The 72089-nt window shown below is 37.1% G+C and overlaps 1 protein-coding gene across 1 annotated transcript; it reads right to left on the bottom strand.

Annotated features, from left to right (window-relative positions):
• Positions 1-12957: 12957 nt before the first annotated feature.
• On the bottom strand, positions 12958-33152 carry Tab3 (TGF-beta activated kinase 1 (MAP3K7) binding protein 3). Its single transcript, XM_032889819.1, has 7 exons — positions 33031-33152; positions 28217-29675; positions 27037-27197; positions 21913-22006; positions 19293-19376; positions 15376-15477; positions 12958-13111 (listed from the first exon to the last, which is right to left on the bottom strand). Exons 1-7 carry the CDS (start codon positions 33130-33132, stop codon positions 12963-12965), a joined length of 2151 nt encoding a protein of 716 aa, XP_032745710.1. The 5' UTR covers positions 33133-33152; the 3' UTR covers positions 12958-12962.
• Positions 33153-72089: the final 38937 nt, after the last annotated feature.

The raw sequence follows: 72089 nt of genomic DNA, 5'->3' as shown, positions 1-72089 counted from the left end.
TTCTTTCTCTGATTCCTTCAACGGGGGTCCTATTCTCAGTTCAGTGGATTGCTGCTGGCATTCGCCTCTGTATTTGCTGTATTCTGGCTGTGTCTCTCAGGAGCGATCTACACTTCTGCACTTCTTTGCTTCATCCATCTTGTCTAATTGCCCACCCACTCTTCTAACACCCAGAGAAAGCTTGACTTCCAGGAGCTTGGACACCAGGATTTCAGGATCACAGGATGCTAGAATCACAGGATCCCAGAGAGAGCTGGACTCCAAGGAGTTCTGACACAACCAGGATCATAGGAGGGACAGGCTCCTCCTGTCAGAGATAGCAAGGGCAAATAGCATTAGAGATAACCAGATGGCAAGAAGCAAGCACAAGAACATAAGCAACAGAAACCAAGGCTACTTAACAACATCAGAACTCAGTTCTCCCACCACACCAAGCCCTAGATACCCTAACACACCTGAAAAGCAAGAATCAGAACTAAAATCCCATATCATGAATATGATAGAGGAATTTAAGGACATAAATAACTCAAAGAAATTCAGGAGAACACAGGTAAACAAGTAGAAGGCCTTAAAGAGGAAACAAGTAAATCTCCAAAAGAAATACAGGAAAACACAATAAAAAAGGTAAAGGAATTGAACAAAATCGTCCAGGATCTAAAAATGGAAATAGAAATATTAAAGAAAACACAAAGGAAGAAAACCCTGGAGATTGAAAATCTAGGAAAGATATCAGGAGTCACAAATGGAAGCATCAACGACAGAATAAAGGAGATCGAAGAGAGAATCTCAGGTGCATAAGATACCCTAGAACACACTGACACAATAGTCAAAGAAAATACAAAAAGCTAAAAGGTCCTAACTCAAAACATTCAAGAAATACAGGACACAATGAAGACTGAATTTAAGAATAATATGTATAGAAGAGAGTGAAGATTTCCAACTCAAATGGATAGCTAATATTGTCAACAAAATTATAGAAGAAAACTTCCCTATTCGACAGAAAGAAATGCCCATAAACATATCAGAAGCCTACAGAACACCAACAGATGGGACCAGAAAAGAAATTCCTCCTGTCACATAATAATCAAAACACCAAGTGCACAAAACAAAGAAAGAATATTAAAAGCAATAAAAGAAAAATGTCAGGTAACATATAAAGGCAGACTTATCAAAATTACACCAGACTTCTCACCAGAGACTATAAAGCCAGATGATCCTGAATAGATGTCATACAGACCCTAAGGAACACAAGTGCCAGCACAAGTTACTATATCCAGCAAAACTCTCAATTAACATAGATGGAGAAACCAAGATATACGATGACAAAACCAAATTTACACAGTATCTTTCCACAAATGCATCCCCACAGAGGATAACAGAAGGAAAACTCCAACACAAGGAGGGAAACTACACCCAAGAAAAGGCAAGAAGAAACTAATCTCACAACAATCCCAAGCATAATTCCACCTCTAACAAAAAAAAAATGACAGGAAGCAACTATCTTTGGTGCTTAATATCTCTTAATATCAATGGACTCAATTCCCCAATAATAAGACATAGACTAACAGACTGGATACGTAAAGAGGACCCAGCACTTTGCTGCATACAGGAAACACGTATCAGTGACAAAGATAATACCTCATAGCACCTTCTCCAAAATTGACCATATTAATCAGACACAAATCAAGCTTCAGCAGATACAAGAAGATTGACACAATCCCATGCATCCTATCAGATCACCATGGACTAAGGCTGGTCTTCAACAACAACAACAACAACAACAACAACAACCACCAACAGAAAGCCAACATACACATGGAAGCTGAACAATACTCTATTCAATGATAACTTGATCAAGGAAGAAATAAATAAAGAATTTAAAGAAAATGAAGGTACTAACTTATGGGACGCAATGAAAGAAGTGCTAAGTGGAAAACTCATAGCTCTGAGTGCCTGCAAAAAGAAACAGGAGAGAGCATACATTAGCAGCTTGACAGCACACCTGAAAGCTCTAGAACATGAGGAGTAGATGGCAGAAAATAATCAAACTCAGGGCTGAAATCAAACAAATAGAAACAAAAAGAACTATAGACAGAATCAACAAAACTAGGAGCTGGTTCTTTGAGAAAATCAACAAGGTAGATAAACCCTTAGCCATACTAACCAGAGGGCACAGAGAGAGTATTCACAAATCAGAAATGTAAATGGAGACATAACAGAAACTGAGGAAATTCAAAACATTATCAGATCCTACTAAAAAAGCTAATACTCAAGAAAACTGGAAAATCTAGATAAAATGGATCATTTTCTACACAGATACCAAGTACCAAAGTTAAATCAGGATCAGATAAATCATCAAAACAGTCCTATAACCACTAAGGAAATCGAAAGCAGGCATTAAAAAGTCTCCCCAACCAGGGTTGGGGATTTGGCCTCAGTGGTAGAGCACTTGCTCAAGCGTTTAAGGCGCTAGGTTGGTCCCCAGCTCAAAAAAAGAATAGAAAAAAAGTCTCCCAACCAAAAAAAACCACCCAGGACCAGAGGAGTTTAGTACAGAATTCTATAAGACCTTCAAAGAAGACCTCATACCAATACTTCTCAAAGTATTTCATAAGATAATAGAAACAGAAGGATCACTACCTAATACATTCTATAAAGCCACAGTTACACTAATATCTAAGCCACACAAAGACCCAACAAACAAAGAGAACTTCAAATCAATCTCCCCTATGAATATTGATAGAAAATACTCAATAAAATTCTTGCAAACTGAATTCAAGAACATATCAGAACATTCATTGTGATCAATAAATATTCATCCCAGGATCCCAGGGATGCAATGTTCAATATGTGGAAATCCATCAACATAATACACTATATAAACAAACTCAAAGAAAAAAACCACATGATCAGCTCATTAGATGCTGAGAAAGCATTTGACAAAATTCAACACCTCTTTGTGTTAAAATTCTTGGAAGGATCAGAAATTCAAGGCCCATACCTAAACATAGTAAAAGCCATATACAGCAAACCAGTAGCCAACATCCAAATCAATGTAGAGAAACTTGAAGCAATCCCACTAAAATCAGGGACTAGACAAGGCTGACCACTCTCTCCCTACTTATTCAATATAGTTCTTGAAGTTCTAGCCAGAGCAATCAGACAACAAAAGCAGACTAAAGGGATACAAATTGGAAAGGAAGAAGTCAAAATATCACTATTTGCAGATGATATGATAGTATACTTCAGTGATCCCAAAAGTTCCACCAGAGAACTACTAAAGCTGATAAACAACTTCAGGAAAGTGGCTGGGTATAAAAGTTACTCAAACAAATCAGTAGCCTCTCTCTACTCAAAGATAAATAGGATGAGAAAGAATTTAGGGAAATGTCACCCTTCACAATAGTTTCAACTAACATAAAATACCTCACTGTGACTCTAACCAAGTAAGTAATAGATCTGTACAACAAGAACTTCAAGTGTCTGAAGAAAGAAATTGAAGAAGATCTCAGAATATGTAAAGATCTCCCATGTTCATGGATTGGCAAAATTAATATATTAAAATGACCATCTTGCCAAAAGCAATCTACAGATTCAATGCAATAAACATCAAAATTCCAACTCAATTCTTTATAGAGATAGAAAGCAATTTGCAAATTCATTTGGAATAACAAAACACCCAGGATATTGAAAAGTATCCTCAACAATAAAAGAACTTCTGGGGGAATCACCATCCCTGACCTCAAGCTATACTACAGAGTAATAGTGATAAAAAAACAAAAACAAAAAAAACACGGTGATGGTAGAGAGACAGACAGGTAGATCAATGGAATAGAATTGAAGACCCAGAAATGAACCCACACACCTATGGTCACTTGATCTTTGACAAAGGAGCCAAATCCATCCAGTGGGGAAAAACAGCATTTTCAACAAATGGTGCTGGTTCAACTGGTGGTTAGCATGTAGAAGAATGCAGATCGATCCATGCTTATCTCCTTATACAATGCTCAAGTCCAAGTGGATCAAGGACTTCTCCATAAAACCAGATAAGATGAATCTAGTAGAAGAGAAAGTGGGAAAGAACCTCAAATACATTGGCACAGGGGGAAATGTCCTGAACAGAACACCAATGGCTTAAGCTCTAAGATCAAGAATCGACAAATGGGATCTCATAAAACTGCAAAGCTTCTGTAAGGCAAAGGACACTGTGGTTAGGACAAAATGGCAACCAACAGATTGGGAAAGATTACCAATCCTACAACAGATAGAGGCCTTATATCCAAAATATACAAAAGAACTCAAAAAGTTAGACCGCAGGGAGACAAATAACCCTATTAAAAAATGGGGTTCAGAGCTAAACAAAGAATTCACAGCTGAGGAATGCTGAATGGCTGAGAAACACCTAAAGAAATGTTCAACATCTTTAGTCATCAGGGAAAAGCAAATCAAAACAACCCTGAGATTTCACCTCACACCAGTGAGAATGGCTAAGATCAAAAACTCAGGTGACAGCAAATGCTGGCGAGGATGCAGAGAAAGAGGAACACTCCTCCATTGTTGGTGGGGTTGCAGACTGGTACAACCATTCTGGAAATCAGTCTGGAGGTTCCTCAGAAAATTGGACGTTGAACTGCCTGAGGATCCAGCTATACACTCTCTTGGGCATATACCCAAAAGATGCCCCAACATATAAAAAAAAGACATGTGCTCCACTATGTTCATGCAGCCTTATTTTATAATAGCTAGGAAGCTGGAAAGAACCCAGATGCCCTTCAACAGAGGAATGGATACAGAAATGGCATCTACACAATGGAATATTACTCAGCCACTCAGCTATCACAAACATTGACTTATGCAATTCCATAGGCAAGTGGATGGAACTAGAAAATATCATCCTGAGTCAGGCAAAAAAAAAAAAAAAAAAAAAGAAAAAAAAAAAACCCCAGAATACTCATAATACAACTCATAGACCATAAGAAAACGAAGAAGAGAGAGAAAACCAAACTGTGGATGCTTCAGACCTACTCAGAAGGAAGAATAAAATAATCACAGGCGATAGAGCGAGAGAGGGATCTTGGATGGAGAGAGGAGGCAGAGGAAAAAAGGGGGCAGGATAAAGTATGGGAGGAGATGGGGGAGAAACACAAAGGGTCACGAAATTGAACAGAGGTGTGTTGCAGTGGAAAAGGGGGAACTGGGAGCAGGCACTAGAAAGTCCCAGATGCCAGGGACCCAAGAGGTTCCCAGGACCCAACAGGGAAGAGACATGAGCTGAAATACCCAGCAAAGGGGAGACAGAACCTGTAGAGACCATATCCAGTGGATAGGCATGGCCCCTAGTTGAGGGATGAGGTCACCCACCCACCTCAAAAATTAATCCAGAATTCCTCCTGTCAAAAAGAAATTCACGAACAAAGAGTGGAGCAGAAACTGAAGGCCATCCAGAGACTGCGCCACCTAGGGATCATCCATCCCATCTGCTGACACCTAACCCAGACACTATTGCTGATGCCAAGGAGTGCTTATTGACAGGATCCCAGTCCTGTCCCCTCAGCTCTGCCAGAGCCAGACCAATACAGATGCAGATATATACAGCCAAACATTGGACAGATCACAGAGCCCCCAAGGGGAAAGTTAGGACAAGGACTGTAGGAGTTTGCAACCCCTTCATAGGAAGAACAATATCAACAACCAGACCCCTAAAGCTCCCAGGGACTAAACCACCAACCAAATAGTACACAGGGGTAACCACACCTCCAGCTGGATACATAGCAGAGCAATGCCTTATCTGGCATCAGTGGGATGGGAGCCTTGTGGTCTTGTGGAGGTTTGATGACCCTGGATAGGGGAATACTAGGGTGCTGAGGGAGGAATGGGGAGGGTGGGGGAGCACACTCATAGAGGTAGGGGGGAGGGAGGGACAGGGAGATTGTAGAGGGGAAACTGGGAAGGCAGATAACATTTGAAATGTAAATAAATAAAATAACCAATAAAAATATTTTCATTAACTCTTTGAGAATCTCACACAATGTATTTTGGGATTCTTTATGTGTTTTACAAAACCACTATTTTGTTGTTCTTTGTTAAAGCAGAAAATTGAAACATGAAAATGGGTAGATTCTTATCATTGAATTCCTATATGGCAATTTGAAAAACTATAGAGTATCTAAGAGTATCCAAAAGGATAAATTTTCTGATTAAAATGTTGATGGTAAAAATGGTTTGCAAAAAACATATCATGGAGGATATCATGCAAATAAATCCTAACATAGAGAAACTATGTAATATCATGTATGAATTGTATATCATTTTTGAAGTGTAAGGGAATTACTTCATCTAGGTGGTAAGAACCATATCCAGTGTAGGATGATTTGCCACGAAGCTGAATGAATCCTAAGCTCAGTTCCTTCACCTACCTGATGTCTTTCAAAGTCCTGTACTTGAAAATTAATCTTTGAATTTCGTGTCCTTTTTTTTTTATTAAACGACAGTCTTCCTATCAAATGCTGTAGATTTTCATCCTGAATGGTGTGTGGGAAAGAGAGACAAAAGAGAGGGGAAGGAAGAGAGAAGAGATGGAGGACAGGGAGAAGTGGGAGAGGAAGAGGAGCCAGGCAAGGAGAACAAGGCACTCAGTTCTTAGACTTTATACAGATATACATACTCATATATATGGTGGTGGTGGTTGAGGTAGGGTAAGGATAATGAAGCTGCCTTTCAGAATCTTGATCAAATTCATTCCTTACTCTTAGCCCCAACTCCTCCCACATCCACCTTCTCGTCCCTTTTCCAACATTCTCCCCTATCCCTTTCTACACACATACACCAAGTCCCTTTTGTGCTGTCCATATACAAATATGTATGTGGCCATCTACTGGGGTATGGCCAACTTTCCAGAGGCCCCATACTTAAAAGAAAATTGACTTTCAATCCCCCTGGCAGCCATCAGTAACTTTGTGAGCCCCTTCTTCCTCCATGGTGGAATGTTGACTGGCTTTGATCTTGTACAGGCAAAGCTCAGTTGCTGTGAGCTCATTAGTGTAGCAGTCCTGTCGTTTTCCAGCCACCAGTTCTCATCAAGGAATAGAATTACCAGAATACTGCTGTGCAAGCAGAAAGTCACAAAGAACACACTGCTTGGGCTCATGGGTCCCCTAACAACTGGAGTAGGGGCTGTATCTGATGTTGCTTGCCGCTGGAGCCCCCTCCCCTAGCTCGACTCACTGGTCAGGCCTCAGTGGGAGAGCACTTAGTCCTGCTAGGACTTGATGTTCTAGGACAGGTGGGTACCCAAGACAGGGGCTTCCCTTCTCAGAAAAGGGACAGGGATATTTGGGGAGGGACTTGTGGGGGTGGCATGAGGATAGGAGGGAGGGGGCTACCTGGATGTAGAAAGTGAATATATAAATTATTGAAACAAAACAAAACAAAACCACAGTGCCTTACAGAAGGTAGTAAGTAGCACTGTTCGCTAATCACAATGCAAGTCTACAAAGCTAAGCTTCCTCACTCCTCTTGCAGTATGTCAAGCTGACCAATCAATTTCAAAAGGCACGGCAAGGGACACAATTGGAGCTTGTGACAATATGAAACATGCAAAACTTAGTTTACTCACAGGTTGGGGATGGAGCTCAGCAATGGAATCTGTTTAGTGTGTTCAAGTTTTGGGGTCTTAAACTCATAACTGTCCCATCTCAGTCCCCATTAAGTACCGGCTTGATCCTCCACATCCAGCTTATAGTTTCTGAGGGCAGTGCAGTTGGGAAACAAACACTGGGCATCTCCAACTCCCTGCCCCCATACACAATCCCCTAACCTTCCATATGGAAACTAAGCTGGTCAGAATCTGTTATCTAGTGTTGAGTATCAAACGTATGAGCTCACACAGGGTATGTGTGTTCTACTAGTGAGATAAACCCCCAGACCCTAGCCAGTAGTTGAAGACAAATCACAATATGGGTAATACAGTCCTTGGGAATGTCACTACAAAAATGAGCATCACAGAAAACCACCAGAGCGGCAAGCAAATATTTGAAATAGCTATTTCAGAATAAGCCATTTAATAGACAACCTATGATATGGAAAATACGAGGAATAAAAATATTTACATACACTTCTTGGGGAGTGTAAGTCTCAACATTGTAGCCTAGGCTGCCTTGAACTCACAATTCTGTTTCTAGCCTTAGCCTCTTTAAGCGCTGTGATACCATGGTCTCCCTATGCATTATCTGTAAGATGTGGTACAGCTTCACTAAATGGTTGGTGCCTTATGGCTAATAAATGGTTTACAGCAGTGAAGGAGAGGAAGAATATGCAAATTCATTTGTGTATGTGAAAAGACTAAAGAGCTATGTATTTCAAGTGTTCTATTTATACTGTAACTTAGGAAAGCTAAAAGTCATACCTACAGAGGGAATTCAGCATTGGCTATTTGATATTTAAGATGTCATGAGCACAATGTGCTTAGCTTAGTGTATTTACAAGTGAACTGATAGACTGAGAATTTTGGCAGGTGACTAATGAACAAATGAGATATCATTACAGAACTGTTCTTTATGTTTGTAATTTTAATATATCACACATATAGCAACCACTATTTATTTAAAGCAACATTTGTGATTTGCCTGCAGTAGATGGCAAAGCTCAGCAGACTTTAGGCAAATGTGTTAAGGACTCTGACTCTTTTACCTTTGAAAAAACTAGTTATGTGATAACCAATAAAAAATTAAAAAGATATTAAACTAAAAAATACCCAAATTACTCATTCTTTTGTAAATAATGTTGAATGGAATGAAGCATTTGTGTTTCTATTATTTTTCTAAGCTTTCTATAAAACTTACCAATCCACACTGTGACCAAACTTTTAAGTCAGGGTTAATGGGTACCTAGTAAGATACACTTCAAAACTAAGGCTACTGTATGCTCTAAAATAAAGGAAATGTAACAATTAGCTCTTGCAATGTAGGAACATGAGTGTTTAGAATCAGAGTTAGTTCACAGAAAAGATGCAGAATGTAGAGCTTGGTTTTAGTTTATTAATTTATTTTGCAGGAATCTTTGACTTTCTGAATATGTACTGCTTGGAGGTACGGTGCATGCATAGCCTTTAATATGCCTTTGTACAGTTTCTTCTCAAAATAATGTCCTTCACAACATACACAGAAATCTAAGAGACATGGTATGTACAAGATTTAATTAATTTCTTACTGCTTTAATGAAGAAACTGATCAATTCTTTTACAGTAGGGAAGAAACATGGACAATGGGTGTTGTTATAAATAACTCAGAACTGTTCAGTCTCAAAGCAACTTTTCATGGCTTTAGAAACTAAATTGACTCATCATTCGGTTATCTTTGAATGCCCAAGCCATGCACAATTCTACTTGTACTAAATATTTGGGGATGCAAATAATACAGAAAAAAAATCTGGTGAATGTGAAACATCATCAGAATTAACTTTCACAACAGGGAAATACTGTTCATTCTTTCAAGAAAGATTCAGTAGTGCTGCAGCACAGGCAGTGCCCAATCCGAAGGTTAGAAAGTAACATTTCAATCGTCGTTTCCCTTTCTCTACAAATATACAGACACACATTGCAACATGGATTCATTCAACGTCTGACAATGGTACAATAGGAAAATAATTCAATTTTTCATCTTAAAGGTACTTCTTCACATTCCAGGATATATCACCGATATTTCTAAGACAGTTCTATGCCTCATATTCTTTCTCTTCATACTGTCAGAAATACAAAACAATTACTTTTTTTAAGAGACTATATATAAAATTGAACGTGCCAGAGTTGGATGAACCCCCAGATAACTGTGGGACAAACCAATGACAAAATTTAAGCAAAAACACTGATTTATTTTATAAATAAAGTATAAAATTGAGACCAGCTCCTTAAAAATTAAACTGCATATCACACGTCCCATTTCTTCCTGGGAAATAAACAAATTAGCAACACTTTCCTCCACCATCATTAACCTGCACTATAACTACATATTTGTACAATGTATTTCTTTTGTTTCTTTAATATCCCCTGCCTCTAGTTTTTCCCAAACTAGATCAGAATCAATCCAAAACATCTTACAGTCCTTAGAAGTTTGTGGCTCCTTTCTTTCCACTTTAAACTTGAAAACCTCCAAAATTTAAGGGGACAATGTTCTTTTAACACAATGGCTAACATGGTTTCTAAAAACCCAGTTTACAAAAAGAGTGAAATGTAAAATGTAGAGTCAGGTCTGTGTTACCAGGTCCATCAAACTAGCAGTTTAAGAAAGTGAGCCTCTCACACGAGAACAAGAGTGCACTAAGTGATCCAAAGGGCATGAACACCTCGCAGTAGTACTGACCAAAGTCTACCTACCATTATATGCCACCTGCTTATCGATGCCAATCTGACCAGGAGAACATTCTGGAAAAAAGAAACAAAACCGCCTGGACGGTTCAATGAATTCCTATTCAAAGTGGTCGTCATAGCTAAGGAGCAGTCTATATATATATGGGTCTATATATGATACAGTCAAATGTATCAAGTTTGTCAGTGTCAAGTTGTTCTGTTCATTTCTAGGAACAGAATACAACTTATATGGGCAGTTAAAACGTGGGAACAACTAAAACTTAACATGTACAAAACTTTCTTAAAGTCCTTCCGATGGCTCATACCTAACTTCCACACCAAACAGTGAACTGGTGCCTCATTTCTTCTGGCAGGTGAACGCAATGCTTGACTAGATGTGTCACTGAAGGCCTGAAACCATGCATCTACTGTATGTCAACAGCTTGTTGACCTTGGTGAGTTTTCATGCAATAGTTTTAATATCAACTACATGGTTTTAATAAAGCATCAGACTTTTCACACATGCTCCTTTCATTTTCAACTGACAAGTGCCATGTTTGTATTTCAGCATCTGACTATGAACATTTGTACACCTTTTAGCTAGATATATCAAGTAGTGTATATGTTCCTCCTAACTTGTTTCGTAACAGCAAGTGGAGTTGTCCATCTCTAAGGGAGACAAAAAAACTACACAAAGGCAAGGGCACCTTAAAGAACAGTAGGACTGCTAGACTGGTTCTGGGGATTGACAAGAAACCCATGTTACAAGCCTTTCACCCTTTCCAAATCAATGGGTTTGCATCTATCTCTTTTCCCACCATTATTATTTTCACAGTTTTGCCACAGTTGTGTGAGAGATAATTACATAATCATGCTCTTCTTGAGACAAATGGATGTACTTGGGGGCATTCTCCACATATAAAGGCTATATGCGATGTAGAAGATTATGACTGATAGAAAACTACAATGAGCTATGCCTTTGGTTTCAATATGCTATTGAGTGCAGCTTGTTTTTCCAGGTCTGGCAGAAATTACTGCTAAATGAGAATACAGTGACAGTACCAAGTGGCTGTGTATACAGGAGTTGGGGACAGACCTAGTATTCCTAAGGTTATGACCTCAGGTGAAATCCTTCAGGATGGAAAAAAACCTGGCAATTTTATTGCTGTCTATGTTCACCAAAATGGGGAGAAATTCCAAAATTCAATTCTGAGCCAAGAAGGAAATTTAAGGCAAAGAACCTACTTAAATATACTATTATTAATTTTCTCATGATACATAACAGCAAATGGCCTGATTTATTATCTTTTTCAGTGTATTCCAACACCTGCATTGTTTCATAAGTAGTGCTTTAGTATTCCCTGACCTGCTGGAATTCAGTATGATCTGTCTATTCAACTAAAAAAGAATTCAAACTCTCTGTATACATCATTCTTTTGACAGTAGTTTTTTTTTTCTTTTTAACCTATAGCACCTTGTTAATGCCAGGCTACCGTGCTTCCACTGAGCTGTATCCCCAGCCCAATCATATTTCTTGAGTAGTCTTGTCTTACTCCTTCATTAATGCAACTTTATGATATTGGCCAACTTCACTTTCCCTCTCATTAGCTGGTTAACACATGTGCAAATAAATAGCTCATATTGATTTTTTCAGCTAAATTAGGACTACGGCACAAAGTATTTTTTGTGCTGTAAACATCATGTATTCATTACAAAACAGAAGTGGGGGTCCTATATACGGCAAGCATTTCTTAAGAACCACAACTGAGCTTAGGATTTCCAATGTGTTTTGGAATGGACTTGCATTTGGCATACATTCAGTGTGCTACTGGCAAAGTACGGATTTTGAGAATGACATTTTATAAAACCATACTTCATTAACTTTCAAAATCAATAACCTAAGAAAATATACAATAATTTATGTGGCATAAGTAGGTTTTAGTTACCAGTGTCAATGCAACTTGATGAACCATTGTTCAAGAAAAAGAGATAAAACTACCTCTGATTGTACTTCCTCACAAAGGGCATGATATGCCTATTTCCTGACTACTACAAATCACATTTTAAAGTATCCTGTTTGCGTATGAATGTGTTTGAAATTACCCCTGAAAAAAGCAGCAATTACAAATAAACCCATTATTTTGCAAAAAAAAAATAAAGCATATCCTGGGTGCTTTTCCTGTCCATCTCTTCACAGGGCAGCAGGAAGAGGCACAGGGAGCCTTGGTTTCCAGAGAGCTGTGACCAAGTTAAGTCTGCTCTGGAATTCACAGTTTGTCTGCATAAACTGTAACATGTCCTACCATATCCAGAGTTCACCTTTAGAAATGAAGAGCCACTCAGCAGTAACTGTAACAGTTAGATTCCACAGGACCCTTAACATTTCTGTGTACATTCTTTGGAGTGAATTCAAGTATTCCCTACCTCTCACTCTGTAATGGATTAGAAGGAAAAAAGACCTCCCCATTTTCCTTTCTTGAGCCCAGTGGCCAGCCATTCCCCCCACCTCCCCTGTACAATCAAGAAATGAAAAGGCTGGGCAGATGACCACAATCCCAAAGGTTTCCTTTTCTTTCGGTGGTGCTGGGTTTCCTCAACCTGGGTAATAGTTCTTCTGAATTCAAGTGTACCGTGGCATCTCACACTGCTCACAGCGGTTCAGTGCAGGGTGGTTGAGAAAGGTACAGCTGTCACAATTCCATGGAGCCCCTTCATAATCCTCATCTCGGGGTTGTGTCCGAGGACTCTGCCTGCAGCCACTTAAATGTTCTGAGGAAAAGGGGATTTAAGAGAAAGGCTAGATCAGATGCTTCTCCAAAGGCAAAGCAAGCAGCCAAAACTGTAATGCCAAGCACCACAAAACAAAAGCATTTCCTATCACACCCACTGGGTAAGCTAATTAGGTGTAACTATTACCACTGGAAACCCTAACAAGCTGCACAGAAGCTTTAGATACATTTCCACTTTTCTAAACACATCGATTTTTTGCTCCTAGAGGAGGATCAGAAATCAGAATAGATGGCCTTTCAACTTATTACCCACTAAAAGAATAAATAATTAAGTTATATTCTAGCCAAATAGGAAAAACTGAAAACTCTGTGACAGCCTATTCAGAGACTCTATCTCACTTGCACTTTCCTCTCTGTAAGTACTGGCCATAGACTAGTAAATGGCTATCTTCTTCTACAGGACACTGGCCTCCAGGAATACACGTATGTTTTATATTAATGCTTCATCAATGGCAGGGAAAATTCAAGACAAAGTTGTTCCCAGACTAGTGAAAAAGAAGACTCTACAGCTATTTATAAAGCCAAGAGCAATCCTATAGACATGATTCTTTTGTTCTCAGAATTATTCCCCCTTGCCAAAAAATTGTGCATATATTACTTTCTGAAAAATGCCTATATCTGACAATTATAAAACCCAGTTTACAAAAAGAGTGAAATGTAAAATGTAGAGTCAGGTCTGTGTTACTAGCAGTTTAAGAAAGCAAGTCTCTTACACGAAAATAACTCAAAACCTGTATTCCTGTTAAGTCTTAATTCTCTCTGGCCTTATGCTTAAAAGGGCTATATTCCCAGAATTCATCTGGCAATTCTGCTTTGTTGGAAGAGTTCCTATTCAGAAGAAAGCTCAGTGGGCAGAAAGGTTTCCAGTGTTCTCTAGGTGAGTTCCTGTGACCACAAACAGGAGCTGGACATGTCTCAGTTGCCATCTTTAGCCACCTTCCTAGTTATAATCTACTGCTATAGTTTTTTTTTAATAGACAGGCTCCAAAATTCACAATTTTACCCTTAGGACAGTTGACTTTTTATCCCATAAATAGTATCAGAGTGAAAAAGTTTAACAAATCAAAACTGTTGTTACATTCTTGTATCAATTCCAAATGTAGTTTATAGAAAAAAAGTTTTCAAAACATTGTAAATAACTAAAGAGCTGAAATGACTCTCCTAAACTAAGTCTATCTGATGACTCTTATTGGTGACTCTCTTCCCTGTTAAGTATCATGCTGAATTAATTTGAAGTCATGAATCACGAGGTAAGAGACAAAAAAATTTATGAGTATAAAAAAATCTATACAACTCATTTCAAAGCACTATTTTAGAATATTTACTTTGATTGGCACAAACAATCTTCTTTATAGCATACTTAAAAGCAGTTTGGAGACTACCTTGTAGAAACTATTTATTAAAAAAGAAATACTTCTACCTAAATAAACAGTGAAGAGGACAAGGAGGAGTCTGACCAAAGGGCATGGAGAAAATGCACTGCTTTGTTGCACATACACTAACTGTATAAAGGTTGGAAGTAGGTTTCCAGCTACATAGCAGTTTATATTTTCATAAAAATGAAAAGCTTCACAAATACTTTAATTGATATTGCTTGTATAGTATTTATCATACAAAATACAAAGGCATACAATTAAAAACAGTAAATAGAAATGGTTTCAATGGTAAATGAAAAAGTTATTTTCCAAACATATTCTAATGGTAAAGGAAAAAAGTATACAAGGTACTTTCATGTATCTTGTTTCATCTTACAATGTTACCTTCTCATTTGCAAATTAAGGGTAATTTAGCATTTACTATGTATACCATAAAAGTATTATAATATAGCATATATTAATATTTTTAGAGACCTGCTTTCAACTGAATGATGATAGCATATGAAGCTGAAGAAGCATTAGACATTTGTGTGAGAAGCTTATCAAATTCAGAACTTGCAACTCATTTGAAAACTATTTGCTTTGCTTTCTATATACTATTACTAGAGAGCTGGCCTCTCCAATAAGATGTTTATCAGACACGGCTACTGAACATGAGAAATGTGGCTATATGCAAATCAAGATGAGCACATAAGGCATTCAGAAATTAAGAAAATATCCTTTAAAACAATTATTAGCAAGGACCAATTATCTACTAAACATTTAGCATTATGCACATGAACCGTAATTTTCAAAGGTAAACTTGAAGGCATGTTCTAGTTATGATAACTTATCTAGGTTAACACACTCCAGAAACACAGGTACAAACCTTCTGCAGCTGCAGCCTGGGATTCATGGATATCTGCCGGTGCTTTGGAAGTCACACTAATTCTTCGGGCTTTTCTCTCAATTGCACAGGAGTCTGATGAGTCTGCAGAAGAAAAGGCAAAGTACTGAAAGGGGACGAGACCATTTTTCAGGAAGAGTGGGCTCACGAGGACTGTTCCTGCTACTCATTCAGCTGAGAGAAATTTACCTTTCTTACCTTCATATGAACTTGCATTTGTCTCTGAGGTTAAATGTAAACATAATGCTTCTTTACAAGCTACACAAAGCAGTTGTCCCAAATACTAAGTCATAGCAGAAAAATATACTTGGAGTAAAAACTCAGTGACAGCAACTAAATGGAAATATGAAAGCGAACTATAGCTTTGATTAAACCACTCAAAAACTATGTCCAAAATAAACTATACACAAAGTTGTATGCCTGGGTTATGTGGGAACCTGTCTCAAAAGGACCAAAAATAGAAAGAAGAAGACGACAGAGGAGGAGGAGGAGGAGGAGGAGGAGGAGGAGGAGGAGGAGGAGGAGGAGGAGGAGGAGGAGGAGGAGGAGGAAAGAATATGGAAAAAAAAAAAGGAAAACGGAAGAAAAGAAGGAAGAAGAGAAGGAGGAAAGAGGAGGAAGGAAGAAGAAAACAAAGACAATGGTGATGATGACAATAGCACACTGTTGTAATTCCAGCATTTAGGAGGCAGACAACACACTGGGATGCATAGAAAATACAACTTCTTGAAAAATGGAAACAATTCAAAATAATACAATGAAGTAACAATCATGGGCTCCCAACTCATTTCAAGGACTTCCAATTCATCCTAGAACACTGTCCACATATGTTATGAATTTGCAGTTTGTTAGTGAGCAATTCTTGTATTAGATAAAAATGACAACTAGTACACTAAAGGCAAACACTATGACCGTGCATCTTCTAATCAGTCCTGAATCTGTATGTAATTTCTCAGTAAAATCCACCGTTGGAAAGCACTGCTCCAGAATTCTATGGTGGTTAAGCGCTTAGCTGGAATTCTATTAGCAGAATAAGTAAGAGCAGAGTAAATGTTTCCTTAGGCTGCAAAGAAAATGTGAAGGTGTCATAGATTTGAAAAGCACATTAGCATCACATGCCTTCATCTCACTGACCCACACAAACATCTTGAAAAGTACACAGGTCAGGATTTGAACAGATCATCTCTCTGTGGTACACAGATTAAATCTGAAGACGGTGAGCTAGGCCATTGCTCAGGTCCTACGACACCCAGGTCATTCTCTATTCTTGCAGTGAGGGTACAGGGAGAGTTGCTAAGATACCTGAAGACGTATGTTGCTTAACTGCAGCTGCCAATTCCAAAAGTTTCTGTTGCCTCTCTTCCTTTGTCCTCTAGTTCTCTAGCACACTCATTACTCAAAAATATTATAGCATCTACTTAGATTTCCAGCATATAAGCGGTTTAGTGTTTTGTTTTTAAGCAAACAGCACTGCAAGTCAATTTGCACTAATTTTAGAAGTGTTTTCAGAAAAATGATACTGGGTGTTGGTGGTCCACATCTGTAAATCTAGTAGCTAGCATATAGTTTATAAGACTATCTTCAAAATGGAATAAAGTACTTAACAGAACATTTATCTGACTTCAAACTAAAAGGCTTTTTACTAATCTGGGATTAAAGGTTTCAAATTACTTGGTAAATAATAGTATCATTTTATATTCTTAACTAATAATATGGAAGATACACTTTAAGCTCATCTCAACTAAATTTTTAAAGTAGAAACTTATTCATAAGGATAGGTAGGACTTTACATGTAGAGTATAAATTCCTTGGGACAGGAGTAATAGTATCATCTATTTATCTACAATTGTGCATTTGTTAAATATTTAAGAAACTGCTTAAAATTAGACTCATGACTACATACATTCCCTACCATCAGAATTAGTGAGTTCCATTTGCAGTAAATTGGCCATGCAGCAGGGCCCTTTATATGCATCTGTCACTTTTTCTTTTGTAGGAATGGGTTGATAGTATCTTTATGGGTAAGGTTTTGGAATCAGACTCCGCTAACTTCATTAAAACAGATGAAATCCAACAATGAACTCTATGAAAAAATTGGGCTTTGGATATGAAGGGGTGATAGGTCTATTAATATTAGCACACACAGACACACACAGACACAGACACACACAGACACAGACACACACAGACACAGACACAGACACAGACACACACACACACACACACACACACACACAACTGTGATGGAGACTGTAGCGAACAGGAAGGAGCAGAGGAGTTAGGATGCATTTGGTGGCAGGTTAGGGGAACAAATTTGAAGCAGTCTTCTCTTTTCATGTTCAAAATTGTTTCCTACCCTTTTAAAATGTTTAGAAGAATTCACTGACCAGCAGACTGTTGTTCTGAAATTATATTTGTGGGACTATTTTTATAAATGTACTCAGTTTTAACATTTCCTATTTCATCTATTTTCAAAAATCTGGCTTAACATTTCCTATTTCATCTTTTTCAAAAATCTGGCCTTTCATACTTTCATTCCTCAAGAAATTTGTTTATCTGGGTTGCACAGCTTACTGGCCTGAAGATATTAATTACATTCCTTCAGTAACATTTTTAATGGATAACCCATCTTTTATTTCTATTCACCGTATCATGCATTTTTCCCTCTTTGTAGATCAGTCTACCTTGAAGTTTACTAATTTTGTTTTACTTCTCTCTACTTTGTATAAAATTCCACCATCAAAACCAGACATCAAATTTCCTTCAAAGTACGTAACAATTAAGGGCCAGAAAGACTCAGTTGAGGATCTTAGTCTATCTAAAGCTCTAACCTCATTCCTACTACCAAGACAATAGTTCATTGTTCTTGAACTCAGAAAGTTATGGCTTTGTATCCATCTCCTTGGAGATGACACTATTCAGGAAATTTCAAGATTGTACATGTGGTGGACTGCTCAGATTTTTGGTCATTACTGATGAATTTAGTCAATTCTTCTATGATAGCCCTTGACTCGTTTAACTCATCTGCTAGGCTAGCTCTAAGAAAAATTACCTTAGAAGGTACTGAGGCAAAATCAAGTTTAAAGATGCATATTTATGAACTTAAAAGGCTAAAGTGATCAATGATATATAATCCAGAGGCTTTCAGCTTGAAACTACATATAACATTGCCACAGTGCCAAATTTAGTACTTGGCAGTCATCCACTAACATTCGTTTTGAGTCATTTTTAGAAATCACTACACTATTTCAAATGTAGGTCAAATGAAAAATCCACGGTAGTATAAAACAATAGAGACCAGCTTCTAAGCTGCAATTATAAATGAACTAGAATTTATGTACTCTCTCCTATTCAATATATCTTCATAAACAAACTGTCTTGAATTGTTTAATGCAAAAGGATTAAAATATGAATAAAATAAAACATTAGTTGTATATTGAGACTATAAACAATAAGGCCTGTAAGAATGAGGAAGAAAATGAGTGATCAATCAACATCCAATCACTTACTGTAAGATACTGAAAACAACTTAGGTTTTGTTTTGTTCTTGATGAGAAAACACTTGTGTCCCTATAACTCAAGCTTACACTCTGCTTATCAAGCAGCAAAAGAAATCTTATGTACAAAGGCTACTGAGGATTTTTCAAGATCCTCATTCTTTTAGAAGAATTTTCTTTCAGGAGTAGTTCTTTTTTATGTTAAAGAAATCATCATTGTGTCTTACAACAATTCTAACATTTTTAGTTTAGTAAAAAATTAAAGTTTGGGGACTACTTTACTATTGTCACATTAATATAGATAACTTTTATGAGGACCATATTCTAGTGAATAGTTCAAATAGAAACTTCTTCAGAAATCTATTCAACTTCTACAGTATTCGTGCTATGACCTCTACTCACCTTTTTTAGATGGCTTCGGTGGTACAATTGGGCCAGGTTCTATGTGGTCATAAAAATTATTCATGGCTTTTGGATCAAAGTTTCCTACAAAGAAAAGAAGAAACCACAAGTATTTATGAGTTGTTCTTTTCATTATTTGATCTTTAAAAAAGAAAATACATTGATGAAACATAGGAAAAGAACATGTTTTGTAGGGTTTCAAATGCCATTATACTATCCTCTTTTCTTTATGCTTGTGAAAAAAGATCCAAGCAGACCAGTAGAACATTTTTATCTATAATATATTATCTAAGGTAGTATTTCTAATTGTAAGGCTAGCATCCACCATAAGCAAGATTCGGTATAATATGGGAAACAAGGAATGGCGAACCTGTTTGGTCTAATGAAAAACAACATGAAAGAAGACTGTGATACTTCTTTTCATAATCTATCATAAAGCTATCTAAAGAAGAAGCCAAATGTATATGCTATATAACCACATGGACCGATAATGATTGATACTGTGCAAGTTTTAGAGTAAACAAGCCTGGAGAATTGCTAATACAAAATTTTCTCTGGATCTGCTCAGTCTCTGGCTTAATATGTCTGTATCAGTGATATCCCCTGCAATTCTTTCAGGGTCAGATAGCATTAGGTGCCTGTTCTGATTCTCGCCTTCCCTCTTGGACTCTGCCTGTTGTACCCAAATCCACTTGAGCTTGGACAGAGGATGCTGTATTGTACCGAGCTTCCTATTTTTAAGTATTGATTTTTTCCCCATAATGAAAATTTTCCTTACCAAAAATCAAATATTAAGCTGCTTTTCATCAAGTCATGCAGTAATTTATTTGCACCTACTTGAAAGTGCATCCCCTACTGCCAAAAAACAGTTTAGAAAGAGAACACAATATTTGGACACCTTAAGCATTTCTAAATCTAACGCACAAAAAGACCCTATTTGGTCAATTCATACCAAAAATACAGCTCCTTCCTCAAAAAACGTTAATTGGTCCTATTATCCAAAGTTTCATGCAGTTGAATAGGCTATTTTAAAGAGAATTTTAAAAACTTATCGCTCCTGAAAGATACAATGCTACTTGACATATTAATAACTGCTGTACATGTATTTCGTCAGGCACTTATGTTATAGTTCATGCTCTAATCATCCCAATCAAATGCTATTGTTTTTTTTTACTTTGCTTCAGAAACCGTATCAATTTTTTAAAAAGTTGATGTAATCATAAAGTTGCAGGTTGATATGTTCTGTGTATTATGCATAGTGATTCTTTCACTGCTAGCATAAAGCTAGTAGGCTACATAGGAGTAATGAGGCTTTTGAAAATGAGAACATGGCTTGATAGCTCAACTTTCATGTTCGGATGGTTCCGTATCCTTAGTTATCTTTAGTTCAACTATTTGACTCTGTTACTATATACTACTCTTAAAGCACCCTTAAAGTACCATAGAAGCTCTCTTAGCTGCCATAATTTAGAATACTAAAGTTTGGGAGTAGGTGGATTCAAAGAAAGGACTCTTAAGTAAAATTATACATGGTCTTCAAGGTAACATAAATATAGTAGCGTTTTTTTCTATTTTCCTTATGGAAGTGTTGGAGACTGAAATCCCCCAGGGATCGTATATACTATGCAAACATTCTATCATTGCATGCATCTTCGATAGCTGCATAATGATGTTGAACAAGCATACTTCATATTGTCTTACACAAACCATGTTCACCATAACCTAAAGCCAAGTGTCAGCAAACTTTCTGTCAAAGAGCAGATAGTAACTGAGGTTTTGTAGAATCTGTTCCAAGTATTCAACTCTGTCCTTGAAACACAAAGAAGACACAGACACTAGGTAAACCAACGTGCATGTCTGTTTAGGTAAAACTTTTATTTATAAAAGCAGGCAGTAAGACCCTAGTTTGCTGAGCCTTGATTTACAATTTTGCATTTTGGTTTCTTCCAAATGTAGCCTGTGATATATATACTAAGGACCCTTTCATACAAAGTCTTGCCCTTTCTACTTCATTTCATTCAAATCTAATTATGGTTGTTATGATTTTATGCTTGACTCTATATAAAGGCCAAAGACAGTTTTTAAAAGAGAAGCATTTTTAAGAATTCTTTTTAGTTATGAAATATTAATTTTAACTGCAGAAGCATAAGTAACTAGCCTATGCAGTGCATGTAATCAGTGGCAGTGTCATTATATGGGAAAGCAAGTCCTTTTGTAATCTGATGAGCTGGTTAACAGAAAGATAAGAGAGCTTTTCCTGTAACATAGAGAACTTCTTTTAAAACCCAGAACTCAGATATACTACTCTGGGCATTCTTTTGAAGACTATCACATAATATAAATTATGTCTTAGAAAAAATACCCATCAATTTACAAAACATTCACATTCAGTGACAAAAATGCAATGCAAAAATATAAAACAATGAGGATAAATAATGACGCTGTCGAAGTAACATTTTTTGACACCTTGATTCATGAAGTGTGGGAATCTCTTTAAAGCCATTCTTACAATAGTTATATAAAAACCTGTCCTTAAATCTATGAACCCAAAGTATTGCCATTTAAGCAGTTTAAAATACCACACTATGACTTATGGTTTACCAAATAATCAAGTCTATACCTCTAGATTGAAGGAGGTCAACTTCTTTCAGTGTACAGTCAACATTTATCTGGAGTTGTCTGTTCATGCTTCTCAATCTTGTCATTTCCTCAGGCTAGTAAGAAAGCACCCAAAATAGCAATTGTGGGAAAGTCATTATCAAGCCCAACATTTAAGAACTGTGTTTCACGTTAATTGATCTGATGGGGTATAACTAAGAATCCAGCCTCGTCTATAAGAGAGCATGTCTGTGTATGCTTCTGAAGTCAAAAGTATACTGAGGACATCAATGTGGCCACATAGTAACAAACACCATGTATGGTGGCCAGGTACAAGCTGAACTCTGTTCTATCATAAAAGCTACATTCACTGTAATAACAGGCACAGAAAATACCTTATTTATGTTTTTGTGGTAAGGGAAAAGTGTAACAACCAACTTTTGAAATTAGCACTGTTCATGATTTTAGTCTTGTCTAACCTGGTAAAAGTTAATGCTTACTTAGCTTTGGGTACCAGGTTTACCAAAATTCTCTCACTTCTTCTGCTAAAGGAAGCTTTAAGGTAGGTAGTATTGCATGGATTTACTGATGAAAAACAGCAGAGAGGTTACGTTTCCTAAGGGTATAAAGCTCATAAGTGGTAGAGCCACAGCTTACACAAATCCACTATATACATTCATACATAGATATTTAATTTCTAGATCAAAAGAAACACTCTAAGACAGAAAAATATCAGGCATCAATACACTTTTCTGTTTCTTTTACATCAGTCTGGCCAGCCCATTCCAAATATTAGGGTCTTTCCAGTAACTGAAAAAAAAAAAACCAAAAAAAACCCCCGACTTTCTTATGTGCCTTTAATTCCCATACCATTCTTAATTTCTTTACAACTTCTGTACACAGACTCTAATACTATGGATACTGAAGCATTTCCCACATAGCCCAGTATTTGCTTAATTACTAGGGTAATTTCAACTACACAAAGTAGAATGTTAAATTACTGACTAACAGAGAGAGGGGGAGGAAGGGAGGGAGATACACAGAGACAGAGATGAGAGACAATGAGAGATTGAGAAAGATTGGTTCTATTAAAAACATGTACTCTGTCAAAGACTAAGCAGGTTAAACGGGGCACTATAAAAAGCAGATAGGATGGCTTATGCTGTTGGGAGATTCTAACAGAGTAAATAGCAATGTCCAGAAACAAGAAGGGACCAAAGGTTCAAAACAGTGATGTAAAAAGGCCTAAGAGCAATTTATAGATATTATCTGTACATGACCTATTTATTTAAGAGCATTTGAAGACTGCTAATTTTACATGTGTTTTGTGCAAACTTATCTCATGACCTTAAAGATAACTATAATTATTTAGTCTCAAATATTTTGAAGAAAAATATCAAACTGCATTTTAACTTTAAAAAAAAAAGCACTAGGCTCTCAGAATGCTAGTGGATCAACAACAAGAACCATCTGGAAACATGTAGTATGAACTGCTCTTCTTTCTCCATTCCTATGGACAAAGTGTGTGATGTTAATGTGTAAAATGCTTGCCAAGTGATATTGAAATGGTACAAAACACACACTTGAGCATCACCATGGATGATTTCATCCTCCTAGGTGATTTCATCCTCCTAGGAACATATAGGCAACCCCTACTTTGTGAGTTCAGTACCTACAGACTTATCCTTCCTATATGATTTACAATAGGAAGAGAGGAGTTCTAGCTACAGTGCGCCCAAATAGTGATGCTTTGTAACTAAGAATGGAAATATTAATAATACATGTTATACTCAACCAAGGGTGGGGTGAGTAGCTGTTTCTGAGTCAGATCATTTATCAAAAGTACACTGTGTTTGCACAGAAGATTGGTATTCATGATAATTTATAATCTAGACTTACATGTAGGCCAATAGAATGCTTGTAGCTGACATTTTCAAATAAGAGTTTCTATGCTATTTTGAAAAGGTAGTAGAAATCCCTTAAATCAATTGTTTTTGGACCTTCAAAAACTAGTCTTATACACAACAATATTGAAGACCACTTTGGTTCTTGGTGCCTTGGTCCTAATTATACATGTAGGACACAAAGCAGTGAAGTAGTCCCCAAATTTAATTAGAACAAGATGGATTTGCATAAATAACTAACTTGGGGGAGGGAACAATTGGTAGCCTTCTCCACACTAAAATCTTATTTATCTTTCAAAGTAAACTTTAAAACTGCCTCCCCTATGAATGTTATTAGCAAAAGGTTAACATTCTTTCTCATATTCAAACCTCTTTGAGAGATGACATATTAGGAAAGATTTCAAAACATGTGATAAACAGCAAGCTAAAGGAAAAAGGACACTATCAAAATACTTTTGCTATCATTTGAAAGACATCATTTCACAGCTCTTCGAACTTTCTGCAAGTATAATATAGCTGGTCAGAAATGTAGGTTCTAGTCTCATTAACCAAGCATTTCTCTCCTATTTTTATGTAAAACTTGGTAGGAAATGTCTTAGAAATCTGAGAGTACCAATGCATGCATGTTAGAAAAAGTGTCAGTTCTTTGGTATTCCTGTACACTTGCAGGGTACTTAATGACACCCAAGGCACACTACAAATAGTGTAGAGAACATTATGAGAACAATATTCTAGCACAGCTATAGCACCTCCCTTTAATGAGAAGTCATTATAGCTAGTAAGTATCAGAGGTATTCTCATTCCCAATCCCATATCCTTCAAATGACACTCAATTAACAAACTGGAAATTCTGACTAGATTATTATTTTTTTTCTTTTTGGTTTCTTTTCTACCAAGTTAGTTGTAAATGTTACCTTATTGCTATCTTAAAAAATTGGTTTTATAAAATGTTTCAGATTTGTGTTATCTATTTCAAGCAAAAATTTCCAGCATTTTTGTTACCAAGCTAATTTATAAGGATTCTTGCTATTTGTAGAATATGGTACAAATTGCTTAATATGCCTCATGTAATTCTAGAGAAAATCCCTCACCATGGGTATTCTACTATATGTATCCTAGAGATGCATTACATATCCCAGGCTTTGTGACTGACACAAGCAGTGGAAGCAATATTCAAACTTGTGCTTGCAAACCCACTTGCTGACTTAACCTTCATGGACACAAGAGCCACCCCCTCAGCCATGTCCTACTGTCCTAGCATGCAGTCTAAAGATAAGGCATTGAAAGAAGCTGTAATTTCTCTAGGTGAGGGATGGCTACACTTGGTTTATTAAACTATTTTTTCTATTTCGTTTTTAATTTTTAAATTATAAACCATAAACTACAGTCCCAGGAAGGTCTACCAACTTTTTCTTTAAAAAATGACTCAGCAATTAAAACTTCAACATAAACCGTGGGTGCTTGTATTGAACCACTAATCAATACTATACCAGAAAATTTGGACTTCTAATTTTAAAAACTAAGGTTTATTTAGCAGGAGCTATAATGGACCAGGTGTTTCAAAACAAAGCCTTGACAAAAAATCGCTACTGAGGCCTAAATGATTACAAGTGGCCTAACTACCGTTTGCTAACTTCCCTGAACAGAGGAATCAATGAAGATTTTAAATAGATTTTAAAATCAGAAAAGATACTTAATTCCACTAACATCACTGATTTAACTTTATAATTTTTTCAGTGCTTTAGGCAATTAAAGTTCTCTTTTTTAACAATTCCTAAACTGAGGAATATAGTGAATAGCAGAAAGTCATTAACTTATTAAATATGCCTCTTTCTCAAAAACTGTCTTCCTTAAAATGTTTCTATTGGCTCCCTGTAACAGCAGAATCAAGCTCAAGCACCTGAAGAGTGTTTAAGGTCTAGCCAGCACTCTACCTTTATGCTCATTAACCTCTGAAAACTCATTAGAAATTTCAGGCCTAAGCACAGAACCTTTACTTACTGTTTCTTGAAAGTAAGACTGTCTGGAATTCAAGCCTTAATAACTTTATATACTTTTCCTTTCAAAAGAACTTTCCCTTTCTTTTCTGTCTTTCATGTAGGACAAAGTCTCCAAGAAAGTCAGTAGCTGCAGCCATGCTGAGGACAGGAAGCTACACACATATGTTCAAAAGCTAGATGACCCCAAGTTTAGAGAGGGAAAGAAAATGAAGACCCTTGAAAAGAGACAGGATCTACACACTTTAAACTGTAGACGGTCATTCCAGGATGGTGGAAGGAAAGTGGAGATGTGTACTGAGTAGATTCACAAACCAGTTACTGGACAATTTCCTTCATTACCTATGAGCAAATAGAGCAATTGCCACCGAAGTCTACTTCTTCACACCAACAATTAAGAACTAAGTACCTAACATAGTATCACATTCATAAACACTAATTACATGAATATTGAATAGTGAAAAGATCAATTATATCACAGAAAAGGTGACATGTCAAAGGAGATAAGAGTTAATGATTTTCAAAGTTATTTGACATTATTAGAATCAACTACATTAACCAACAGGCTAAATATATTAAAAACTCCTTACCAGAGCATTAATTGTCCACACTGAACATCTTAGTTTCTATAATTACACACAATGAAACTACCATGCCTTAAGAAATTCAGGGCTGGAGAGAAGGCTCAGAGGTGAAGAACACTGATTGCTCTTCCAGAGATCCTGAGTTCAATTCCCAGCAACCACATGGTGGCTCACGACCATCTGTAATGGGATCTGATGCCCTCTTTGGGTGTGTCTGAAGACAACAACACTGCACTCATATAAATAAAATAAATAAATCTTTAAAAAGTTAATAATAAAAAAGGTTAATTATAAGAAATTCTACCACCAATACTTTCTCAGAATTTGTAGTTAACTTATTTAAACTCATTTTAAACAATTTGAAAAATATACAGCCTCTGCTTGGAAGAATAATTTATGAAGCCTTTTATTATCATATATTCTTGAAATAAATGCTATAGTCTAACTACCAGTCTTTGAAAATAACCATGATCCTGTGCAAGTGCAAATGTAAATAAAAAGCATTTAGTTAATCTGACAAGAACTATTGGGGGCAAATCTCTTGCATTCATTACTTTTTTAAAAAATTCAGCCAGGAATAGAACTCGAAAGAAAAACAAATGGCTTTAATAAGGGAATGTCCAAATCTGCCTATCATCATACACTGCAACAGATGACTTACCGTGGGAGTTGTAGTGGTGCAGCTGACTCTTCTAAGCCGTCTCTGCATCAGGTCATGCTCCATACTGTTAACTTCAGCTTTCAAGCGCTCTAGCTCCTCTTTTTCAAGTTTCAATTGCTTTGCTAACCTCTCCATTCTTGCTCGCTGATGTAACAGCAAGGCTGTACAGCATGACAGATAAAGTTATTGCAGAAAATAACACCAAACAAATTACAGGAGAATTTCTACATGCACTGTTAATGAACAGAAGTCTCATCTGATCTGGGCATCAGCGTTTACATTCAGGTCTTAGTAATGCTATACCACATCCATTTCTGCTGTCATTTAGCTCTAAACCACCACCAAAATGGCATCATGTGTTCATACCTCTTATCTTGTAACATTTAGCTTTCCTGAGAGCCTCTTTATCTATACTTGTCTCTGTTAAAATGCTTAAAGAGCAGACATGGTTCAGCAGCATGCAGGCCTGAGTCCCATCTCCAAATTCCACAAGGTGGCAGGAGAGAACTGATTCTTGAGAATGGTACCTCTGACCTCCACACATGTCACAGCAGGCCCACATCTGCATGTATATTCATAAACACATACACACACGTGCTACATTAATAAAGGCTTAACATCAAGCATTCTGAATCAGAATTATAATTAGTTCCCTGCTCAAATATTGAAAGAATGCTAAACTCTCATATATTCTGGTCAATTTGAAAAAATCTGAATAGGCTTTATAAACTTTGGTTTACTTAGACAATACAATTTTTTTCATTAATTCTACTTCCTATAATATCACTTATAAATAACATTATGCCCTTCCAACCTCTTTATAGAAGGCTCAAATTCTTTGATTTGAAAAACCAGTCCAAGCTGTATGTATCCTTTTCACAATACTCATTATACTTGGCTACATTTTTTATCAATGAATGATATCTACCAATAAAGTCTTATTATGTTACAAGATTACAATGGTCATATTTCCAGTTTTATATTTTAATATAAATATAAAATTTTATATTTTATATTTTAAAATAGCAAATAGATGAGTCTGAAACAGTAATTTTACTCCTGGTCATGTTACCAGTCAACATTTACTAAGCATTTAATTGAAACTAATATGTCCAATTTTATGTTCAGTCATTTACCACACATGATTATAAATATGAAATTACATCAGTCTAAAGTTTACCTTGTGTATAGGCATAGTCGTCTGATCCAGAACTAGAACTCCTTTGATACTTGTGGTTTCCCTTTTCTCCCCTAGAGCCTGGTATCACTGAAATAGGCTGAATAGGTTCTGGTGCTGCAGAGCGTTCTTCTTGGTCCACTAAATTCAAAAGGTTTTCAGTTGTTGCTCGGCCTACAGTAATTTTAAAAACTGTAGTTGGGTTTGGTATCACCCGAGGAGATGGTGATGGAGCACATGAAGGTCCAGTTGGCTGTGTATATGTAATATACACAGGATTAACACTAAATGGAGGTTTTGGTTGACTAGATATCCCTCTTGAAGGAGAACTTGAAGGTGGCGTGGTGGCTGTATACAGTGAGTGCTGGTTCCTTGGAGATGGTTGATTACTGATGGGTGACGGACTTCTAGTTATTGCTGTCCCAGGTCTTTGAGAAGGTTCAACTGTAATTTCTATCTTCTTCATGGAACCTTTGGGTAAGCTAGATGCTGCATAAGGGAGATAGGCTACTGAATGACTTCCTGGTTTCTGATAACTAGGAGGTCCTTGTTGATATAGGTGGGGTGGAGTAGTTGAAGGACTAGGTGGCATGAAAACATGAGAACTTGGGTGGCCCAGCTGGGGTGGTTGTACTTGATGCTGCGGAGAGCTAAAGGGGGAAGGACACTGAGAAGGAGGCGGTGAATGGTAAACTGACTGAGGAATCTGCTGTTGTTTGGGAGAATACTGAGAAGGTTGATAGTTCTGTTGATGTGGATAAACAGGTAAAGGACGCTGGCTGTAATGAGGCACTGGGCCTTGTGGTGAGGACTGCCATGGAGCATTCTGAGGAGTCTGTCTTCCTGATGAACTCTGAGATGTCGGTCTAATATAAATAGAACCAGGAGATCCATAGAGATTGCTTGGAATTTGTGGAAGAATCTGTAAAGCTCTTGGTACAGTCTGTCCAGAAGGAAGGTTCTGGGACACTGTAACAGTAATTGGATTTGTACTATATCGAGGTATGTGCATGTAGGATGGAGGTGGTGGTGGTGGTGAAGGACCTTGCATAGCGGATGGATTCATTCCTGTTTGCATGGAAGATGGCTGCTGAGGTGGCTGTGAAGGCGGAGTAGCTGCACTTCTGTTCTGTTCATTCATAAAAAATGAATTATAGTTGGGTGTAGCAGCCACAACAGCTGGAGCTGAGTGTGGTTCCTGAACTAAACATATCAGCTGTTTACCTGCTGTATGCTGAGGATCAATATGTCCATCACTTGAGCTATGTACCAGTGTTCGACCACCATTAAGGTGAGCTCCATCTCCTGGGTGGTAGCTACTAGGAGAATGGATACCCAGATTAATATGCAAAAGGCGATTTCTATTCATTCTATTGTCTTCTGGACTATGGTATTCCATATACAAGTATTTGCTGCTCTCCTGGGAAAGGGCTCGACAACAGGCTTCTAGATTGTTGTTATTCTATGGGAGAAAATGATACAAACAACATTGGCAAAATTAACAAAGCTTAAGAATGGAAGTCAGTTACATAAATACTGTCATAGAATACACTCAGAAAATACTGTCAAGAGCAGTATTTTAACCATAAAACCCATCATGGTCATCTGTCCTACAAAAGGGATATTAAACAATCCAAAGAATAAGCATTTAGCTCACATTACTAGTTCTACCACTACTGCTACAGAAATGTAAGGCACCTACTAATGAACATTGTGACTCAACCCCAAGTTTTCTCATTCCAAATCCAGGACTCATTTTACACTTGTTGCAGCTCAACAACTTAAAATGTTGTGCTACTCTTGGATTCACCACATTTGCTGTAACATCCATCATTAATGTTTAACCTGATAAAAACGAAAATAACCATCCTTTAGTTTCAAAAAGCACCAAAATCACAAAGTAAAAACCAAATATTCCTGAAGATTTTAAACAATAAAATGTCATAGTCTTTACCTTTCTTTCATCCAAATTTATCATCATATAACATTAATGTGTATCATTAGCAAAGATTTAAAGAAACAAAAATGAGCAACAAGCAAAATTCCATAGTATGACCCATGTCTTCATGATTTTACCAGAGTTAATGGGAATTTAAGCAACCATATCCAGATTGCCTTAATGAAATTCACTATGCCAAGTTTGTAACAGCTGAAGAGCAATTTAATATACTTGAAATACCTTTTAAAGTTATACACAGATAGTAAATTGCAATAAAAGTTTCAATGGACAGTAATCAAATGCTTAGTTTAAACAATTTTAAAAACATTTTGTTTCCACTAAAACAAAATACATTATTCACTACTTTTGAAATAATTAACAAATTTCTTAATGAACATGACTTTCTCTGTAACTCAGACATAAATGTTATCATATATAAGTGAATTTTATATAAAAATGAAAGGAACTACTTTATTTCTGCAGTAACCAAAATAAGATATTAAGCCTATCATAGGACATGCAATGAAGTGACGGTTGTGTTGAGAGAAATTTCGAGTTCATGTACAATCCCATTCATTTCCAGATGCAGAGTAGCATGCTTCATAAGAGGCACTGAACTAGTTAACTGTATAACCAATTCTAGGTTCCTGGTCTCAAGTCCCAGTGCTCTTTCTACACAGTAATTTCACAGGAAAGGATGTGTTGTGAAAAGACATTACTAAACTGGAGCTTGAGGAAGTTAATAAAAAAACAAACCCATAGTCAAGCAAAAATTTGCAAAATGAAATCTAAGTAATTTAAAGAATTTGCTTCATGAAAAAACATAACTTGTATCCCCTTTGTTTCATTCTCCCCCAAAAGCAAGGACTACAGGCCTGGGCCACAGGCTTTGTAAACAGTAAAACTATTTAAGAAGGCTATGAATGGGAACTATATGACTCAGTGAGTAAGCACATGGCTGAGTGAGCCGGAGGACCGAGTAGAGATCCTAGTACCTGCATAACAAGCTGTGTGTGGCTATGTTGTGCCTGCAACCCCTGTGCCAAAAGAAGCTTACAGGAGGATTGCTGTGCAGGCGGACCGCAGCTTGGTCTGATTTAAGGAGAGACCCTGACTTAATGGAATAAAGTGAAAAGCGCTAAGAGTAGGGCAAATAACAACCTTTTGTGGCCTCTGCACATGTACACACATAAACAATTTTTTAAAAAACATATATAAACACTTCTAAAAGAACTAAGGGAACAATGTATCATACCTCTCAAAATGATGTAAATTAAGGGAAGATAGTCCAGAGAGGATTTAAGGTCTGTATTTCAGAAGGTAGTCCAGAGAGGATTTAAGGTCTGTATTTCAGATGCAAACTACTAGGCTCATGTATGTCACTGTATACACAAATGCTTTGGGGTAGTGGGAGTTGAAACAAAGTATTGATACATAGCCAAGCTAGCCACAATTTGCAGCACTCCTTGTGCCTCAGCCTTCTGATCACAGGCATGCACCATCATAAAAAGCTTTAATGTGGGCACTTCCTGGAGCCAGTAGGTAGTCAGCATTCACACTAATATTATGTTAATGTCAAAAGAAAACAAAGTAAAAGATATAGGACAGTGTTCTCTGAGCTGAATTTTACATGTTATTCCTTTAGTTAAGTGGCCATGATAGTACAAATAATGAAAGGCCAAATTAAGTTAAAACCATGTTGGAGCTAGAAGGGGTCCTAAAAAAGTCAATTCTAGAGAATGGTTTCAAGTAGAAGATTCAACCCTGGCTTGGTTTTACTGTACTGGGAAGTAGCTTTTTCTCAACCACAAACATAAATGGACCTAAAGAACTGAGATTAGGACAAGGCATATGTTAGCAAAAACAACCATATATATCACAGTAACCTTGGACCCAAAGGCCTAGATTTATCAAAGAATTTGTAAACAACGGAAATCCTTGGGTTGTGTAGCCTCTACTTGTAATTAACCTTCCCTATACATAGATTTCTGTTGCATCCTTAGCTTCTCACACTGCAGTAAGGGAGTGTGAACATGAATAAGTACTGTATATCATGTACGATTCCCCATGTCAACCAAACAGGGGTATGTCACAATCTAAATCACTGAGATACCGTGAAGATGATAACCAAGATAAATGACAGAAGAACCATGTTTTTAATCTGTTGTCTCTCGAGTAAAAATACAGTGTGTAACTAAGAAATAAAAGATTTCGGTATTGAGAACAAGACAAAGGGAATGTTTCTGAACAAAAGAAAGTTGTCTCAAATTTATACCTAGTAAGGACTTATGAATGGAAAAAATGAAAAGAGGGAATAAGGAGTTTTTCTACAGAAGTTAAGCTAAGTTTGGGATTTAAAACTCATCTCTAGGGATTAGGGGTATAGTTCTGAGGTAGAGAGTTTGAACTCTAAGGAGTCAAAGGATTAATGGCAACCTGTTTAAAAATTATTCATTAGAAGAAAGGAGTGTATGGTGGAGGTCAGAGGAATTTATAGGGATAGGTTCTTTTTTTATCACGTGATTTTCAGGGATCAAACTCCTAACATCAGGCTTGGCAGCAAACACCTTTACCTTTTTTAAGCGTATTTTCCCCAATTTCAGAGGATTTTCAGTGGGTGAGATTATACCTTTTGTGGAATATTTAGCAATTCATAAAGTTGTTTTCCATTGTTAAAATTGTAAGATGCTACTGTACTGTGGGTAGGGCTCATAGATGATGACTAAGAGCTTACCGGTCAGAAATATCTGCCCTATAATATCAATAACACTAAGTCTGAGAAATCCTATACAACATGCACTACCACAACACAATGTCAATTCTAACAAGAACAATTGTAAAATTCTTGTTCTATTATCATCACTTGCAGGAAACATACCTGTAACATGCACTGAGATACCACGCCCTCTGGAATTTCAGGAAAACGTTGTCGAAGATCATGGAGAACCTGAATATCAAGCTGTGGACTGCTTTGCGCCATGCCAGAGTCAGTGTTGGTCAACTATCTCTTAGGAAATGGGTATTAACAGGCCTTCCAAAAGTAATAATCTTCCAAAAACTCTGTCATTTTTTTTCTAAAATAAATAAAAATTCGGTTAAGTCAAATTCCATATTTTACTTAGACACCATCAATTATTAAAATCAAGAAAATGAAAATAATTATACCTGGACCCAATGTTAGAAAATGGACACATTCAATTTCCTTTTTTTTTTAATGTAAAATAGCCAACAAAATTAGTGTTTAAAAAAGACAACAACACATCATCCCACCACCTGTCTGCCCATCTTCACCAGACCTGCTGATCTGGAAGAGTACAGGTCAGAGTCCATCTGTATCAATTTTCCTTGCCTACTCAGTCCTCTGTGGCACTCCAGCTGCCCCGAGCAGCCTGCAATCCTCACTGGGACCCCCATTTTCCTGCCATGTCTCAGGGCACCTTCATCAGAACTGCTGATCAAGAACTATAAGCTCTCTCTCACACACACACACACACACACACACACACACACACACACACACACACACATAAAATAGCAGGAGGTAACAATCACGAGTCACTAATATCTCTTAGTATCAATGAACTCAATTCCTCAATAAAAAGACACAGGCCAACAGACTGAATAAGTAAACAGGATCCATAATTCTGCCACATACAAGATACACACATAAGCAAAAAAGATAGACATTACCTCAGAGTAAAGAGCTGGAAAAAATATTTCCAAGTAAATGGACCCAAGAAGCAAGCTACAGTAGCCATCTTAATATATAAGAAAATAGATAATCAACCAACATTAATAAAAAGGAAACAAAAATTCATACTCATCAAAAAAAAAAAAAATCTACCAAGATGATATCTCAATTCTGACCATCTATGCCCCAAAGACAAAGGTATCCACATTTATAAAGAAAAAAAAAACACTGTTAAAGCTTAAATCACACATCAAATCCCATGAATTAATATTGGGTAACTTCAACACCCCACTCTCACCAACTGACAGGTCATCCAGACAAAACAGAACAGAAAAATAATGAAATTAAGAGATATTATGAATTAATGGACATAACAGACATCTACAGAACATTTCCACCAAAACACAAAAAATATACCTTCCTCTCTGCACCTCATGGAGCCTTCTCCAAAACCATATATATATATATATATATATATATATATATATATATATATATGTATTTTTTTTTCCCATCACAAAACAAACTTCAACAAATGTCAGAAAATTGAAGTAACACCTTGGCCTTGTATCTTATTAGACCAGCACAGATTAAAGCTGGGTTCTATACCTACATATTCATGGAAACTGAACAATTTTCTCTCTACTCAGTGATCTCTAAAAGGAAGAAAGTAAGGAATTACCTGACAATGAAGGCACAGCATACCTAAAATTATGGAACACAATGAAATCAGTATGAGGAAAGGTCATAACACTAAATGCATACTATTAAATCATCCACAAATAGCAATACTTTGACTTCTTCCTTTCCAATTTGTATCCCCATGATCTCTTTGGTTGACTTATTGATCTAGTTAGAACCTCACATATACTATATTGAATAGATAGGAACAGAATGGGCATCCTTGTCCCTTATTTTACAGGGACTGTGTCAAGCTTCATTTAATTTGATGCTTCCTATTGGTTTGCTGTGTATTGCTTTTATTATATTTAGGTATGTGCCTTGTATCCCTGATCTCTCTAAAGACTTTTCACATGAATGGGTGTTGAATTAATCTCACTAGAACCCTTGCCCAAATGTTCAGTTCTACCAAAGAATGGTACATCTATTCACTTAGTAATAAAACAAGAGAACAGTGTCATCGGTGACTTCTCCACCCTATAGAACTAACTGAATAGAGCATAAGCAAGTGAACCATGATTTTTACCCTTGTTCTGGCCATTATTGCGTTACAGAAAAACCATTACACCATGACAATTTCACCTGTAAGATGGAAGCAAATACAATTGTAATAACGTTTCAATTGCAAATGGTGATGATTCAAGAAGCATTAATTTCTATATCCAAGTCACATCAGAATATTTTAATAGAAACTGCTCACCATTCTTCCTATGTTCTTAGCTTTCCTCCACACTATAGCCCGACTGTTTTATAATATGCAAATCTGATCATGCCACATTCCAAACTAGCCCATGAGCATGCAGCAGCACATGTGGGTATTAGCTGATTACCACCACGCATCTACCACAGATGCTATTTTCCCTTTTATCCACTGTTTCTCCCAAACATTCATGTCAGTCTCGGTGACTTCCTTCCACTCAGTCCTACTATACTTATACTAGCTAGGAGGCCTTTCACTATGCTGCTACTGCAAGATGTGCTGACCTTCACAAGAGAACCAAATGCAACAAACAGAAATCCTCTAGGTACTAGCAGATGTCTTATATAAATTTCCAGCTCCTGTGTAATGGCCTGTTATTTCAGAAAGTAAGGAAGTAATCAAAATATGATACAAGCATTTGTGAGGATGAGAAATCAGCATGAAGACTGCAAAAAATTAAACAGCAAAATAATAGAACACAAATGAATTATAGGCTTATAGAAATGAAGCACCTGGAATTCACACAAATGATAAAAAGTTAAATGTACACCCATATTATACAGAAGAATCCAAATGTAAGCATGGAGGCTAATGGAAGAGCAGGGACACTTGTATCCATCAGCATATTTAATCATGTAGATTAAAGAATGCTAAATTCGTGGAAAATTTGGGAGAAAAGTGGGATATATATATATATATATATAAAATTTTAATATAAATATATATTTTCTTCATCTAAGTATCTCCTTAAAGCTTACTGTTGAAAAGGGGAACATTTTTCACCAATAACTTTACTGTGGTCACATGAAAAAATACTTAGGTTTAAAAATTGTACAGCAAAACTTCTTGGCAATAAAGGACATGCAACCTACTCTCAAATAGAAAATATACATACGCCTGCGCTGCAGACACTGCCGGGACCTGAAGGGACCTGATCAACAGTTCTCAGCACCAAAATCCCGTGGGAGGGAGAGTTAAACCTTCAGAGGGGCAGACACGCCTGGGAAGACAGAAGAGACTACACTCTGCCCACATTTGTGACTCCAGAGGAAAACACCTAACCCCATCTGGGACCCCTGTGCACAGGGGCTCCCGGAAAAGGCCACACAGGCCCTCCTGGTTTCCGCCCTCACGGAGAGCTCAAAAGCAACCCCCCATGAGCAAACTTGAGCCGCGGGACACAGGTAAGACCAACTTTTCTACTCCAAGAGACCTGCCTGGTGGACTCAGGACACAGGCCCACAGGAACAGCTGAAGACCAGTAGACAGGAAAGACTACACGCCTGAAATCAGAACACTCTGTTCCCATAACTGGCTGAAAGAAAACAGGAAAACAGGTCTACAGCACTCCTGACACACAGGCCTATAGGACAGTCTAGCCACAGTCAGAAATAGCAGAAAAAAGTAACACCAGAAATAATCTAACTGCGAGAGGCAAGTGCAGGAACCCAAGCAACAGAAACCAGGACTACATGGCATCATCAGAGCACAATTCTCCTACCAAAGCAAACACTAAATATCCAAACACCCCAGAAAAGCAAGCTCGAGATTTAAAATGATATTTGATCATGATGCTGGAGGACTTCAAGAAAGACATGAAGAACTCCCTTAGAGAAACGCAGGAAAACATAAATAAACAAGTAGAAGCCTATAGAGAGGAATCACAAAAATTTCTGAAAGACTTCCAGGAAAACACAATCAAACAGTTGAAGGAATTAAAAATGGAAATAGAGGCAATGAAGAAAGAACACAGGGAAACAACCATGGATATAGAAAACCAAAGGAAGAGAAAAGGAGCCGCAGATACAAGCATCACCAACAGAATACAAGAGATAGAAGAGAGAATCTCAGGAACAGAAGATTCCATAGAAATCATTGACATGACTGTCAAAGATAATGGAAAATGGAAAAAGCTACTGGTCCAAAACATACAGGAAATCCAGGACACAATGAGAAGATCAAACCTAAGGATAATATGTATAGAAGAGAGTGAAGACTCCCAACTCAAAGGACCAGTAAATATCTTCAACAAAAATCATAGAAGAAAACTTCCCTAACCTAAAGAAAAAGATGCCCATAAGCATACAAGAAGCCTACAGAACTCCAAATAGAGTGGACCAGAAAAGAAACACCTCCCGACACATAATAGTCAAAAAAACAAATGCACAAAATAAAGAAAGAATATTAAAAGCAGTAAGGGAAAAAGGTCAAGTAACATATAAAGGCAGACCTATCAGAATCACACCAGATTTCTCACCAGAGACTATGAAAGCCAGAAGATCCTGGACAGATGTCATACAGACCATAAGAGAACACAAATGCCAACCCAGGTTACTGTATCCAGCAAAACTCTCAATTAACATAGATGGAGAAACCAAGATATTCCATGACAAAACCAAATTTACACAAAATCTTTCTACAAATCCAGCGCTACAAAGGAAAATAAATGGTAAAGCCCAACATAAGGAGGCAAGCTACACCCTAGAAAAAGCAAGAAACTAAATCTAAGAGCACACCAAAACAATCATCCACCATGATCAAGTAGGCTTCATCCCAGGCATGCAGGGATGGTTTAATATACGGAAAACCATCAACGTGATCCATTATATAAACAAACTGAAAGAGCAAAACCACATGATCATTTCATTAGATGCTGAGAAAGCATTTGACAAAATTCAACACCCCTTCATGATAAAAGTCCTGGAAAGAATAGGAATTCAAGGCCCATACCTAAACATAGTAAAAGCCATATACAGCAAACCAGTTGCTAACATTAAACTAAATGGAGAGAACCTTGAAGCAATCCCACTAAAATCAGGGACTAGACAAGGCTGCCCACTCTCTGCCTACTTATTTAATACAGTTCTTGAAGTTCTAGCCAGAGCAATCAGACAACAAAAGTAGATCAAGGGGATACAGATCGGAAAAGATGTCAAAATATCACTATTTGCAGATGATATGATAGTATATTTAAGTGATCCCAAAAGTTCCACCAGAGAAGGACTAAAACTGATAAACAACTTCAGCAAAGTGGCTGGGTATAAAATTAACTCAAATAAATCAGTAGCCTTCCTCTACACAAAAGAGAAACAGACCGAGAAAGAAATTAGGGAAACGACACCCTTCATAATAGTCCCAAATAATATAAAATACCTCAGTGTGACTTTAACCAAGCAAGTAAAAGATCTGTACAATAAGAACTTCAAGACTCTGAAGAAAGAAATTGAAGAAGACCTCAGAAGATGGAAAGATCTCCCATGCTCATGGATTGGCAGGATTAATATAGTAAAAATCGCCATTCTACCAAAAGCGACCTACAGATTCAATGCAATCCCCATCAAAATACCAATCCAATTCTTCAAAGAGTTAGACAGAACAATTAGCAAATTCATCTAAAATAACAAAAAACCCAGGATAGCTAAAATTATCCTCAACAATAAAAGGACTTCTGGGGGAATCACTATCCCTGAACTCAAGCAGTATTACAGAGCAATAGTGATAAAAACTGCATGGTATTGGTACAGAGACAGACAGATAGACCAGTGAAATAGAATTGAAGACCCAGAAATGAACCCACACACCTATGGTCACTTGATTTTTGACAATAGAGCCAAAACCATCCAATGGAAAAAAGATAGCATTTTCAGCAAATGGTGCTGGTTCAACTGGAGGTCAACATGTAGAAGAATGCAGATCGATCCATGCTTATCACCCTGTACAAAGCTTAAGTCCAAGTGGATCAAGGACCTCCACCTCAAACCAGATACACTCAAACTAATAGAAGAAAATGTGGGGAAGAATCTCAAACACATGGACACTGGGGAAATTTTCCTGAACAAAACACCAGTGGCTTATTCTCTAAGATCAAGAATCAACAAATGGGACCTCTTAAAACTGCAAAGCTTCTGTAAGGCAAAAGGACACTGTGGTTGGGGACAAAATGGCAACCAACAGATTGGGAAAAGATCTTTTACCAATCCTACAACAGATAGGGCCTATATCCAAAATATACAAAGAACTAAGAAGTTAGACCTCAGGGAGACAAATAACCCTATTAAAAAATGGAGTTCAGAGTTAAACAAAGAATTCGCAGCTGAGGAATGCTGAATGGCTGAGAAACACCTAAAGAAATGTTCAACATCCTTAGTCATCAGGGAAATGGAAATCACAACAACCCTGAGGTTTCACCTCACACCAGTGAGAATGGCTAAGATCAAAAACTCAGGTGACAGCAAATGCTGGTGAGGATGTGGAGAAAGTGGAACATTCCTCCATTGTTGGTGGTATTGCAGACTGGTACAACCATTCTGGAAATCAGTCTGGAGGCTCCTCAGAAAATTGGACATGAACTACCTGAGGACCCAGCTATACCTCTCTTGGGCATATACCCAAAAGATGCTCCAACATATAACAAAGACACATGCTCCACTATGTTCATAGTAGCCTTATTTATAATACCCAGAAGCTGGAAACACAGATGCCCTTCAACAGAGGAATGGATACAGAAAATGTGGTACATCTACACAATGGAACATTACTCAGCTATCAAAAACAATGACTTTATGAAATTCATAGGGAAATGAAGGGAACTGGAAAATATCATCCTGAGTGAGGTAACCCAATCTCCGAAAAATGCACATGGTATGCCCTCATTGATAAGTGGATATTAGCCCAAATGCTTGAATTACCCTAGATGCACAAAACACATGAAACTCAAGACGGATGATCAAAACGTGAATGCTTCACTCCTTCTTTAAAAGGGGAACAAGAATACCCTTGTCAGGGAATAGGGAGGTAAAGTTTAAAACAGAGGCAGAAGGAACACCCATTCAGAGACTGCCCCACATGTGGCCCATACATATACAGCCACCCAATTAGACAAGATGGATAAAGCAAAGAAGTGCAGGCAGACAGGAACTGGATGTAGATCTCTCCTGAGAGACACAGCCAGAATACAGCAAATACATAGGTGAATGCCAGCAGCAAACCACTGAACTGAGAACGGGACCCCCGTTGAAGGAATCAGAGAAAGGACTGGAAGAGCTTGAAGGGGCTCGAGACCCCATATGAACAACAACGCCAACCAACCAGAACTTCCAAGGGACTAAGCCACTACCCAAAGACTATACATGGACTGACCCTGGGCTCCAACCTCATAGGTAGCAATGAATGATTTAAGGTAAAATACATTGTAAAATAGGATAATACACACAAAAAAGTTCAACATTAAACTTTTCAAAGTCAGACTATCTGGCAACTATAGGAAATAACTGGCTGAGGCCACTTGTTTAGAAAGAGCAACTCTACTCCAGTCCTACTCACTAGAAGCCACTCATCTATTTGCACACCTTCTGGAGTTGTGGTACCTGAAACAATAATTCATTATTTCAAGACTGTCTCAGGACAGGGGAGCTATTCAGTCCACTGGGCTGTCCCATCAACAAATCTCAGAAGGAGCAAATGACCACTAAAGAATACCCTGGCTGACAATCTTGACTGGTGAGGCAAACATTTCCTAAGTTTGAAGGAAAATATGCTTTGTTGTAAGAGGACTTTTAAGGTCTTTTGAAAATGAACGGATCACACATTTTTCTCTCTTTCTTTTTCTGTGAGGCAGATTTCTATGTAACCCAGTGATCCAGGCTGGTCTTTAACTCACTCTGTTGTTGTAGTAAACCCTGAACTAATGCTCTGGCCTTCACCTACTAGTCCTGTTATCAAGAGTGTGCTATTGTACCCAGCTAAGATTCACACATTTTTCTGACTGTTTTGGCCAAGTAATAACTACTAAACAAAACCCAAATATATATATTTCATTCATTCTCATGCTTCCCTGGAGGTTTAATTTAAATCATAGTTATTAAATCTTATCTATATACCTCATTTAAGTCCCTTACCTCATGAGGGACTTAATATTGGGGAAAATTGAGACACAGAGGCAAATACATAGTGTTAGTATGTCATAATAGATATCAGTAGAATTCTAAGCTCTTAGCCAGTGGTTTCCTGTCCTGCTATCTGCTAAGATTCTGATGATGCCTTAACGCTTAAAGGAAAATTTAAAATAAATATTTCTTTGAAACAGGAGTACTTGTACTAGACTGAACTTCTCATACTAAATGGCAACAGGAAGTTTCCAATACTAGAGGAATTTAAAAAGCAGATTTTTCAAAGATATATTTCCAATATTAGGACTTTTTGCACATTCATTTAAAAACAGACAAGAAAATGATCACTTGTTTCTCCAAAAGGATCCTCCAACTATTTCTAAACTCAGTGTTCTATAGGATTTTCATTATAGTGAAAACTAAATTCAATAGTCACAGATTTGTGGCACATAGCCCATATTTTATTATATTCTCAAGAGAAATGAGACCCAAATAGCATTTCTATTAAAATGATCAACAAAAACACTTCAAGTTAAATATAGCCCTAGAAACAATAAAAGCATATTCATGTTAAATTTCATTCTAAAACATTCCCAAGTGATTATGTGTGTTATTGTAACCTATATGCTGAAATATTGAAACATAAGCTTGTGGTGTGTATGTGTGTGTGTGTGTGTGTGTGTGTGTGTGTGTGTGTGTGTGTAATAAAATCTAGCCAGGATAATCTAGAACAACGGCTCTCAACCAGATGGTTGCTTGTACTCCTTTGGGTGTCTAACGAAACTTTCAAGTCCACTGGAAAACACAGATATTTATGTTATGATTCATAGTAATAGCAAAATTAAAGTTAAGAAGCAGTGACAAAATAATTTTATGATGGGGGGGGTCAATACAACTCTGGGAACTGTATTAAAGGGACTTAAACATTTAGGAAGGTTGAAAACCACTTATCTAGAAGTAATGACCACATCTAAAAACAAGCTAAGTTTCTAGTACAATTCTCTAACAGAATAAATCACAAACCTATAGAGAAATAGATGATTCTAGAACTAGGTCAGGGATTATATATGAGCTTGAAGCATCTTGTAGTGCCAGAAATTAAAGTGGTACTCAAAAGGCAAACAAAAGTCCCATAATGATAGGGTCACATAAAAGTAACACAGAAGATACCTGAAAGAACTATCAATGACCACAGTTAAAAGAACCAGGCCATCAAAATAAAGGAGTATTAGATTATGAACCAGAGTATAAACTAAGTAAGCCCACAATGATAAAAGGAAATGCTAAAATAATTGGAAAGTGGGGAGATATAGCTCCTATGCCTAAGAATTCCAAATGGTTTATGCAAATCATTTTGTTTCAAAGTAGATATAAGGTAACTTCCTTCTCCTTATTGTGGTATATACACTGCTGTCTCTCCAAAGACCAAAAATACAGAACAAGATGAGGACAATCAGTTGGCCTTATAGCAGAGAAACATGGCAAACTTTTCTCAGCTGGGTGAATCAGGGTCAGTATGAGCAGTGGTAAGCCATACTGATAGCATGCACTCTGGAAATGATTTGAAAAGAATATCAATGGTACTTTATAGCCTTCCTCTAAAAAAGTTTATAACTCCAGTCTAGTCACGAGCAAAACATCTGAGGAATACTCTACAAAGTACCTGATCAGCATGTTCCCCTCAAACTTGTCATATCTCAAAGACAAAAAGGAAAGTCTGAAAAAGTGTGACAGCCAAAAGGAACCCAAGGAGACATAACAACCAAACGTTATAGTTTCCTGTAAAAGTTTAAAACACAAAGGAAAAAACCACACCTGGTTAAAACCCAAGAAAAAAACGAATAAAGCACAAAATACAGGTATTAATGATAATGGTTCATTAACTATAACAAAGATATCATGCTAATATATGCTGTTAATAATAGCAGAAACTGAGTACAGGGTATATGGAGAGTCTGTACTCTATTCTCACTTCTTCTGCAAAATAAATCTGTTCTTAAAAATTAAAGTCCATTTAAAACTGGAGAAAAATATATCTCAATATGGTTTATGAGTACTGGAACAAGAGTTTTTAGTCACATCTCCAGCTCTGAAATGACCTTTTCAGTTGTCTAGGAATCTGAGAAAATGTAAAGATACCTTTTGCTAGTTTCCCAACTGAAAACGCATGGTATCTATGAGCCTTTCTGGTGACTAACAAGAATGGCAGACATGACACTAGACTAGGGCTCTTTGCCAACCATCATTACAAGCTGACTCATCTTTTTAGATAATTGTTTCTACAGTAATTAAATTCTACATTGTTCCACAGAAGAAGCTGCAGTTTAAAAAGACAAAGGCATAGTCTACTGCTTATTTTGAGGCTTTGTGGCACTTGACTGTAACTACCATCCTGAGCTCTCATTCTCTAGACAAGGAAGGATTAAACCTGGACCTAAGATATACAAATAGGTTTTAATTGCATAAGTAAAATATTTAATTTGAAAATGCTATTGCATGTTTCTGTTCTACAAAGGATTTATATTGAGAATAGTAACTTTATTCACTTATTTTGATACTGAAAACTTTCTGTAACTTAGAAATTATCTGTACTCTCAGTAAACACTAATCCAAGGTTAATATCATGATCTATCACAGCTATTGTACACACAAGTTTCTAATTAATCTCCTGAGCATACTTCATGTCATACAGGACTAAAGTACCATATCCCATTTATATTTCCAGAACTTTAATACATAATTTTAAAACTTCTCATTTTATCTTGAATAAAAATGATCTTTAAGTATGAGGTAAAAGTATTCATTATTGACTTATTGCTATTTCTACCACGTGCAATAACCTCTGATATAACACAAAATCCAGCCCACATCATGCTACTCTACCAGGAACTTCAATAAAAACATTTTTCTCCCCTTTTAAATGTCTATAAAAATCACATTGTTTGATACCACTTTTAGAACTTCATATAATATATCTATTAAGTTCTTTTCTCTCCTAAGTTTTATTAATATAACTCTTGAACAAAGTAAAGACAAGCTCTTTTGGGTACAATAATTTATACATACTTAGTAGAATTTATAAATACTTAGTAGGAATGTCAAAATATAGGAATTCAAAGTAGCTGGAAATTTAATATGCTCTGGTTAAGGTATCCTAATGTCTATGTTGGCTCAATTCCTAAATGACATTATTTAAAAAGAATGACAAAACAAACTATGAGTGACATACTCTAGAGGCAGATAATTTCCATGTTATTACTTGTACTTTTGAAATCCTAGGGGTCACGACCTATTTCTATACTAGACAAATGAACTAGGCAATGACTATTCTTTAACATAAAACAAAGATAACTAAAAAATAACCAAGTTCAAAGCATACAGATAAATACTAAGTGAAAAACTGGTTTCTAGTATGTGTGTGTATGTATTAGATATAATTAAAATGTATTTCTTATTGTTGCAGGATTTGATAACTGACCTAGAGTGTGGTAAATAGTCTAGCTTACTTAAATAAAATATTTACTGCTATCTGCATTTACTTTTTCTTAATAACTAGAAGCTTTTTACTAGATTAAAAAAGCCCGTTTGGGCCAGTGAGATTGGCTCAGTGATCAAAAGTGCTTGGCATCAAGCCTGAAAACCTGTGCTGTGTTCAATCCCTAGGACCCACATGGTAGAATTTGAGGAGACTTCTCCAAGTTTTACTCTCACCTTCCACTTGCATGCTTTGGCACATATGCATACAAATATACAAAATAAAAAATGTGGTAACTTTTGGTTGAAAGTTGATTTTATTTGATATTAGAATGGCTACTCCCAGCTTGTTTCTTGGGACCATTTGCTTGGAAAATTGTTTTCTAGCCATTTATTCTGAGGTAGTGTCTGTCTTTGTCACTGAGGTGTGCTTCCTGTATGCAGCAAAATGCTGGGTCCTGTTTACCTATCTAGTCTGTTAGTCTATGTTGTTTTATTGGAGAATTGAGTCCAATTGGTGTTAGGAGATATTAGGGACCAATGACTGTTGTTTCCTATTATTTTTCTTTTTCTTTTTCTTTTTTTTTTTTCTGGAGCTGGGGACCGAACCCAGGGTCTTGCACTTGCTAGGCAAGTACTCTACCACTGAGCTAAATCCCCAACCCTCCTATTATTTTTCTTGTTAGAGGTGGAATTATGTTTGTGTGGCTATCTTCTTTTTGGGTTGGTTGAAAAGATTACTTTTCTTGCTTTTTCAAGGGTGTAGCTCAGGACACTTCATATTTGTCAAAGGAAATACCCACCAAGATGAACTATCAATTCTAAATATCTATGCTCCAAATGCAAAGGCAACCACATTCATAAAAGAAACCTTATTAAAACTCAAACCATTCATTACACCTCACACAATAATAGTGGATAACTTCAACAGCCCCTTCCCATCAATGGACAAATCATAGAAACAGAAACTAAACAGGGAACAAACAGAAGTTGTGAACCAAATGGCTTTAACAGATATCTATAGAACGTTTCATCCTAAAACAAAAAAAAATATACTTTCTCAGTACCTCATGATACCTTCTCAAAAACTAACCAATAATTGGTCACAAAACAGGCCTCAACAGATATAAGAGGGTAGAAATAATCCTACGCATCCCATCAGATCACCATGGACTAAGGCTGGTTATCATTACCAACAAAAAATGCGGGCTGGGGATTTAGCTCAGTGGTAGAGCGCTTACCTAGGAAGGCAAAGGCCCTGGATTGGTCCCCAACTTCAAAAAAAAAAAAAAAAAATGACATAGCCCACATACACATGGAAGTGGACCAACAGTCGACTCAATGACAACTTGGTCAATAATGAAACAAAGAAAAAAATTAAAGGCTTTTTAGAATGTAATGATAATTAAGGTACAACATACGCAAACTTCTAGGACACAATGAAAGCAGTGCTAAGAGGAAAACTCATAGCACTGAGTGCCTGCAGAAAGAAACAGGAGAGAACATATATCACCAGCTTTACAGCACACCTAAAAGCTCTAGAACAAAAAGAAGCAAATACACCCAGGAGGAGTAGAAGGCAGGAAATAATAAAACTCAGAGCTGAAATCAACCAAGTAGAAACAAAAAGGACTATACAAAGAATCAACAAAACCAGGAGCTGGTTCTTTAAGTAAATCAACAAGATAGATAAACCCTTAGACTAACACAAAGAGTGTATCCAAATTAAGAAAATCAGAAATGAAAAGAACAGCAGAAACTGAGGAAATCCAAAAATTCATCAGATCCTACTACAAAAGCCTATATTCAACAAAACTGGAAAATCTGGAAGAAATGGACAATTTTCTAGACAGATACCAGATACCAAAGTTAAATCAGGATCAGAAAAACCACATAACAGTCCCGTAACTCCTAAAGAAATAGAAGCAGTCATTAAAAGTCTCCCAACTGAAAAAAGCCCAGTTTAGAGTTTAGTGCTGCTGAATTCTATCAGACCTTCGTACAAGACCTAATACCAATACTCTTCAAACTATTCCATGAAACAGAAACAGAAGTAACACTACCCAGTTTATTCTATGAAGCCAGAATTATATCTAACCACACAAATTATACCTAAACCACACAAAGACTCAACAAAGAAACAGAACTTCAGACCAATTTCCCTTATGAATATCGTTGCAAAAATACTCAATTCTCCCAAACCAAATCCAAGAACATAGCAAAATGATAATCCATCATGATCAAGTAGGCTTCATCCCAGCGATGCAGGGATGGTCCAATATATGGAAATCCATCAACATAATCCACTATATAAACAAACTCAAAGAAAAAGAAAAACACATGAACATCTCATTAGCTGCCGAAAAAGCATTTGATATAATTCAACACCCCTTCATGTTAAAAATCTTGGGAAGATCAGGAATTTAAGGCCCATACCTATACCTGTATAAAAGCCATATACAGCAAACCAGTAGCCAATATCAAACTAAATGGGGAGAAACTTGAAGCAATCCCACTAAAATGAGGGACTAGACAAGGCTGCCCTCTCTCTCCCCACTTATTCAATTTAGTGCTCGAAGTCCTAGTCAGAGCAATCAGACAACAAATGGAGGTCAAAGGGATATAAATTGGAAAGGAAAAAGTCAACTATTTGCAGATAATATGACAGTATAGTTAAGTGACTCCAACAATTCCACCATAGAACTCCTACAGCTGATGAATGACTTCAGCAAAGTGGCTGGATATAAAATTAATTCAATCAAATCAGTACCTTCCTCTACTCAAAGGATAAACAGGCTCAGAAAGAAATGAGGGAAATAACACCCTTTATAATAGTCACAAATAATATAAATACCTTGGGGTGACCCTAACTAACTAAGCAAGTGAAAGATCTGTATGACAAGAACGTCAAGTTTCTGAAGAAAGAAATCGAAGATCTTGGTAGATGGGAAGACCTCCCATGCTCATGGATTGGCAGGATTAATATAGTAAAAATGGTCATTTTGCCAAAAGCAATCTACAGATTCAATGCAATCCCCAGGAAAATTCTAACTCAATTCTTCAGAGATAGAAAGAACAATTTGCAAATTCATTTGGAATAACAAAAAAACCCAGGTTAGCCAAAACTATCCTCAACAATTAAGAATCACTATCCCTAACCTCCAGCTGTATTACAGAGCAATAGTGATAAAAACTGTATGGTATTGATACAGAGACAGGCAGGTAGATCAATGGAATTGAATGGAAGACCTAGAAATAAACCCACACACCTATGGTCACTTCATCTTTGACAAAGGAGCTAAAACTATCCAGTGGAGAAAAAAACAGCATTTTCAACAAATGGTGCTGGTTCAACTGGCAGTCAGCATGTAGAAGAATGCAAATTGATCCATTCTTATCACCTTGTACAAAGATCAAGCCCAAGTAGATCAAGAACCTCCACATCAAACCAGATACACTCAAACTAGTAGAAGAGAAAGTATGGAAGAGCCTTGAACACATGGGCACTGGTGAAAATTTCCTGAACAGAATACCTATGGCTTATGCTCTAAGATCAAGAATCAGCAAATGGGACTTCATAAAATTGAAAAGCTTCTATAAGGCAAAGGACACTGTCAATAGGACAAAATGGCAACCAACAGACTGGAAAAAGATCTTTACCAATCCTACATCCATCAGATGGCTAATATCCAATATATACAAAGAACTCAAGAAGTTAAGACTCCAGAAAATCAAATAACCCTGCTAATAAATGGGCTACAGACCTAAACAAAGAATTCTCAACTGAGGAATACTGAATGGCTGCAAAGCACCTAAAGAAATGTTCGACATCCTTAGTCATCAGGAAAATGCAAATCAAAACAACTCTTTGAGATTTTACCTCACACCACTCAGAATGGCTAACATCAAAAACTCACATGACAACAGATACTGGCAAGGATGTGGAGAAAGAGGAACACTCCTCCATTGTTGGTGGGATTGCAGACTGGTACAACCATTCTGGAAATCAATCTGGAAGTTCCTCAGAAAATTGGACATTCCACTACCTGAGGACCCAGCTATACCTCTCTTGGGTATATACCCAAAAGATGCCCCAACATATAACAAAGACACATGCTCCACTATGTTCATTGCAGCCTTATTTATAATAGCCAGAAGCTGGAAAGAACCCAGATGCCCTTCAACAGAGGAATGGAAACAGAAAATGTGGTACATCTATACAATGAAATATTACTCAGTTACCAAAAACAATGACTTTAGGAAATTCAAAGGTAAATGAATGGAACTGGAAAATATCATCCTAAGTGAGTTAACCAAATCACAGAAAAACAGACATGGTATGCACTTATTGATAAGTGGATATTAGCTTAAAATCTCAGAATACCCAAGATATAATTCACGAACCACATGAAGCTCAAGAAAAAGGAACACCAAAGTACAGATGCTCAGTTCTTCTTAAAAGGGTACACAAATATATTCATAGGATGGCATATGGAGACAAAGTTTGGAGCAGAGACTGAAGGAATGGCCATTCAGAGCCTGCCTCACCTGGGGATCCAGTACACACACACACACACACACACACACACACACACACACACACACACACACACACACACACAGAGTCACCAAATCCAGACAATATTGTGGATGCCAAAGAAGTGCATGCTGACAGGAGTCTGATATAGCTGTTTCCTGCTCTGCCACAGCCAGACAAATACAGAGGTGGATGCTGGCAGCCAACCATTGAAGTGAGAACCTGGTCCCCAATGGAGGAGTTAGAGAAAGGACTGAAGTAGCTGAAGGGATTTGCAACCCCATAAGAAGAACAATATGAACCAACCAGATACCCCAAAGCTCCCAGGGACTAAATCACCATCCCAAGAGAACACAGGGATGAACCTATGGTCCCATCCTCGTATGTAGCAGAGGATGCCATTGTTGGACATCAATGGGAGGAGAGGCCCTTGGTCTAGTCAAGGCTTGGTGCCCCAGTGTAGGGGATTGTCAGGGCGGGCAGTTGGGAGGGAGTAGGTGGGTGGGTGGGTGATGAACCACCCTCAAAGAAGCATGGGGGGATGGGATAGTGGGTTTCTAGAAGGTTAACATTTAAAATGTAAATCTAAAAATCCAATAATAGAAAAAAAGTCTATATGAAAACTGAACAGCTTATGCTATTAATTTGTGACTTTCAAATATAGCATATAAGTATCCCTATATAGCTACTTCACTTATACATAAAGAGGTTCCTATTTTATAATACATGTACGAATTTTTTAAATGAGCTACTGATCTTCTTAATCCAGGAAAGTTCTGTGGGAATCTTCTAGTGAACGGATTTGAAAAGTCAACAAAAACACTATTTAAAACCACATTTAACAGTTTCTAATCTGATATTTCCAAATAGCTCTTCATTCAAGAAAAACTGAAATTAAAAATACAGAAAGCCTGTATCCTAAAATTTAGGATATAAGTAGAGAAAACTTTGCTTATGGTAATACAAAGAGAAGGAAAGCTGCAGAAAGCTTCATGGAAGAAATTTCATTGAAGCTGCACCTACAAAGAGCAGGTCCTGCTTTTTTTTAAAATAAAAACAATATAATCACAAAGCTGGAAGGCTAAAACAGTTGTTCTACCCTGCAAAAGACATTTGGAAAGCTGGTGAGATGACTCAATAGTTAGAAGTTCTTGTTACAAAAGCCTGGTACATACATAGGAGAGAACTGATTCCTGAAACTTGTTTTCTGACCTTCCTATGTGCTCCAAGGCATGTATATATTTGCATGTGCACACATGTAATAAAATACTTTTATCATAAAAAGACATTTGATGTCTAGAGCTACCTTTAGGTGTCATAATGAGGGTGTACTGAAATCTGTTAGGCGAGGTCAGAAGTTCTCTTGAACATCTCAGTATATAAAGGACAACCCCTGATGACGACGTATCATCTACTTCACTACTGTAATTCTAAAGCTGAGAGAGAATCCCTGCGCCCAAGCCCAATCCAAACTCTTGGTTTACTAAAGGTAACTGAAGGGAAGAAGGGTTTAAAAATTGGCTAAAAAGGCAGTAAGTATTAAATAGTTTCTAGTGTTTAATTTGCAAGATAACACACACACACACAATTATAATAGGGAATGCATTTAAAAGAGTAGGAAAAATTTCAAAGATAAAACATGTAGTTATTGAAGATGATAGTATTATATAATTGATTGATTCAGATCTATCAAATTCAAAGCCAGAATTATGGCTACAATGCAACTAAAAATTGATACTCTTGTTTATTAAAGATATTAGCATTACTGTTTGTTCAATTTTGTTATAGAACAAGAATGTGAGAATTAATGTTTGGGGTAGGTCTTCCATATTCTAATAGCTCCAACCAATAGAGATCTGAGCCATGTTCGAGATTAGTATGTAACACTAAATGAATTATCCAAAGAACATAAAATTTCTACTGCTAAACAGGCAGTAATAGCTGCTTAGGGTATAAAGCCTGAATTTAAATAAAGAAAACACATAGGCATCTTTTTCTTTTGTTATCCTTGCTCTGCAGGTTGCCTGGTTTGGCTTAGTTTTGATGTGAAGTTTCATCACGTGCATCGAAAAGCTATAACTAACTGAGTATCTCAAGTAGCTGAAACTACACATATCACCTAACTTAGCCTTTAAATGAATAAGGGGGAAGGATTACTTGCGGGGATCAGTGTAAATATAAAACATGTTAAGAGCAATAAAGACCCACTGTCAGCAAAGTTATACAAATGTCTTACCTTCAATTTCTCAATTGGCAAAACTTCAGCTAAGACACCTTGTAAAGTTAGACGCACTGTAACAGGGTGATTAACTTGAAGAAAATGCTGGCATCACTGTCCTATAAAAGGAAGAATACCGAAGAGGTAAGTCTAAAAACAGTGAAAGGCTTAAAAAAGATCATGAATAAATGATAACCATGTACAATAAAATGAAAGGTCATGAAAATGTAAATGGTCATTTGAGCACATGAAATTTCATTAAATTAAGTTTACATTTAATCAACACTGAAGAAAAATGTTCCCTTGGCTGCCCGAGATATGTTGCTCCCATCATTCACTTCTAGGGCCTAAGGCACAGGTCCAAATTGCAAAGGCACAAAGCTTTGCTAAGAGTTTGGCTTCAGAGAAAGCTAGCAAGAGTAAACCATCAGGGGGTCCCTGCAGCTTCCCAAGATAAAGTAGTCATTAAAACTTAATGCATTTGATTACAAAACTGTGCTGGGGCTCTTTTAAGGCCCTGGGTCTTTAAAATTTAAGTGACTCCATAGTGAGCCTGATTTAGTTTCCAGTAAATTACAGGACTTTGTGCATTCCCACAGCTCAAGTGAGCACCATACCTTAACTACAAGGCACCAGTGTGAAGTAGGTACAAGGTCTTTTTTTTTCTGGTTTTGTTTTCCTCTCATTCAATCTCAATAGAATAGGATAATTCACCCAGAACTAGGAGACTAGATACTCCTGTGTAACCCACAAAATCACTAATCTACCATTCTGGGAGTGACTTTTACCTTCTTTCAGAAGGAATGAAGGAAGGACTTTTAACTTCTTTCAGAAGGAAAATTACTTTATCATAAACTTTAGTGAAACAATACAAAGCATTAAAGAAGAAAGCCAAGTCTTCAGATCCCTTAACTATGATTTTTTTTACTATACACAACTGACAAGAGATTTTGGGTTAAGCAACTAGCACCCATGAAGCAGAATAAGGATTTCTCACAAAGAAAAAAGTTAATAATGAGAGAAGTGACCAAATTATATATTATGTGCTCTCAGGTATGATGCTACATGAAATGACAGCGAGTGCTCTTGCCACACCTCCAAAAATATAAGCTGAGCCTAATCAAGCAGATAGATAATTTCCAGTCCATTTGAAATACAAAGGATGAAAGAACAAACTAACCTTTCACCAGATTGAGACTTGATAAAAGCAGCGAAAGCCGATAGACATCACAAGAAAATTGTGAAGAGGCTTAACTGGGCAAACTTTCATATGGACTAAGTGTTGCCTTTGCTGCTAGGGTATTATTAGGTGTGTTGTATGAGAATGCCATTGCAGTTACATAAGAAAATGTGTTATGAGGCACATTCATTTGGAGTGCAATTACATCTTGTTTATTGAAAAAAAGAAAAAGCAATGGGGAAAAACAAATACAGCAACATGTTGTCAGCTATAGCAATTAGAAATGGGCTGAACTTTTATTTATGTACATTTGGAAATGCTCATAAAGTTAAATGAAATCAACTAAGAATCACTATATTCAAGAAAAAAGTAACACCTTTCAAGTAATACCTGAAAGATAATGATTTTAACTGAGTGTGGTGGTCCACATGTACAATTCAAGTACCTGGGAGGTTAAGGAAGGGATAAAATCACATTCAAGGCCAGTTTGTACCACATAGAAAGACCTTGACTCAATCAATATAAGAAAAATATAGAAGGAAAAGTGATTATTTTAAGTATGTCATTGAGAATACAGATAAAAATCTAGAAGCAAAAAAAAGCTAGTACCTTTATCTATTTCTTAGAAATACAATGAGTCATTTGTCTCTTAAGGAGTAATCTACAACTGTCTAATTGTAACCTAAACCCACTCAACTGGAAGAAACTCTAGTATCAGACTGTCAGCCTAGCCCAACCTCTGATTGGAGAGTTCACAGGCCCTAGAGAACCTATTGCTACTTAAGTAATCTAGTTTTCAACTGTTTTCTAAATACTTATCATTACCCCTAGATAAGAACTGCTCTCATTGATGCCTCATCGACTTTTTTTTTTTTTAATTCAGTAGGCAGATGCTAGTGGTCCAAAACTGGCAAAAATGAAGAGAGTAAGTGACCATAGGGTACCCAGCCCCAAGTGCCATAGCTTTAGCATATCAACAACTACAGCTCAGAGAGAGAGGAGAGAGGAAGGGAGGAAGGGAGGGAGGGAGAGGGGGGAGAGAGCGAAGCAAGAGAGAGAGAGACAGAGACAGAGAGACAGAGACAGAGAGAGAGAGAGACAGAGACAGAGACAGAGACAGACAGAGACAGAGAGAGAGAGAGAGACAGAGACAGAGACAGAGAGAGAGAGAGAGACAGAGAGAGAGACAGAGACAGAGACAGAGAAAGACAGAGACTAAGATTCTACAAGCCTGGGGATGACTCTGCTACAAGATAAGTGTCTTTCAGACAGGACAGGGAGGGTGGTACCTACAAACTCCCAGCAATATGGTTGCCTGTAGAAAATCTGCAGATCTACCCCAAGATGAAGTGGTACAGGCAACCAATGGCTGCTGAAGGAAGCAGAATGAGATTTCTTCAGAATGAGTCCCCAATCCTAAGTGGTCAGACTCAAACACATGCACATCCAAGCATTTATGGGGATTTGTGCATGTGTGTCTATAAAAACACAAGCATAACTATAAAAGAGGTCAAGAATTTGCTGGAGGAGTTGGGAGGGCAGAGAGGGGGTGGGAAATGATGAAAGCAAGTGTATTTATGCATGGAATTCTCAAATAAACTTGCAGTAAGTGATGAAGCACACAAGCATAAACTCCATACCCCAATTCTCTCAAGCTGGTGAAATGTGCATACTTTGTATGCTGAGAGTGAAGCTTATAAAAGGGAGAAATGGATTCAGAAAAGTAAGTTTGTTGAAGGAAAATAACCCCAAAATAGACCACAGAAAACATGGATAATTAAAAGCAAAAAGGGGATAAACCAGTATATTCAAAGGGATTTGGTTCAAGTCAAGTGTTCCCTCAATACTTTTAAAACTGTAAGTGATTTGTGGGTTGAACATGTGAGACTGATAATTAATGTGCATTCTTCCAAAAAGAATCCTTAAACAGGGATAATGAAAAAATATTTCATGAATGAACAGAAATACAAAATTGGAATAGATGGCATACTCATGTTTTAGAAGTGCAGGAACTGAATATCATGCAGTTGGATATATTACAATTAAATAAGAGCACCAATGTTTGCAGGGATAATACACTAGCTTTTCAAGGGGACCACAGCACAAGAAAATGACATGTGAGCGCAACTTCCAAGTGCAAGTATCATATATACACAAGTGCTGACTATGGCTAGGACAGGCTTGAAGCAGCTCAACTTTTGGCTGTTAACATTCAGAAGGATAGAACAAACAGGATTTTGGCTAAGATTCCATCAAGATTGGCTGAAGAAGCAAACAAGGAAGGTTTACAGAAGACATTCTTGAAGACATTAGGGAAGTCTGAGTTTAACCATAAAGGTGAAAAATATAATGGGAAGCAGAGAGACAGCGTTTTTAGAACTGGACAAGACAAAGGAGTAATGTGTACAGGGATAAGAGGGAAGAGTAAGCAAGCTTTCTAACAAGGCATAGAGGTTAGTCAATCGCAGAACCAGGAAAATAATGCTCTAGAAATAGGGTAGTACGAGGGTCAGTGATGACAGGATAGCAAAGACTCATTTCTTAACTGTCTCTAACTTTAGGACAGGAGTCATGGGGTCTTGATATTAGGGTTTACATGGTAAAAAGAATAAAGAGATAAAACTGAAAAGTCAGTGTGCATGTCTAGGCCATAAGACTTGAAATAAAATGTGTAGTAATGAAAGACAACATACATCATTTTCCAGGTGTAGGGCCACAGACAAGTTGCTTGATTAAAACCACACATAATTAGACACTAACTTCAAAGGGTACTGTAGGAATTAATATACATAAGAGATATGATACATTTATTCACAACATGTGTCATATTTATTCACTCTATTGAGTTCTCATATGGTAGCAAACCTAAGACTCCCAGAGTTCCTTCTGTATTTTGTTTTGACCAGCAGATGTCTATTATTCCCACATAGAGGTACACTAACAATGAGAAACTAGGATACTCTTCTTCTCCTTAAAAGTAACAGAAATTAGTTGCTATTAGGCACTCCAATTTTGATAGCAATCCAGAAGAATTTCACATTCTGATGAAAATCATTCCAGACACTGTATTTAGTTACAACATTAATATAATAAACCTATCTACTGCCAAGGACTAGGAACTGTCAGAGTTAAAAGGATTCAATACTCTTGCTGATCGGTCAGGAAATAATTTACTTTTACTTATACATACACAGAATATGATAAACTTTGAGTAAAAGTTACATAATTATACATGTATATACAGCTATTTAAAACAAAGATTATATACAACTATGAAAATAGCCTGAAGTCTCAAAGAAAACAAAGTCACTGACATTCGTAAGTAAAATCTGTCAATTAAGACTCATATCAAAAGCCTTTTCATCAATCAGAACCTGGGTTACTTAATCAACCCTGCCACCACAGACAAGTAATAGTTAGACAACGCATTTTAAAAAAATATTTTTCTTAAAGGGTCAAAGATCTATCTGGAAAGATCTAGGAAAGCAGATAATTTTAAACTTTATCTGACAGCCTAACAGGCCATATCCACAAGGGTTGTGGGTACTCTTTTCCCACCTTCACCTTGGAACCAGCATTTTAGAAATAAATGTGAATCAGCAATCAATCACTGAATATAATGTGGTCTTGAATAATCTGACTGACTCAACATTAGAATGCTTGCCTAGCATGTATAGGCCTTAGGTTCAATCCCTAATATTACCACTACCACCAAAAGAAAAAACAAAATCCCCACCTGAAATTTTATTAAGCAATACCTGGACTGGCAAAAGCAAATTCTCCTCCCATCTCCACCCCACACATATGTTTGTAAAATGTATCACCTTGCTTTCAAATGATTTCAAAACTACTTTTCAAATACAATGTCAGAATACGAATCCAAGAAACACATCAAACGATCATCCATCATGATCAAAAAAAAAAAGGGCTTCATCCCAGCGATGCAGAGATAGTTCAATATCTTGGAAAACCATCAACGTAATCCACTGTATAAACAAACTCAAAGATAAAAACCACATGATCATTTCATTAGTTGCTGAAAGCATCTGACAAAATTCAAAGACCCTTCATGATAAAAGTCCTGGAAGAACAGAATTCCAAAGGCCCTAAACATAGTAAAATATACAAGCAAACCAGTAGCTAATATTAAACTAAATGGAGAGAACCTTGAAGCAATCCCACTAAAATCAGGGACTAGACAAGGCTGCCCACTCCCTCCCTACTTATTCAATACAGTTCTCCAAAGTCCTAGCCAGAGCAATCAGACAACAAAAGGAGGGTAAATAGATACAAAATGGAAGGGATGAAATCAAAATAACACTATGATTATGATATATATGATATGATAGTATCGTAAAAGTGACCCCCAAAAAGTTCCACCAGGAGAACTACTAAGCCTGATAAACAACTTTAGCAAAGTGGCTGGGTATAAAATTAACTCAAACAAATCAGTAGGCTTTCTCTACTCAAAGGATAAACAGGCTGAGAAATTAGGGAAATGACACTATTCACAATACTCACAAATAACATAAAATACCTCACTGTGACTCTAACCAAGGAAGGAAAAGATCTGTACAACAAGAACTTCAAGTCTCTGAAGAAAGAAATTGAAGACCTCAGAAGATGGAAAGATCTCCCATGTTCATGGATTGGGAGGATTAATAAAGTAAAAATGGCCATTTTACCAAAACCAATCTACAGAGTCAATGTAATCCCCATCAAAATTCCAACCCAATTCTTCATAGAGTTAGGAAGAACAATTTGCAAATTCATCTGGAATAACAAAAAAAACCCAGGATAGCTTAAACTATCCTCAACAATGAAAGGACTTCTGGGTGAATCACCATCCCTGACCTCAAGAAGTATTACAGAGCAATAGTGATAAAAAAAAACGGTATAATATTGGTACAGAGACAGGTAGATAGATCAGTGGAATAGAATTGAAGACCCAGAAATGAACCCACACACCTATGGCCACATGATTTTTGACAAAGAGCCAAAACCATCAAATGGAAAAAGATAGCATTTTCAGCAAATGGTGCTGGTTCAACTGGAGGTCAACATGTAGAAGAATGCAAATCGATCCATGCTTATCACCCTGTACAAAGCTTAAGACCTCCGCATCAAACTAGATACACTCAAATTAATAGAACAAAAAGTGGGGAAGAATCTCAAACACATGGGCACTGGAGAAAATTTCCTGAACAGAACACCAATGGCTTATGCTCTAAGATCAAGAATCGACAAATGGGACTTAATAAAACTGCAAAGCTTCTGTAAGGCAAAGGACACTGTGGTTAGGACAAATTGGAAACCAACAGATTGGGAAAAGATCTTTACCAATCCTACAACTGATAGAGGGCTTATATCCAAAATATACAAAGAACTCTAGAAGTTAGACTCCAGAGAGCCAAATAACCCTATTAAAAATGGGGTACAGAGCTAAACAAAACATTCTCAGCTGAGGATTATGGAATGGCCTGAGAAACACCTAAAGAAATGTTCAACATCCTTAGTCATCAGGGAAATGCAAATCAAAACAACCCTGAGATTCCACCTCACACCAGTCAGAATGGCGAAGATCAAAAACTCAGGCGACAGCAGATGCTGGTGAGGATGTGGAGAAAGAGGAACACTCCTCCATTGTTGGTGGGACTGCAGACTGCTACAACCTCTCTGGAAATCATTCTGGAAGTTCCTTAGAACATTGGACATTGCACTACCTGAGGACCCAGCTATACCTCTCTTGGGCATATACCCAAAAGATGCTCCAACATACGACAAAGACACATGCTCCACTATGTTCATAGCAGTCTTATTTATAATAGCCAGAAGCTGGAAAGATCCAAGATGCCCTTCAACAGAGGAATGGATACAGAAAATGTGGTACATCTACACAATGGAATACTACTTAGCTATCAAAAACAATGACTTCATGAAATTCATAGGCAAATGGATGGAACTAGAAAATATCATCCTGAGTGAGGTAACCCAATCACAGAAAAACACACATGGTATGCACTCATTGATAAGTGGATATTAGTCCAAATGCTTGAATTACCCTAGATGCACAGAACACATGAAACTCAAGAAGGATGACCAAAATGCGAATGCTTCACTCCTTCTTTAAAAGGGGAACAAGAATACCCTTGGGAGGGAATAGGGAGACAAAGTTTAGAGCAGAGGCAGAAGGAACGCCCATTCAGAGACTGCCCCACATTTGGCCCATACATATACAACCACCAAACTAGATAAGATGGATGAAGCAAAGAAGTGCATGGTGACAGGAATCGGACGTCGATCTCTCCTGAGAGACACAGCCAGAACTTGTCAAATATAGAAGCAAATGCCAACAGCAAACCACTGAACTGAGAATGGGACCCCCATTGGAGGAATTAGAGAAAGGACTGAAAGAGCTGAAAGGGCTTGCAACCACATAAGAACAACAATGCCAACCAACCATAGCTTACATGGACTAACTACTACCCAAAGGGCTCTGACTGCCTATGTAGCAGAGAATAGCCTTGTTGGGGCACCAGTGGAAGGGGAAGCCCTTGGTCCTGCCAAGGCTGGACCCCCAGTGTAAGGGATTGTTGGGGTGCACTAATGGGAGTGGATAGGGAGGGGAACACACATAGAGAAGGGGAGGGGGAGGGGTTAGGGGGCTGATGGACAGGAAACCAGGAAAGGGAATAACATTTGAAGTGTAAATAAGAAATACCCAATTCAATAAAAATGGAAGAAAAAACCAAAAAACAAAAACAGATCTTCTTGAAGACCCCTGACCAGCAAGATCATCACCCTGGAGGTGGAGCCCAATGACACCATCGAGAACATGAAGGCCAAGATCCAGGATAAAGAGGGCATCCCCCCTGACCAGCAGAGGCTCATCTTTGCCGGCAAGCAGCTGGAAGATGGCCGCACCCTCTCTGATTACAACATCCAGAAAGAGTCAACCCTGCACCTGGTCCTCCGCCTGAGGGGTGGCTATTAATTCTTCAGTCTGCATTCCCGGCGGGCACTGATGGCATTACTCTGCACTCTAGCCATTTGCCCCAATTTAAGTTTAGAAATTACAAGTTTCAGTAATAGCTGAACCTCTGTTAAAAATGTTAATAAAGGTTTTGTTGCATGGTAAAAACAAAACAAAACAAAAAAAAAAACTAAAACTAAGCAGAGATGACCAAACCATAACAACCACAACCACCATCATCACCATCAGCACTGCAAAAACAAAACAGTCCTGAACAGATTCTAAGGGGCTACATCATGATTAGAGCTTTATCAGGCTACAAGTTCTAAATTATGCTTGCCATATTCAACACCAAAAAAAAATTCTTAGCACCAAACTGAAAACCATAAAAAGTAGAAAGTACAGAACATTATGTTACACCTAACAAGGAGAGCTTTTAAGAAATAAATCACTGTGTAGATAGACATCATAATGTGCAAGGTAACAAGTCTATGGCATTACTATGGAATATGATCTTGGGGATATCAACTGCATACATGGATAGAGCTTGGTTGTTAAAAAAAATGACATGCACCAAATGACTATAGATTTTTAAAGGAAAAGCAACTGTTACGAAAAATGCAAAAAGGACTATTTAATGGGTGATGGACATTATCACTTACAAGTGTGATCTCAAAGACTGGGGAAAGGGTTTCAGAATGAAGAGACAGGGTGGGCAACATAAACAGCATATAGTTTGATGGTCTATATTTCAGGTCACTTAAATCCCAGGAAAAAGGAAAGAATAAAGAGACATTATATGTATGATTGAAAAGAGTCCAAAAAGATGAAAGATGTCAATAAATCACCCAAACCAAAAACCCAGAGGAAAGAAATTTTAAAAGCATCCATATGGGAAGAGGTTGCTTTCAAAGAAACAAATGAAGGGGAACCATAAGAACAGACAATAATTGTCAGCTTGGAATTCCACTCTGGGGAAAATATCCATCAAGAGTGAAATCTTAGGGTCTGTAAACACAGTACCTATGTATCAAATTCAAAAATAAAAATAATGAATTTCAGTGGTTGTACATATAGTACTCATGTATAAAATTTTTAAAAAGATGAATTTCAGGGCCCAAGTGAAATGGCTCAACTGGGTAAAAGTGTTTGCAGCACTGACAACCTGAGTGTGGTTTGATTCCTGAAGTCCACTGTAAAAGGAAAGAATTAAAAGTTGTCAAGATCACATGAATGCACATGCACACCTATGCACACATGCACACTCTATACATTCATATAGTATTTTTTAAAAATAAAAATGAAAAAATTCATAAATAAAAATAGAAAATACAGCCAGCCAATCCTAAGAAGTCAAAAGGCTGACACAAGAAGGAGCTAAAAGGGTAAGCAAGGATGTTTCCACAGAGTTACAAATGTATAAAGCATTGCAGGACATCAATGGTATAAATGCCAGGAGATTGAGAATAAACAGAACTAAAGTGTAAAATATACTTGTTCCAAACAGAAGTGAGGTAAAAGTATCATTAGACATATATTGGAAATGCTATAGTAATTTCATGAGGAATAGAAATGAGTATCTGATATTAGAATAAAAAGAAAACTAATATAAAAAGAAGCAAAGGAAGAGAAAAAATAGAGCTACAAGAAAAATTACCAAGGATGTTCTTAATCCCTTCATACCAGCAATTACATTATATTTAAATGGATGAAATGTTTCAAACACAGAGGGTGTTCATCAGGCTATATTAACAAAAAAAAAGCAACACATATGGTATTGTCAAGAGACCCAACAAAACCCCAGTATTACAACAGGCACTGGGGAAATTCAAAGAATCATTAGGTTTTACTTTAAAAGCTTCTACTCCACAAACTGGAAAATCTAAATGAAATGGATGATTTTCTAGACAGGTACCACTTACCAAAGTTAAATTAAGATCAGGTAAACTATCTGAATAGTCTTATAACCCCTAAGGAAATACATGCAGTCATTAAAAATCTCCCACCCCATCACCAAAAAAGCTCTGAGCCAGAAAGGTTATAACAGGAGAATGTTATATACATAGCCAAAAATGAAAATTTCAGCCAAATAGATGGAACTAGAAAAAAAACCCTAAGTGAGAAAACCCAGGCTCAGAAAGATAAACATGGTATATACTCATTTATAAGTAGATATTAGCTGTAAAGTATAGTATAATCATGCTACAAACTACAGACACGAAGAACGGCTCAAGGGTAAACACATGTGTCTCCTTGGGAAGGGAAAATGGAACAGATTTTGTGGGTAGACTGCAGGTGGATTGGGATGGGAACAGAAGGGATCAGGTTGTTGGGGGTGGAAGGGGAAAGTAGAGAGCATTGAGAGACATAACTGAAACTGGGGCACATTTCTGGGATGAGGTAGACATGTACGGCAAGGGAAACACCCAAGAATCTACGAGGGTGAACCTAAGACTCTATCGAAGACTCCTAGGGGATATGGAAACTGAACTGGCCATCATCTGTAACCAGACAAAGTTTCAGGTAGAAGGACTAGGACACCAACCCAGACATAAAACCTCTGACCTACAATTTGTCCTGCCTGCAAGATGTGCTGAGGTAAAAGTGGCATAGAACTTGTGGCCAACCAATGACTAGTCCAACTTGAGACTCAAGCCACTAGAGGGAGCCCACCCCTGACATTGTCTGGAGGGCTAGGACCCAGACACCTAGGATAGAACCAAACACAACCAGGAAAAAAAGTCAATGAAATGATAGCTAATGATTTTCTGCCATACTGGTAGACAGGATCATAACGGTCATCAGAAAGACTTATCCAGCCACTGATGGGAACATTAGGCAGAACTTGGGGAAACCTATGGCAGAGGAGGAGGAAGGATTGTAGGAGTTTCTCATTGAGGTTCTAAATCTAATGCAAGGGGCTGGAGAGATGGCTCGGTGTTTAAGAGCACTTGTTCTTGCAGGGCTCACTGGTTTGATATCCAACACTCACTTGGCATATCTGTAACTCCAGTTCCAGGGGACTCAACATCCTCTCCTGGCCTGCATGGGTACCAGGCATGCACATGGTATATAATAGATTGGCATTATATTTCATTTGTAAAAATGTTTTCTTTTTAAAAGATGAGTGTTTGTCTCATATAATAGTATTTTAAATGATTTTACATGAAATTGAAAAGCTTATCAAAGTAATCTGCCAAAACAATTATAAGAAATGAGCCTGAAGAATACATACCAAAATAATATTTAAAATCTTCATTCATTCACTCTTTCTTTTGTTTCAAATAGGATTGTGATCTGTAGCCCTCACTCACTTGGTACTCATTATGTAGTCAGAATGACCTTGAACTCTAGACAGCCCTCCTGCCTCCACTACCTAAGTGAGGGATTCCAGGCATGAAGTACCATTCACATTTATATACTGCTAGTGATGGAATAGAGGGCTTAATATTTATTACTTACCCACTTTACCAGGTCAGGTTCCCAATTTCTACCAATATAGTTTTTAAATACTGAACCTGTGACTGTAGTTTCCCATAAAGACTGAATCCTAGCATGCACTAAAACAACAACAAAAAAACTCTAAAATTCTTTAAATTTAACAAGAAAAATGTTTAATTAAAGGCAATCTTAGTCATGAACAATGGTCTGAAATTCCCAAGTAATAAAAAGAAAACTGTTTTGTTGACCTCACTGGGTTGCAAACTTGCTTTACTGGCTAGTATCAATAAATTTGACTTGAAGAACATAACGATATGGTTATTTTGTCAGGAAGGACACCTGATGAGATCCTGTCACTAATAATATAAATATTTACTAATCTAAGAACAAGCCAAAGCTTCCTTACTCTTAAAAGAGCTAGGAAAAAAATTAAACACAAGTATCTCAATTAGTGCAGAAATGGTAAACGCTTTTCTTTGAGAAATGGAATAAAATCCGTTCCTGCTAATACTATTTCTAGTCAGTATTAGAGAATTATCCAGGGCAGTAACACAAAAATCATATAAAACATTTTGAAAGGAAGAAATAAAATTTTCTTTATTGTCAGATAAGATGATTAACTATATAGTAAATGATACCAAAGATAAGTACTAAGGGGTAATGATTATATACCCAATGACTCAATGATTTTTTATATAAGGTCAGCATAAAAATGTAAACAAAATAAAGTCTACAAGCACTTATATACAGTGACATGAAAATACCAAATATATAAGAATAAAAATTTCTGGAGATTATAAATACCATAGAGAAAAAATAAATTGAGTAATGCTCAATAATGAAGTTGAAAACAAGATGTCATTTCTCCACCAAATGTTTAGAATCCTCACAATCATAATCAAAGCATTAACAGACTGTGTATGCAGATGCATGTCTGTCTATGTAACATGATACTAAAATTCATATAAATGTGCGAAGGGCTGAGAACAGCCAAGATGTTCTGAGGACAAGGTGGAAGAACTTGTTCTACTGACTACTGAGACGTAGTATGAAGCTCTAATAAACAAGACAGTATGGTGTTAGAACAAGGAGATACAAAGGGAAGGGAGAGGACAGAAACAGAACCATGATACATATGCATATTTAATTCTTCTCAATAGTATGGAAAACTATGTGCAGGGACATCTTGCTATCCATATGGAGACAAGAACAGAATACAATCAATTTTAGGTAATCACCGGATATTTGTGTGAACATCAAAGCCACAAAGCTTCCAGAGAAAATAATCTTTAAAATCATGGGATGAGAAAAAATGGTTAAAAGTGAAATCTGTGTGTACTTTAAACATAAAGGAAATATTAACTATATTAAAATGAGGAACTTTTATTCTGAAAAGATTCATGAAAAATGGAAGAGCATAGCACACAGTGGCAGAATGTATTTGTAACCAGCAAGGGCTCATTTTCAGCACATAATAAAATACTACAAATGAGCAAGTGACAAGAGATAAGGTATATATGACACTTTTTGAAGGAATTGTACCCGAGAGTTACGAAAGCAAAACCTCTAACTATAACATTTAGTTAAAATACTGATACTCTCCCTGAGATTTGCATACTAAAGTTTTAAAGATGTTTTAGAACTGTGTTAAGCTGGGCATGGTGTTACTCATCTACAATGTCAGCACTGAGAAACAGAGGGAAATGGATCTCTAGGTTTCAGGACAGCCAGAGCTACATAGTAAGTAAAACCGTCTCAAAAGTAAGAAAATGATTAAATGCTCATATTTCAAGAAAACACCTCTTATTCCTCCTATCTACTCCAAGACCAACAACACTCTCAGACACTGGTGCTTCAACAATGTCCATCAGCAGTAAAAAGTGATATATTCACACAAAGAAGCATACAGGAATGAGACTAGGCTAGAACTATATACCAATTCCGTTTTCATGCACTATCTCACTCCAAAGAAATCAGACAGAAAAGGGTACCACCCAATCCCATACACATAAAGTGCAAAAGTAGGCAAAATTCATTGGTGGTGGTAAAAGCAAAGACTATCAGGTGGTATACCATATAGGAAGACTTCACAGTTGTTACGATACTCAATTTACTGCTCTATGGGCTGATATACAAATGTATGCTTGGCTGATGGAAACTCACTGAGCAGTTCACGACGGATAATGTGCACTTTCTATTAAAGCTAGGGGGAAAGTCTATTAGTTACTTTTTAAGGGCTGAAGAAATACATTTTTCAAAATTGTTTAAGAACTTTCAAAGCAAAAAAGCTTGATACTTCAGATCAAAGCACAAAATCCATATAATTTTCATTTCAAGGATAAAATGCTAAATAACTAAAATTAATAACATAGGTGTCAAAATAAGTGACTCTGGGTGTTAGCTGGAACCTATTTGAATCCAATAGGATTAACTGATTTCTGTCTAATTACAGTGACAAGTGTTGATTCTTAAAGATGTAGAGCTATCTTGTAGTTTTCTGTTAAGAGTATTTTTTAAATCTTGTAAGTTAATAGATTGACACAGCTAGTTAAATCCCTTAATTTTATACATAAAGAAACCAAGATTCTTTAAAGTTGGATGATTTGTCGAAGGTCATGAAAAGATCTGAGTAAGTATAAAACACCTGGAATTACTGACTTATATCCATCCTTTCCAATTTTCTAAGTTCTAAGGCATTTCTACATGAAAGAGGGTTTACTGGGAGTGTCTCTCAATATACACCATATTCATTTGAAACATTTCCACCCAACCAACCCAACACTATTTTCTTTGCCATCCATGAGTAGTAGCCAAAAGTTATTTCTGTGGCAGAAAAAGATAAGACTTTGTAAAGTCTGTGATGTGCAGCCTACTAGATAACTTTCTGTTTACACCAAGATGACTTTTGACAGCAAAATTAAAGCATTTATGAAAATTCAGAATAGGGGAAATCTCCACATATAGAATCCCTAAATAAATGTTTAAAATAAATCAATCACTGATTGATTGAAACCTAGGGTTTTCTAAATGCTTATATAAACAATCAAATGTGTTTCTTTGCTGACCTTAAATGATTACACTAGTTTCTTATTAAATCATAGCTCCTTAGAAGTTAAATTCTCAGTTTAATCCCAATTTATATCTATGTCAACAAATAAGCATGCTTATAATTTTAAAAGAGTTCCTTGTCACTCTGAAACTAAAATGATGAAACACCAACAATACAAATTGCCCATTTAATCTTGTGGAGATAGCTTTAAATGATATATGTGCTTAGTCTCAACTACAAATCCAACAAGGTTCCACTCTCACAGGATTCTAACCCTTTATTTCAGAGCATAAAGTTCAGTGCTAAGATGAATCTCTGGCTTTGGTAACCATAGAGGAAACATCTGGCCTTTCAGAACCTGCATGAAACTGAAGAATAAATCACAGAATGCTTTTATGGCAACAATCTTTCTAACAAAATGGATATAGCAATGATATAAATGCAAAAATTTAAAATGGTGCCAATGAACTGGTTCGGTTAAAAAACAAAAAAAACACTTCCACCACACCTACTGATCTGAACTGAAACCCGGAGACTCATACATGGAAGGGAATATGGAGTTCCACATGTCCTCTAATCTCCACACAAATGCTGTTATGGGTCCACATACAAAAGAAAGAAATACATGTAAAAAAGTAGCCTATTTCATGACTAAATGCAACATGATATCTTGGAACGGAAAAAGGGTAGTAGGTAGTAGTGAGGGAAAATGATAAAAATTAAACTTTGCAGTTTGAGTAATATAGTCTTAGTTTTGACAAACATGACAGGATTGGGTGAAGAGTATGTGGGTAATTTATATTATTTCTGCAAATTTAAGTCTCAAGTTTCCAAAGCAATAAATAAATGGCTTTCTAAAAGGTACTAGAAACTGAGATATGTATACCTTAACTGATCACAAGCATGTATCCACATTCACCTAATGGAAGGGGAGGTGAGACTGTGAAACGGACTTTTAAAAGATTTTAAAGCAATTATTTATTGGTTTGTTTATTATGGAGAGTGTTTGTGCATGCTACAGCATGCTTGTGAAGGTTCAAAAATCCCTTTTTATAGTTAGGTCTTTCCTTCCACCTTTGCATGGATCCAGAGGATCAAATTCAGATGGTCAGGCTTGCATTGCAAGAGCTTGTGCCCACTGAGCTATCTTCCTAGTTTAGGTAGGCTTGAAATCTGAAGTCAGGTCCTCACTCACACTGGCATAGCAAAGGCTCCCTACTGACCCATCTCTCCGGTCCACCCTGTTATTTTTATTTGCTTGTTTGTTACATAGAAGCTCCCTCTAGTCTAGGCTGGCCCGGGTCTAAAGGAAGTTTTGTTTGTTTGTTTGTTTACTGTGTGCAATAGGCAGAGCCATCACTTTAACTGTATATCCTAAAACACGTAAAATATCGCTGTGAGGTCTCTGCTATTAGGTAAGAAAGGGAAAGTATATACATACTGCTCCTTTGCTGCAAACAGGTGCTGGGGTACATTTGAGGTGATCTGGTCCTTTATAAAGTCAGCCACTCGCAGTGGATTGAGGTGGCAATAAGGTGGAGATCTACCAGCGAGCCCCCAGGAAGGAGTTTTTAAATGCTAGCTATTTTCCTAACATTATACCATCAAGCCCAAAAGGCCCAAACAAAACAAAACTCATTTCAATTTGGATCAAAATAAAGATAAGAAATCTAAATCCACTCCTCTGTGGAAAGAAGACAGGCGGGAGAGAAGGATCCTATTTAAGGCACACCAGAGATAGGCAGTAGACAACCAAATAGAGCAGGGTATTCTAGACTTCTAAAACAGTAAAGCTTAACAAAGATGAACATATATCATTTCTTATAAACCCACCTTCCAGAGCAAGATATGGTTTTATACATTTTACCCATTATCAACACACTTAATCCTTCCACAAACCTTGTAAGGAGAGTACCACTCTACTTACACTGCACAAATGAGAAGTTCTGTCAGTAGTGGAACAGAGATGTGGGGGCAGGATGCATAGTTGGTAGTCATGGTCACTTTACTAGTCAGTACAGACGTTTGAGAATGCAAGCCAGAAAAAAAACGGATCTTGCCATTACTTACCCTACTCTCAACCTCCACAGAAAACTAAGCTCTTCCTCAAGGCATGCTGTGTCTTTGCTGTTCAAGCAGAGGGAGGAGCCCACTGTCTTTTCTGCAAAGCCCCATCCATAATCTTTAGTACCTGGTGTTCTGCATGTATGTTTTTGCTGAAAAATTGTCATAGACAAAGTTAGTTTTTACAGTACTAGCAATATTCAAATTCAGATAGGCTGAACTGACCTGAGAAGCAGAACACCACATAATTTTTTCCTGTGAAAAAGTAGAGTACATTTCAAAGTTTGTTTTTTTAAAAAAACATATTTATAGACCTTATAGAAATTGAGTCTCCTTTCTACAGACTCTAGCTTTATTGATGCCAATATCATTAAACTTTAATAAAGAAACTACAGCTACTCAATCCTATTTTGCTCATACATCAAATCATCTTTATTTTATACTTGCCATAATAGAATTAAGGCTACAGAAAAAAATTCTTAATATTCTACGGGATTAATGAACTATGACCACTCATGAGTAGATCTGGCAGCTAATATACATCTATCCTGGGCTCCCTCCATAAGCTTTGGCTTCAAGGGTTACTATCAAGTAAGTAAAGACATCTTTTACAGTTATTCCTACCACAATAGAAAGGCTATCATCACCAAAGGAAACTCAAGTATTAACAACAACAACGTTAGTAACAAAACCAATTCTTTTGTGCATTTACCATTGCTAGTCATGCTTTGAACATAATATATCCTCTGGCCCATTTAATCCTCACGAGGTAAATACCACATTATCCTCATTTCAAAACTGAGGAAACAGGTCAGAGATTAAGCAATTTGCCCCAAAACACAGAGCTAGTCTGTGTCAAAAGATCTAGTTGTTTGAGAATTTTGCCCACAGAGATGTTTTTTAACCATCATAATCTGTATATAATTAGAGAATTTGGTAAACTTAAAATGAACAGAGGGTATAAACTGAAATTCGGTTTTCAAATAAGAATGGCCTAGGACAACCCTTAAAGTCTGACCTTGACTTGTACTAGACTATTTCCTTTAAGCTGACTTGATACTTTATGGAGAACAAGTACAAAATAAGTTGGACTTTGCTTTTCTCACTGTGAAATCTCTTACTGAATCATCTCAATACCACAACCATTTACAGCATACATCACAGCAGACTAATAAACCTTTATCTTAAAACCTTTAGGTAACAAACACCATCCTCATTTATCACTAAGTAAGACAGATAAATAACACCAAGATGGACAGGACCTTTGAAAAGTTTCAAAACATCAACAAGAAATAGTGCAAACAAGATAGCTCTTTCATGACAAACTAGAACTTTGTTGTTCTAAGACCACCAATAAGATATGCTTTAATAACAAACATTGTTACAAATAATAATGGAACGAATATACTTTTTATTTCAAAATGTGTACCCAAATTCAGAAAAATTTCACTGACATCTTAAAAGACCAGTATCAGTGCTTAAGAGCATAGGCTGCTCTTTCAGGGGACCCAAGTTCAATTCCCAGTTCCACATGGCATCTGATAACTTTAATAACTTCCCCAGGGTTCTAATGCCTTCTGGTCAGCTTGGGCAGGTGGTGTACAGGCATGTACACAGGCAAAGCACTCATATGTATAAATAAACATTTTCAAAGATTATAGACTTGAAAAAGCCTTTATCAGTTTATTTCCTAGAAGAGCCATCCCATCAGCATAACTACACTAAATTTGAATAGGTCAAAGGTGGGCCACCTACCATTCTCATAAAAAGCAGGTAACCTCCAACAATTTCTAGAACACAGGCACTTTTAATATTTAATAAGATTTTTTGAGATTTTTTAAAAAATCTTAAAATAATATATTTTGATCATATTCACTTTCCCTCTACCAACACTTCCCAGATTCCCTGTCCTTCCCAACTTTGTGTCCTTTAAAAGAAAATCCTATCAAAACCAATTTTTGCTCCCCAAATACTCCTGGATATGTAGTCTTCTACTGGAGTGTGGCTAACTTACCAGGGTCTACTGTTAGAGAAAACTAACTCTGCTTCTCTAAATAGCTGAACCAACTACCAATACTTTTGTGCCTAACTCCCATCTTTATACTGGGATTTGTTCTGTCTTGAGCTTGTACAAGTCTTGTGCACACTGTTGAGATCATTTTGAATTCGTATGTACAGCTGTGTAGGCATATAGTTTTCAAAACCTAATTTTAATATGGGTAGTTAAATGTTTTATCTCCCTTCTAGCCCAGCAGAGGTAGTGGGATAAAGGTACAGTTTCCATAAAAACTTTGTATGACACAACTGAGTTTCTAAAGAAACCAGAAATTTCCACTTCATGGCTGCCTTGCTGTGCTTTTAAAATCATACATTTGAACCTCAGGCATGGGCTTCCCAGGATACAATGATCAATGTGCTACATTTCTAAACCAATCTATGAAAGCCTAAACATCCATAGGGTAACAAGTATACAAAACACCAAGCTCTGTAAGCAATGGTTCTATGGGAAAACCCATTTAGCATTCCACCTCAGTACCACACCAACTAACACTGCCCTATTAAGTTCTGGAAGTAGAAGGAAATCTTCCCTCACTAAGAAAACAGTCTGAGCTTCCTTAAGATCTGATCAAAGCAGAGCAGGAGAAAGGGCATGAAAAAGGACAAAAGTCAGAGTTGGGGGTAGGGGAAGAGATCAGAGAGGATGAAGGCAAAAGCTAGTTAGGAGAAGGACAGAAGTTGAGATGACTGCTTAAAGGAGGGAGTGGACCATCTGAGAGTGGGGTGTAAGATGAAGAGGAGAGGGAACAGTACCCACTTCTGCAGCACGCTGGCTTCTACAAACTTAGCTTCTTGACTCTTAAGAAGAAGGGACAGGAAACCATAGCAAGAGTCTGGACACTGCCTCCCTCAATCTGTTATTCTCATTCTCCTTTTAAAGACACAAGCCGGTAGGTTATGGGGTCTTAACTACATTCCTCTTCACTTGCTAGGGTAAAAGAATTCAGACCAGGGGGGATGGTCTTAAAGGCTTTATAGTTCTCTTCACTTTTCATGCACCTTGTAAAAGAACCCAGGGTCAACTGAGAATTAAAGAAAAGATCCAGGTGAGGGCAAGAAAGCATCAAGAAAGGAAGGAATAAAAGCTGAGAGACTTTAAGCAAAAAGAAAAGTGAGATTCTGGACAGTTGGATAGTATCCAGTAGATTTCTCAATTAATTAAATTATAAAGATGCTGTTAATATTTAGGATTCAGTTGGATAGTTCCAAATATTTCCTTACATCTATCTCAATTTTAGACAAATATTCATGATTATGGTATCAATATAGGGTTATGCCAAAGGTATAAAAATAATCTTCTAGATAAATACAATTTCTTGGTATGTTTTTTTATATACTGATTATATAAATTATGTCAGAAAGTCTTTCTGTTTACTTCTAGGTAGGTTTTCTCATTTGTCAATATTTTCCACTCTAATAGACCAAATACTAGGAGTAATTACCTTCCCAAGTAAAGTATATTTAACTCTTTCTTGGGAGTACAACTATAATTAAAAACTTGCTCCTTCAGCCCAAAGATTGTCCATCAAGGTTACAAGGTGTTATTTAAACCAGCCACACACTCCATAGAACACATATCCAGACTGGGTAACTCAGAAATCCTTTTTCCATGTCTGTGAGACAAGGCTACTCCAGGAAGACTTTTAAAACAATTTACACCTTAAGAAAAAATCCCAAACTGCAAAGCATTTCTAGAATTTCCAGCCAAAGATAATTAACCACGTAATTAACTCTGGCCAAATGACCAGCTGGAAGATGAGCACCACTCAGGTGTCATCTTCCTCCTCCACCTCCCCCAACCCCTCAGCTGTTCTTCCAGCTGAACTCTACAGATGTGGGCCTGTCTCTTGAACAGAGATAAACTAGGACAAGCTCACCAGCGTCAAAGACCCAACAGTAGAGACCAGTGGGAGCTAAAATCTATGCCTCCCCCAACCTAACACCTCTGCAAAGTGTCCCTGTGATTTCATCATCAGCTCAGAA

This window comes from Rattus rattus, chromosome X (assembly GCF_011064425.1).
Source record: "Rattus rattus isolate New Zealand chromosome X, Rrattus_CSIRO_v1, whole genome shotgun sequence".
NCBI lineage: Eukaryota > Metazoa > Chordata > Mammalia > Rodentia > Muridae > Rattus > Rattus rattus.
The sequence above is the reverse complement of the archived record's forward strand: the minus strand, read 5'-3'. Positions and strand labels throughout refer to the sequence as shown.

Bases quoted from the DNA above. Each gene is read 5' to 3' on its own strand.
- Tab3 (XM_032889819.1), bottom strand. From the start codon at position 33,132: ATGGCGCAAAGCAGTCCACAGCTTGATATTCAGGTTCTCCATGATCTT. The intron at 22,007-27,036 runs GTAAGTCATCTG...CTTTCTTACTAG, and splicing joins GCACCACTACAACTCCCACG to CCTGAGGAAATGACAAGATT. The intron at 13,112-15,375 runs GTTTGTACCTGT...CCTTTTCCTCAG, and splicing joins CCAGGCTGCAGCTGCAGAAG to AACATTTAAGTGGCTGCAGG.